General features: G+C 36.9%; 1 protein-coding gene across 1 annotated transcript; it reads right to left on the reverse strand.

The window, feature by feature from the left end:
• On the reverse strand, positions 12,197 to 47,302 carry LOC102191717. The gene is made up of 18 exons (XM_018058933.1): positions 47,210 to 47,302; positions 46,356 to 46,622; positions 43,934 to 43,993; positions 40,607 to 40,722; positions 39,795 to 39,968; positions 39,121 to 39,355; positions 38,553 to 38,696; positions 34,821 to 34,930; positions 34,265 to 34,360; positions 31,902 to 32,001; positions 27,578 to 27,832; positions 22,982 to 23,091; positions 22,014 to 22,187; positions 20,531 to 20,765; positions 19,564 to 19,707; positions 18,314 to 18,423; positions 16,421 to 16,524; positions 12,197 to 13,037 (listed from the first exon to the last, which is right to left on the reverse strand). Exons 1-17 carry the CDS (start codon positions 47,214 to 47,216, stop codon positions 16,426 to 16,428), a joined length of 2,436 nt encoding a protein of 811 aa, XP_017914422.1. The 5' UTR covers positions 47,217 to 47,302; the 3' UTR covers positions 12,197 to 13,037; positions 16,421 to 16,425.

Below are 72,089 nucleotides of genomic sequence, written 5' to 3' on the forward strand. Positions count from 1 at the left end.
AATGCTTATATCTTTCCTTTTCTCCTTTGCTTTTAGTCTCTCTTCTTTTCACAGCTATTTGTAAGGCCTCCCCAGACAGCCATTTTGCTTTTTTTGCATTGTATTCCATGGCTATGTTCTTGATCCTTAGCTCCTGTACAATGTCACAAACCTCATTCCATAGTTCATCAGGCCCTCTATCTATCAGATCTAGGCCCTTAAATCCATTTCTCACTTCCACTGTATAATCATAAGGGATTTGATTTAGGTCATACCTGAATGGTCTAGCGGTTTTCCCTACTTTCTTCAATTTAAATCTGAATTTGGCAATAAGGAGTTCATGATCTGAGCCACAGTCAACTCCTGGTCTTGTTTTTGTTGACTGTATAGAGCTTCTCCATCTTTGGCTGCAAAGAATATAATCAATCTGATTTCGGTGTTGACCATCTGGTGATGTCCATGTGTAGAGTCTTCTCTTGTGTTGTTGCAAGAGGGTGTTTGCTATGACCAGTGCATTTTCTTGGCAAAACTCTATTAGTCTTTGCCCTACTTCATTCTGCATTCCAAGGCCAAATTTGCTTGTTACTCCAGGTGTTTCTTGACTTCCTACTTTTGCATTCCAGTCCCCTATAATGGAAAGGACATCTTTTTTGGGTGTTAGTTCTAAAAGATCTTGTAGGTCTTCATGAAACCGTTCAACTTCAGTTTCTTTAGTATTACTGGTTGGGACATAGACTTGGATAACTGTGATATTGAATGATTTGCCTTGGAGACAAACAGAGATTATTCTGTCGTTTTTGAGATTGCATCCAAGTACTGCATTTTGGACTCTTTTGTTGACCATGATGGCTACTCCATTTCTTCTGAGGGATCCCTGCCCCCAATAGTAGATATAATGGTCATCTGAGTTAAATTCACCCATTCCAGTCCATTTTAGTTTGCTGATTCCTAAAATGTCAACGTTCACTCTTGCCATCTCTTGTTTGACCACTTCCAATTTGCCTTGATCATGGACCTGACATTCCAGGTTCCTATGCAATATTGCTCTTTACAGCATCAGATCTTGCTTCTATCACCAGTCACATCCACAACTGGGTATTGTTTTTGCTTTGGCTCCATCCCTTCGTTCTTTCTGCAGTTATTTCTCCACTGATCTCCAGTAGCATATTGGGCACCTAATGACCGGGGGAGTTCCTCTTTTGGTATCCTATCATTTTGCCTTTTCCTACTGTTCTATTTAAGATTTTCAAAATACTCCAAACTCTCTGTGCTGTTTATCATTGAGAGTTAGTAAACAACCATGTGTGTAGTGGCAGGAGTATGGATAATCCTTTCACACAAACTAGTCTGCCAGCAGAGAGGTTTGACCTCAGACACCCTTGTCACTCCCAGGACAGGGAATATGGAGACTTAGTGGCAGTTATTGACACCACAGACGAAAAAACTTTCACCAATATAATTCCTAACCAACCCACTATACTAATAATTTCTAACTTCCCAAAAAGAATCTGCCTTTAGTAGGTTGAAAACATCTCATGCCTCTCACAGTTGGGAGGGTTTAAACAATCACATGTGGCTGGACGAACCTGTACAGGCAAGCTAGATAACCTTCAGAGGAGTTCATAAGTTGAAACATTCTTGTCATGCCCAGTAATTTTTATTGACTTGGAGCTGTGAGTTAACTCCTTCTCCGAGAAAGGTAATGGGGGTCAGCCCCCCGTAAAGTCAGAGGTATAGGTGAGAGCATAAGACAGTAAAGTAGGCAGATCCTGGTTTGGGGGTAGATGCTCGGGAACAGGGGGTTTCCTGAGGCTCGATCCCGCCTTTGCGTATGCCGAAGCCTCCTTCCTCATGACCTTTGCCATGGGCAGAGTTCCTCACACTGGCTCCCAGCAGAAAATATATACCAATGCTTGGAAAGTTCACAGTTTATCATACTCAGAACTTTCAACAAAGATTTAGAATGTTTTAAGTTCCTTGTTAGTGGAGATACTTCTATTGTAAATGGAGCTCATATATCTGAATAATGACTTTAATGTACTAACTGAACATTAAGTTTCCTTCCCAGTGTTTACATGAGACTAGTTATTTTGGGTCTGAGAAAGAAATCAATGTGTGACCACTAATAAAAACAGAAATGTACAGTGGTGTCAGTAAAAAGCAGCAAGTAAAAGGAATAGTACTCAATTTCTTTTAGTCATTTAAATATGAAATTATTTTCTTATTATATTAAGCTTTGTGGTGATCTGGCAGTAAGAATTTGTCTAGAATAAATGCCCATGCAGCCAAAAGATTTGCATGGTAATGGATGTTGCTGTTTAAAGAGCTATTTTTCTCTCTTTTAACTCCGTAAAAAAAAAAAAAAAAAAAAGCAAGCTTCTTAGCCTTGGAAATGAAAAGTTGGTCCTCATGTTCATTTACATAAACTGAAGACAGCAAAGGTAAGTGAGGCGATATGTTTTGAAAGACTTTCCACTTAAATCTCACTCAATTTAAGTTCTTGTTACTAATGCCATAAGATCAGAACAAAGGCATAGGATGCCACTTAGTCATGTTATCTAATTAAGTGGTACTTACATTTCATTTCCCCTCTGTTCCATCACATCCTGAACTCCTGTTCACCAATAAACCGAAGTCCAGTTTCTAGAGTGTATACTCAGACCTAGCATATGTTTTCAGTCTCATGTATTGTCTTTTTCCTCCATAGGACACATTTTCCCTTCCAAGCTACCAGTCACCCACTGTATAATTTCAAAGGCAGCTTTGTATGGATTGTGGAAGCAAAATTAAGATGTCTGCGATAACTCATTTTGTTATATGTCTGTTATTAATGTATTAACTCATCTATTTTGCAGACATATTCAGTGATGGAGAAGGAGGGCCAGGCACTCCTGATCCTCATCTGCAGCAAATAATTTGTTTATCTTTCTAAATGATATGAGGCTTCCCCAGTGGCTCAGTGGGTTAACAATCCACCTGCAATGAGGAGACATAGGAGGCTCCAGGTTGATTCCTGGGTAGGGAAGATCCCCTGGAGGAGGGCATGTCAACCCACTTCAGTATTCTTGACTGGAGAATCCCATGGACAGAAGAGACTGGCAAGCTGCAGTTCATAAGGTTACAAAAAGTCAGACATGACTGAAGGGACTTAGTACACACACATGTTAATCGATATGGTTATGAAGTTGACCTTTTGGAAATGCAAGATTTACTTGAAAACCTTGGATAGTTCAGTTCAGTTCAGTTCAGTCGCTCAGTCCTGTCTGACTCTTTGCGACCCCATGAATCACAGCACGCCAGGCCTCCCTGTCCATCACCAGCTCCCAGAGATCACTCAGACTCACGTCCATTGAGTAAGTGATGCATTCAGCCATCTCATCCTCTGTCATCCCCTTCTCCTCCTGCCCCCAATCCCTCCCTGCATCAGAGTCTTTTCCAATGAGTCAACTCTTCGCATGAGGTGGCCAAAGTACTGGAGTTTCAGCTTTAGCATCATTTCTTCCAAAGAAATCCCGGGGCTGATTTCCTTCAGAATGGAGTGGTTGGATTTCCTTGCAGTCCAAGGGACTCTCAAGAGTCTTCTCTAATACCACAGTTCAAAAGCATTAATTCTTCAGCACTCAGCTTTCTTCACAGTTCAACTTTCACATCCATGCATGACCACTGGAAAAACCATAGCCTTGCCTAGACGAATCTTTGTTGGCAAAGTAATGTCTCTGCTTTTCAATATGCTATCTAGGTTGGTCATAACTTCCCTTCCAAGGAGTAAGCATCTTTTAATTTCATAGCTGTAGTTACCACCTGCAGAGATTTTGAAGCCCAGAAAAATAAAGTCTGACAGTGATTCCGCTGTTTCCCCATCTATTTCACATGAAGTGATAGGGCCAGATGCCATGATCTTAGTTTTCTGACTGTTGAGTTTTAAGCCCAATTTTTCACTCTCCTCTTTCACTTTCATCAAGAGGCTTTTTATTTCCTCTTCACTGCCTGCCATAAGAGTGGTGTCATCTGCGTATCTGAGGTTATTGATATTTCTCCTGACAATCTTGATTCCAGCTTGTGCTTCTTCCAGCCCAAAGTTTCTCATGATGTACTCTTCATATAAGTTAAATAAGCAGGGTGACAATTTACAGCCTTGACGTACTCTTTTTCCTATTTGGAACCAGTCTGTTGTTCCATGTACAGTTCTAACTGTTGCTTCCTGATCTGCATATAGGTTTTTCAAGAGGCAAGTCAGGTGGTCTTGTATTCCATCTCTTTCAGGATTTTCCACAGTTTATTGTGATCCACACAGTCAAAGGTTTGCATAGTCAAGAAAGTAGAAATAGATGTTTTTTTCTGGAAGTCTTATTCTTTTTCCGTGATCCAGCGGATGTTGGCAATTTGATCTCTGGTTCCTCTGCCTTTTCTAAAACCAGCTTGAACATCTGGTAGTTCACTGTTCACATATCGCTTAAGCCTGGCCTGAAAATTTTTGAGCATTATTTTACTAGGGTGTGAGATGAGTGCAATTGTGTGGTAGTTTGAGCATTCTTTGGCATTGCCTTTCTTTGGGATTGGAATGAAAACTGACATTTTCCAGTCCTGTAGCCACTGTTAAGTTTTCCAAATTTTCTGGCATATTAAGTGCAACACTTTCACAGCATCATCTTTGAGGATTTGAAATAGCTCAACTGAAATTCCATCATCTCCACTAGCTTTGTTCGTAGTGATGCTTTCTAAGGCCGACTTTACTTCACATTCCAGGATGTCTGGCTCTAGATGAGTGATCACACCATTGTGATTATCGTGATCATGAAGATCTTTTTTGTATAGTTCTTCTGCGTATTCTTGCCACCTTTTCTTAATATCTTCTGCTTCTGTTAGGTCCATATCATTTCTGTCCTTTATCAAGCCCATCTTTGCATGAAATATTCCCTTGGTATCTCTAATTTTCTTGAAGAGATCTCTAGTCTTTCCCATTCTGTTGTTTTGTCTATTTCTTTGCATTGATCGCTGAGGAAGACTTTCTTATCTCTCCTTGCTATTCTTTGGAACTCTGCATTCAGATGCTTATTTCTTTCATTTTCTCCTTTGCTTAGATTCTCTTCTTTTCACAGCTGTTTGTAAGGCCTCCCCAGACAGCCATTTTGCTCTTTTGCATTTATTTTCCATGGGGATGGTCTTGAGCCCTGTCTCCTGTACAATGTAATGAACCTCTGTCCATAGTTCAGCCACTCTATCTGTCAGATCTAGCCCCTTTAATCTATTTCTCACTCCACTGTATAATCATAAGGAAGTTTATTTAGGTCATACCTGAATACCTAGTGGTTTTCCCTACTTTCTTCAACTTAAGTCTGAATTTGGCAATAAAGAGTTCATGATCTGAGCCACAGTCAGCTCCCAGTCTTGTTTTTGCTGAATGTATAGAGATTCTCCATCTTTGGCTGCAAAGAATATAATCAATCTGATTTCTGTGTTGACCAACTGGTGATGTCCACTTGTAGAGTCTTCTCTTGTGTTGTTGGAAGAGGGTGTTTGCTATGACCAGTTCGTTCTCTTGGCAAAGCTTTGTTAGCCTTTCCCCTGCTTCATTCCACATTCCAAGGCCAAATTTGCCTGTTACTCCAGGTGTTTCTTGACTTCCTACTTTTGCATTCCATTCCCCTATAATGAAAAGGACATCTTTTTTGGGTGTTAGTTCTAAAAGGTCTTGTAGGTCTTCATAGAACTGTTCAACTTCAGCTTCTTCAGTGTTTATGGTTGGGTCATAGACTTGGAATACTGTGATATTGAATGGGTTGCCTTGGAAATGAGCAGAGATTGCATCCAAGTACTGCCTTTTGGATTTCTTCTAAGGGATTCCTGAAGGTAGATTTATTCCTAAGTATTTTAGCCTTTTATTGCAATGGTAAATGAAATTTTTTCCTTAATTTCTTTTTCTGTTTTCTCATTGTTAGTATATAGGAATGCAAGGGAATTTTGTGTTTTAATTTTATATCCTATAACTTTACTGTATTCATTAATTAGCTTTAGTAACTTTCTAGTGGAGTCTTTAGCGTTTTCTATGTAGAGGATCATGTCATTTGCAAACAGAGAGAGTTTTGCTCTTTCTTTTCCAATCTGGATTCCTTTTATGTATTTTTCTGCTCTTTTTGCTGTGGCCAAAATCAAAATGATGTTGTATAGTAGTGGTGAGAGTGGGCATCATTGTCTTGTTCCTGACTTTAGGGGAAATGATTTCAATTGTTCACCATTGAGGATAATTTTTGCTGTGGGTTTGTCATATACAGCTTTTATTATGTTGAGGTATGTTCCTTCCATGCCTGCTTTCTGGAGGTTTTTTTAAATCATAAATAGATGCTGAATGTTGTCAAAGGCTTTCTCTGCAACTATTGAGATAATCAGGGATTTTTATATTTTAATTTGTTAATGTGGTATATCACATTGATTGATTTGTGAATATTGAAGAATCCTTGCATCCCTGGGATAAAGCCCACTTGGTCACGATGTGTGATTTTTTAATTATGTTGTTGAATTCTGTTTGCTAGAATCTTGTTGAGGATTTTTGCATCTATGTTCATCAGTGATATTGGCCTGTAGTTTTCTTTTTTGTGGCATCTTTGGTTTTGGTATTAGGATGATGATAGCCTCATAGGATGAGTTTGGAAGTTTACCTTCCTCTGCAATTTTCTGGAAGAGTTTGAGTTGGATAGGTGTCAGCTCTTCTCTAAGTTTTTGGTAGAATTCATCTGTGAAGCCATCCGGTCCTGGGCTTTTGTGTGCTGGAAGATTTCTGACTACAGTTTTGATTTCTGCGCTTGTGATGGGTCTGTTAAGATTTTGTATTTCTTCCTTGTCCAGTTTTGTAAAATTATACTTTTCTAAGAATTTGTCCATTTCTTCCAAGTTGTCCATCTTATTGACATATAGTTGCTGATAGTAGTCTCTTATGATCCTTTGTATTTTTGTGTTTTCTGTCATGATTTCTCCATTTTCAATTCTAATTTTGTTGATTTGATTCTTCTCCATTTGTTTCTTGATGAGTCTGGCTAATGGTTTGTCTATTTTATTTATCTTCTCAAAGAACCAGCTTTTAGTTTTGTTGATTTTTGCTACGGTCTCTTTTGTTTCTTTTCCATTTATTTCTGCCCCAATTTCTGTGATTTCTTTCCTTCTACTAACTCTGGGATTCTTCACTTCTTCCTTTCCTAGTTGCTTTAGGCATAGAGCAGGGTTATTTATTTGATTTCTCTCCTATTTCTTGAGGTAGGCTTGTATTGCTATGAACCTTCCCCTTAGCACTGCTTTTACAGTGTCCCATAGTTCTGGGTTGTTGTGTTTTCATTTTCATTCATTTCTATGAATATTTTGATTTCTTCTGTGATTTGTTGGTTATTCAGAAGTGTGTTATTTACACTCTAGATGTTTGTATTTTTCATAGTTTTTTTTTTCCTGTAGTTCACATCTAATCTTACTGCACTGTGATCAGAAAAGATGCATGAGATGATTTCTTTTCTTTTCTTTCTTTTTTTTTTTTTTTTTTTAATTTGCAAAGGTTAGATTTATGGCCCAGGATGTGATCTATCTGGAGAAAGTTCCATGTACACTTGAGAAAAAGGTGAAATTCGTTGTTTTAATGTGAAATGTCCTATAGATATCATTTGAGTCTAACTGGTCCATTGTATCATTTAAAGTTTGTGTTTCCTTGTTAATCTTCTGTTTAGTTTATCTATCCATAGGTGTGAATAGGGTATTAAAGTCTCCCACTATTATTGTGTTACTGTTAATTTCCCCTTTCCTATTTCTTAGCATTTGCCTTAAATATGGTGGTGCCCCTATGTTGAATGCATATACATTTATAATTGTTATATCTTCTTCTTGTTATATCTTCTTCTTTGATCATTGTGTAGTGTCCTTCTTTGACTCTTTCCGTGGCCTTTATTTCAAAGTCTGGTTAACTGATATGAGTATTGCTACTTCTGCTTTCATTTGGTCTCCATTTGCGTAAAATATCTTTTTCCAGCTCTTCACTTTCAGTCTATATGTGTCCCTAGGTTTCAGGTGGGTCTCTTGTAGACAGCATATATAGGGGTTTTTGTTTTTGTATCCATTCAGCCAGTCTTTGTCTTTTGGTTGAGGCATTCAACCCATTTACATTTAAGGTAATTTTTGATAAGTATGATCCCCTTGCCATTCATTTTGTTGTTTGGGTTTAAAGTTTATAAATCTTTTCTGTGTTTCCTGTCTAGAGAAGATCCTTTAGCATTTCTTGGAGAGCTGGTTTGGTGATGCTGAATTCTCTCAGCTTTTGCTTGTCTGTAAAGCTTTTGATTTCTCCTTCATATTTGAATGTGATCCTTGCTGGGTACAGTAATCTGGGTTGTAGAGTTTTCTCTTTCATCACTTTAAGTGTGTCCTACTTTTCCCTTCTAGCTTAAATAGTTTCTATTGAAAGATCAGCTGTTATATTTTTGGGGATCCCCTTGTGGGTTAATTGTTGCTTTTCCCTTGCTGCCTTTAATATTTGTTCTTTGTGTTTGATCTTATTTCAGTTCAGTTCAGTTCAGTTGCTCAGTCATGTCCGACTCTTTTGTAACCCCATGAACCACAGCACATCAGGCCTCTCTGTCCATCACCAACTCCTGGAGTCTACCCAAACCCATGTCCATCGAGTCAGTGATGACATCCAAGCATCTCATCCTCTATTGTCCCCTTCTCCTCCTGCCCTCAATCTTTCCCAGCACCAGGTCTTTTCCAGTGAGTAAACTCTTCACATGAGGTGGCCAAAATATTGGCTTCAACATCAGTCCTTCCAATGAACACCCAAGATTGATGTCCTTTAGGATGGACTGATAGGATTTCCTTGAAGTCCAAGGGACTCTTAAAAGTCTTCTCCAACACCACAGTTCAAAAGCATAAATTCTTCTGCACTCAGCTTTCTTTATACTCCAACTCTCACATCCACACATGACTAATGGAAAAATAAAAGCTTTGACTAGATATAACTTTGTTGGCCAAGTAATGTCTCTGCTTTTTAATTTGCTGTCTAGGTTGGCCATAACTTTCCTGCCAAGGAGTCAGCATCTCTTAATTTCATGGCTGCAATCACCATCTGCAGTGATTTTAGATTCCCCCCCCCCCAAATAAACTCAGCCACTGTTTCCACTGTTTCCCCATCTATTTCCCATGAAGTGACGGGATCTAATGCCATGATCTTAGTTTTCTGACTGTTGAGCTTTAAGCCCACTTTTTCATCTCCTCTTTCACTTTCATCAAGAGGCTCTTTAGTTCTTCTTCACTTTCTGCCATAAGGGTGGTGTGTCATCTGCATATCTGAGGTTATTGATATTTCTCCTGACAATCTTGATTCCAGCTTGTGCTTCTTCCAGCCCAGCATTTCTCATGATGTTCTCTTCATACAAGTTAAATAAGCAGGGTGACAATAAACAGCCTTGACGTACTCCTTTTCCTGTTTGAAACCAGTCTGTTGTTCCATGTCCAGTTCTAACTGTTGCTTCCTAACCTGCATACAGGTGTCTCAACAGGCAGGTCAAGTGTTCTGTTATTCCCATCTCTTTCAGAATTTTCCAGTTTATTGTGATCTGCATAGTCAAAGGCTTTGGCATAGTCAATAAAGCAGAAATAGATGTTTTTCTGGTACTCATTTGCTTTTTCCATGATCCAGCGGATGTTCGCAATTTGATCTCTGGTTCCTCTGCCTTTTCTAAAACCAGCTTGAACATCTGGAAGTTCACGGTTCACGTATTGCTGAAGCCTGGCTTGGAGAATTTTGAGCATTACTTTACTAGCATGTGAGATGAGTGCAATTGTGTGGTAGTTTGAGCATTCTTTGCATTGCCTTTCTTTGGGATTGGAATGAAAACTGACCTTTTCCAGTCCTGTGGCCACTGCTGAGTTTTCCAAATTTGAGAGAATAGTATCGAAACATAAACATTACCATATGTAAAATAGATGACCAGCGTGAATTTGATGCATGAAGTAGAGCATCCAAAGCTGGTGTACTGGGGCAGCTTAAAGGGAAAAGGTGGGGAGAGAGGTGGGAGAGGGGAGAGTAGTGGGAAAGGGGTTCAAGATGAGGGGGGCACATGTATACCTATAGCTGACTCATGATTTATGTATAGAAAAAACCATCGCAATATTGTAAAGCAATTATCCTCCAATTAAAATAAACAAATTAAGTTTTAAAAGTATTTGTTTGTGTTTTGAATACAAGAATGATATTAAATGTTGTATATTGATCTCGGTTCCTGAAAATTAGAACTTTATATTATTCCATCAAAAAATTTTTAATGAATAAAATCTTATTTTCAGAAACAGTGATGGCTTTGTTTCAGGCTTCAAAACATTTTAGTTTATATTTTTAGCTTGCATTTTATTATCTTGAAATCTAGTGCAAAATTGAATAGAATTTTTTAATCTCTTATTTTGATGAATGCTTCCATATATATTTTTATTAAACTATAACTTCATTCCCAGAGTAATTACTAGCTCATTAAAAAATATCAGCAATGTTTCCTATTTGACTGGAATTGCTTTGCTAGCATGTTGTTTAGAATATTTACATCAATGCACCTGAAAACTTAGGTTGTATTTTTCTACCTTTCCTCTACTTCTCTGGTTTTGTATCAGTTTTGCTAGTTAGTTAGTTTAGTTGATAAGTCATGTTCGACTCTTTGGACCCTATATACTATAGCCTGCAAGACTCCTCTGTCCAAGGGATTCTCCAGGCAAGAATATTGGAGTGGTTGCCATTTCTTCTCCAGTCCGTTTTGTACTAGCCCTGAAAAGAACTTAAGAAGTTTATTTCTCTTTTTATTATATGGAAGTATTTATATAAAATTCAGCTTATCAATTCTTAAAAGCTTTGTAAGACACTTCTCTATAATCTTTTTTTTAGCAGATATAGCAAAGAAAATTTACTGAATTTATTATTGATTCATTTGTCTTTTCATTTCTCTATGTCCTCTTTTGCTAATTTACTATTTCTAGAATTCCATCAATGTTATGTACTATATTTGTTTGTGATTTTTCTATGTTTATGTTTATCTCTATTTATTATCTCTCTTTACTGCTAATATTGTCTTTGTGCATATTATATTTTTTCATACGCAGTCCTGGTGAATGTCTGCTATTTAATGAGTCCTTTTTAAAGGAAGAGGTGTGCTTAGTGACTCAGACTGTAACAATCTTCCTGCAATGCAGGAGACACGTGTTCAATCCCTGGATCGAGAAGATTCCCTAGAGAAGGAAATGGCAGTCCATTCCAATATTCATGCCTGGAAATTTCCATGGACAGAGGAGACTGGCAAGCTACTGTCCATGGGGTTACAAAGAGTTGAACAGGACTGAGTGATTAACACTTTTACTTCAATTTTAAAGGAAAAGCTTTTTCCTTCTTTTCTTTTTTTTTTTTTTAAGAATCTGCTCAAAATTTTTTTTGTGTTCTGTTACTGTCTCATTATATATATATATATATATATGTATATATATTCTTTTTAATCTTTATCATTTACTCTCTTCTATTTTCTTAATGGTTCAGAATTTTTCTAATTTCTCAATTTGAGTACTTAGTTCATAGTTTTTCCTTTCTTATTTTATATCTGTATGTATATTTATGTTTATATATGCGTATACTATGTGCACATGTTTTTATTTCTAATTATGTAGATATTTGTTGCAGTCCTTATGTTATTGGGTTTTTAACGTCATCATGCAGTAGTCAGAGAAGAAAGTTTGTCTCTGTATATTTTTTGACCATTGTGATGCGTTTTTGTATGTTTTGGATCTTTGGTTCCATGTGGAGAAGTGAATTACAGAAATATATACATCACAAGTCTTTGTACTGTTAGTTAACCATTACAATTTAAATTTCAGTTAACCCTTATAATTGAAAACCTGTACAATTTAGTCTCTCCTTTTTAAGAGAGGTAGTGTGGTGCAGTGGTTAACAATTCAGATTTCAGAATAAATCTGATTGCACTCAAATCCTGGTGTGGCCACATACTTTACGTGTCACTTTAGGCACATCACTTAAGCTCTATTTTCTTTTGTTTCATTATTTCTAAAATAGAAATATTAATACTTGTTACTTCATAAAGGTGGTTGTGAGGATTAAAGTAGTGACTTAAATATACAATATCCCTTATAATAATCAAAATCTTTCAAATAATTCTGACAAATTATAACAAATATTGCTTATCATCATAGTATTTGATATCTAGATAATCATTTTATTTATAATGCAGTTCAGCATGTACTGATATATCTATTCAGCATTCTGCATGTATGCAATTGAAACAGTACATCTCCTTAGTCTGTAGCTCAGATGGCCATGTTGCCAAAATTCCTCTACTGACATTCACTTTCCAGAAATTTTAACATTTTCTTTCCCATTGCTGACATTTCCCACTCTCTTAGATGTTTTTTATCTAATAATGTCTTTTTTTCTATATAAGCACACCCAGTTATACCATCTTAAATCAAAAGCCCAATTTATTTTATACAATTACCAAGTGTTTCCTAAATAACAAAATTTTCCTGAAGCTTGGAAATCTGGAAAGAAAAATCATCAACAAGAAAGCACATTAATTTATGGATGAGAAGAAATATACAGAAGTACCATAATAACTTTCTGAAAAAAAATTGAACTTGACCTATGACGTTGATCAAATAATAAATTAGAAAAATTCTTCCAAATCATTCTAGTTGAAAGGTTTGATGAGTGATCAAAGGATGAGGTGACCCAGTTTGTGGTCCTTGTCTCCACAAGGGCACCATCCCCTTTAACCCTGCTGCTGAGGGCAGGTCATGACTAGTTCTCTTTACTCAGTAAAGTGCAGGTATTATATGCAATAAAACTAGAAAATCCAGTTTGCTTCTTCCACTTTATTTCCATCCATCCACCATTTTAATTGAAATTCTATTCTTTCTTAGAGGACACCAAAGAACAGTTCATTTGTTTTCACTTTAATTGAAAGTTAAAAGGTTAAACCTGGATGCTGTGCTGATAAAAATGCTTCCTGAAGCTGATAAACGGTTGGATTTCCTGTGATTTTCTGGAGAAGAGAAAAAGAAGAGAAAATCAATATAGTAATCCCTGGAAGTCTTCAATTTAATCCTTACTGTGATTTTTTTTTCCTTATTTTCTTCCATATACTTTTGCCATTTCCTCTACTTTCTATTGGTGACTTTTTTAGCTATTTACCAATAAGCAATTAGAGTGATCTTTGTAAAGTCTGAGTGAGATTATACCATTTTCCTGATTTTCACTCTGCCATTTCTCCCACTCACGTTCTCTAGTCAGCTGTCTTTTATCAGCATCTAACCAGTTTAAGCACACATTTGCCTCAGGAGCTTGCTTCCTGTTTCTGCTGCTGGGATGCATTTTCCACATAGAAACATGAGGTTCACCCCCTACTCTATTCATTCTGACTTCAAATAATTTCATCACTTCAAACCAGACTTTTCAAAGTGATCTGTCTATAACAGTACAGCATCTATCATTTTGTGTCTCTTTAGCCTTTTTTATTACTTATTTTCCCTTAGCTCATGCTACTCTCTGACATATATCTACTTGCTTGTGTATTTAGATTCTGTCTGCACTCACTAGAGTAAGAGCTTTCTGAGAGCAAGGATCCCATTTATCTTGTTCACTGGTATATTCTAAGCATCTATAATAGAACTAGGAACATGTTAAGTGCTTGATTAAATACTAGCCAAACAAATAATTCAATCCCCAATTGTGGTTCCATAGGGCTAATTAGAAACTAAAAGTTATTCTGCTAAAGTATCCATGGGCTTATGTAACCAGAGTGTCAGAAACCAGGAGAAGAAGATGGTAGGTAAATATTTATAGCATTGAGATCGTTTACAATAAAATATAATATTTTTTAAAACTTTATTTATTTATTTATTTTTAATTGGAGGCTAATTACTTTGCAATATTGTGGTGGTTTTTGCCATACATTAAGATGAATCAGCCAGGGGTGTACAAATGTCCCCCGATCTTGAACCACCCTCTCACTTCCCTCCCCACCCCACCCCTCTGAGTTGTCCCAGAGCTTGAGCTTTAAGTGTTCTGCTTCATGTATTGAACTTACACTGTTCATCCTTTTTACTTATGGTAATGTACATGTTTCAATTATATTCTCTCATATCGTCCCACCCTTGCCTACTCCTACAGAGGCCAAATATCAGTTCTTTACAACTATGTCTCTTTTGCTGTCTTGCCTCTAGGGTCATCACTACCATATTTATAAATTCCATTTATCTGCATTAACATACTGTATTGGTGTTTCTCTTTCTGACTTACTTCACTCTGTATAGTAGGATCCAGCCTCATCCACCTCATTAGAACTGACTCAAATGCGTCCTTTATATATATATATATATAATAGTTGAGTAATATTCCACTGTGCACATGTACCACAACTTACTTATCCATTTGTCTGCCAATGGACATCTAGGTTACTTCCATGTCTTAGTTTTTTTAAAGAGTGCTGCAATGAACATTGGGACACGTCTGTTTCAATTATGATTTCCTCGGTGCATAAGCCCAAAAGTGGGATTGCTGAGTCATATGGAACTTCTATTCCAGTTTTTTTAAGGAATCTTGACACTGTTCTCCATAGTGGCTGTACTAGTTTGCATTCCCCCTAACAGTATAAGAGGGTTCCCTTTTCTCCACACCCTCTCCAGCGTTTATTGATTGTAGCCTTTTGATGATGGCCATTCTGACTGGTGCAAGATGATACTTCATTGTGGTTTTGATTTGCATTTCTCTGACAATAAATTATGTTGAGCATCTTTTCATGTGCTTTTTAGCCATCTGCATGGCTTCTTTGGAGAAATGTCTGTTTAGTTCTTTGGCCCATTTTTTAATTGGGTCATTTATTATTTTGGTATTGAGCTTCATTTGCTGCTTATATATTTTGGGGGTTAATTCTTTGTCAGTTGCTTCATTTGCTATTATTTTCTCCCACTCTGATGGCTACCTTTTCACCTTGCTTATAGCTTCCTTTATTATGCAAAAGCTTTTAAGTTTATTTAGGTTCCATTTGTTTATTTTTATTTTTATCTCCATTACGCTGGGAGGTGAATCATAGAGGATCTTGATGTGATTTTGTCAGAGAGTGTTCTGCCTATGTTTTCCTCTAAGAGTTTTATAGTTTCTGGTCTTACATTTAGATCTTTAATCCATTTTGAGTTTATTTTTATGTATGGTGTTAGCAAGTGTCCTAGTTTCATTCTTTTACATGCGGTTGGTCAGTTTTCCCAGAACCACTTGTTAGATTGTCTTTTCTCAATTGCATATTTTTGCCTCCTTTATCAAAGATAAGGTGTTCACAGATAGGTGAATTAATCTCTGGGATTTCTATTTTGTTCTAGTGATCTATATTTCTGACTTTGTGCCAGTACCATACTGTCTTGATGCCTGTAGCTTTGTAGTATAGTATGAAGTCAAGCACTTTGATTCCTCCAGTTCCATTCTTTTTTCTCAAGATTGCTTTGGCTACTTGAGGTTTCTTGGTGTTTCCATACAAACTGTGACATTATTTGTTCTATTTCTGTGAAAAATACCATTGGTAGCTTGATAGGGATTGCATTGAATCTGTAGATTACTTCAGGTAGTATGCTCATTTTCACTATATTTATTCTTTCAATCCATGAACACGGTATATTTAGGTCATACCTGAATGGTATAGTGTTTTCTCTACTTTCTTCAGTTTAACTCTGAATTTTGAAATAAGAGGCTCATGATCTGAGCTACAGTCAAATCCTAGTCTTGTTTTTGCTGATGTATACTGCTTCTCTATCTTTGGCTGCAAATAATATAATTAATCTGATTTTGGTATTGACCATCTGATGATGTTCATGTGTAGAGTTGTCTCTTGTGTTGCTGGAAGAGGGTGTTTTCTATGACCAGTGTGTTCTCTTGGCAAAACTCTGTTAGCCTTTGCCATGCTTCATTTTATGCTAAAAGGTGAAATTTTCCTGTTACTCCAAGGATCTCTTGACTCCCTACTTTTGCATTACAGTCCCTTGTGATGAAAATGACATCTTTTTCTGGTGTTAGTTCTAGAAAGCCTTTTAGGTCATCATAGTACCCTTGAACTTCAGCTTCTTTGGTATTAGTGATTGGAGGATAGACTTGGATTACTGTGATATTGAATTGTTTGCCTAGGAAGCATATAGAGATCTTTCTATCATTTTTGTGATTGCACCCAATACTGGATTTTGGACTCTTTTTGTTGTCTTTGAGAGGGGGATCCAGATGCATATATAGAGAGTAAACAAATAACAACATATTACCAAATTACATAAACAAGGAACACCAATTCACTAATTCACAACTAAAGCAATGAGCTGTCTTTAGTCCTCACTATTAATATCACTCTCCTATTTCTTTTTCCTGCCAGCAACATCTCTTGATACTTACTATTTTCAGTTGCCAGGAAAGAGGTAGAAATATCTTGTCATAGAGAGTCTTTCAACAGTGGGCATCTGGGCTTTAACATTTGGTTTTTCAAATGATTGTTGTACCTAAAAGCAAAAAGAGATTCTAGATGATGCATATCTCTTATGCATCTCAGAAAATATTTTGCAAAAATAAGCCAAAAATTTTTTTTGGAATGAAGGGTGCTCCTAGGATTGATGGAACCAAGCCCTTGGATACTTTAACTCCTTGTTGCTGCTATTCTGCCTCTTAGATATGACACCCAATGTCAGAATAGTCTCTTTATCTCAAAATACATACCTCAGTCTCTCAGTCATGTCTGACTCTTGGTGGCCCCACAAAATTTTTGCCCATGGAATTTGCTAAGGGAGAATGCAGGAAGTGTTATTCCCTTCTCTGAGGGATCTTCCTGATCCAGGGATGGAACCTGGATCTCCTACATTGCAATCAGATTCTTTACCCTCTGAGCCATCAAGGAAGCCCTATGCCTAAACTAAGTATTTTCAAATTTCATTTTCTCTGCTTTCCATTTCTGATATATAGATTTGCTGATTAATTATTCCTTGGTATTTTTTCATGAGAATTGAACTTCAGAGATCCTCTATCTTCTACCTCCATTAAGTCTAACTCTTCAATTTAATATTGTAGGGTTTTGTCCTTAAGGTCTGAATGATGAGCAAGATTCACAGTCCCACCACTAAGTTGACCTTTGAGCCTTTTTGTTGTTGTTGTTGTTGTTCCCCATAGATTTATCAGTGAAATACTACTTACTTTGATCCACTATTTCTAATCTTTTCTGAGGAATTCCTTGAAAATGTAATTTTTAAATCTTATTAGTTCAATAGGACTTAACTTCCTACGTTCCTATTCACTGAGACTCTGACTCACTTTATATTACAATTTTCTCCAATTCATGAAAGGTATATCCTTTTATTTTCCCACAGAGTATTATTATTCTGTATGGTTTTAGTTTAAAAATAGCCACAGTTTCCCATGTTCATAATACCAGAAGCTTTCTTACTGAAAAAGGAGGGACATTTATTCACACATTCATGCATTTATTTCTTCAAAGACTATTAATTCCTACCTACTAGCATGTTGAGTATTGAATAAATCCCAGGTTTCATGAGCATGCATTCCAGTAAGTAAATGAAGATAGCAAACAAACAAACATATATTATTTGGGTTGTGGTAAGAATTATTTAGAAAAATAAATTAGGAAGGAGGGAGGAAATAGGGGATGTCCTGAGTTGGGGAATGAGTATCAAGCCTTCCTTTCTGGGCCACTCTATTCAAAGAATTTTTTTCAATTCTGTTCTCTTTCAAACGTCCTTGCTGTTCAGTCGCTAAATCATTGATATTCTTTGCAAGCTGTTCACATTTCCTAGGAACTTCTATTCATGGATCCTATCACACCTGCATCACACAATGTGTTTGTTGGAATATTTTTCAATACCTATCTCTCTCATAAGAATGTAAGTTCTAGGTAGCCTTATATCACATGTGTCTCACTTACACCTGTGTCACAAAGATATAACCCATTACTAAGTAGACCACTATATATATATATATATATATATATATATATATATATATAATTAAGCAGTGAAAATTAATCCAATATACTTTCCATTCTTTGAATTATAAGAATTTATAGCCCATAAGATACAAGCTTATATGTTGTAGCATTTTGTTCTTCTGTGGTGCATTAATGTAGTCGTTTTGTAAATTATATATTAAATAGCTGGATTACAGAAACCAAGTGCTACTCTACTTTTGTGTGCCTGAAAAAATCTTTTATTGTCACTTGAAAGGCAAATAATATTTAAGTTTTCCTTAGCAAATAAATGATTAGAAAAGAAAAGATGAACTTACCTTCCTAAATACTTCCTCAAGATGACAGCACCAAGCATATTTTTGGAAGCATGTGATGAGTCGTGTAATGAAGAGAGAACCTTTTTTGATGTCTCTCCAGGACACATTATCTATGATGATAAGAAGTGGTAAGCCTTGGGCTGTGGTGTTCATAATTTTTTTTTTACCTTTTTTTTTTTTTTTTAACTTTTAAAACAAAAATGTATCTTGGGAATTATTTTGACATATTTAGGGGAAGAACTTACAACCTTCCATTAACTCATTTTCCAAAAGAAGTTCAACTAAAGAAGCAGATCATCACAACTGAAGTTCATTTCATAGACTTTTGTCTTTTGGAGTCTGACTCTCTACTATGTGACTTATGTTTACCCACCTGGCTTTGAAAAGAGGCTTGAGAGATGATTGTAATTATCCTATTTTACAGAGGAAGGAATACAGGTTCAGAAGGAAGAATTTTTCCATGTTCATACAGGTGGTTGTTTACAGATTATAAATCATGATGTCTTACATAATATAGTGAACAAAATAGATCTAATGAAACTTTTGGAAGGGAGGAATATGCTTTTGGTATAGATAGTGGTGACAGATAGTGCTATAGATAGTGATATATACTTATCTCCTAACTCATTAAACTATATACATTAAACATGTACAGCTTTTTGTATGTTAACTATGCCTCCATAAAGTGATGAATGATTAAAATTGTCAAGTTAGAAATGCTCAGATATAAGGCCTCTCAAGATGATCATGTAGAGTTCAAGAAATAAATGCTCTTCCCTTACTAGTTAGAAGCCCCATTTTATCAATATCTTCTTCTTTTAAAAGGATATGTACCTACTTGCTAGCGCATGTTTATGGTGCTGCTCTAAAAAGCACCCTATGAGAAATAATAGAGAATATGAGTTGGAATTGATAATTTTTAAGAAAGGGCAGTCAGTCCTTAGATCCAAAAAAACTATACTCAAAATGTTAAATGGATTTAAAAGAAAACTGAATCAATAATCTGTTTGTAACCAGTGTGATAGTAAAGGGATTATCTTGTATTAGGTTGTTTCAATGGTTACTGTACGTTAGGCTATAAAGTAAACAGATCATAAAAATCAATTTTTAAAAGTGAAGAAAAAGTAAAATATATTGACAGTATTCAAAATTTGTATCAAATCATTGCTACTCATCTTATTTTTTTTAAGGAATCATTCAGAGATAGCCTTAGACCCACAAATCCCTGTCTGCAACTGAAAGACACATACGTGGAGTTGAGGAACAGAAAGCAATGAAGTCCTTCTCCACGTGGGTCTTGTAAACAGCATCCTCTTCCAGGTTCTCGGATGACTGTGAAAAGCTGTCTGCCAAGGCTGCTGGAGAGTCACTGACCCACAATTCCCCACGATTTGCTGTAGAGACATCAACTTTCTTCACACAGTGTCTCCCTCAGTGTGACTATTGCAATTACCTCATTATTTTACAATGTTTATTCTGACTAGTTTTATGCACGAAAGTACACACACAAGTACACAAATGTGAGTGCATCGCTACCCAACACTGCCTCTTTCTTATGTCATTGAGCAATGTGCCAATTAATAGTAAAAACAGGGTAAAATTGGAGGAATACATTTGCTGAGAATAACAAAGGAGTTAAAGCCTTATCTGCATAATCTCAGAGCATATTTATCATTTTATAGCTAAATTATTTCTATTTTTCATCTTTGAAAACTGCTCTAAAAGTTAAAATGACAATTGGGAGTCAGAAAAAAGAAAAAGAAGAAAACAAAAAATTTTCCCTGAAATCCCAAGTTCTCTCATCTCCCAATTCATTTCCATTTCAATAATCTATGAGAAAAAAAAGAAAAATACATTGCTATTATTTAATACTCCAACTTTCAAATGAAGTTCCTCTCAAGCCAGAGAACATCAAAATGTCTGTAAAACATTTACAAGCAAAAAAAATCATTTAAATGATTTCATTCCAAGGTTCGAATAATTATGTCTAATTTTTTTGAGGATTCTAGTGATCTCCTTCATCACTTACTTTAGATTGGATTTATCAGCTAATTTATCAGAAATTTATCATCTAACAAGTCTCATGAGACCAGCCCCCTAAATGGAATTTCCTAATAATTCAATTTAGTTTAAGATTGTTTCCCCCTAGAAATAAAACATGCACTTCAACACCTTTATGATCTTTATGAACTTTGCATTCTTCATCTCACAACTCACCACCTCTGCAGGCCTGGACAATGATGACTTTAGGTTTGTCCTTTAGACTGAGGCAATTACGGTTGTTGAATGTCTGGAAGATGGTGTCATAAGGTAATACATCTGGTTCCTCATCACTGTGCATAGTCCCACAGATCCCATCCAGGATGCCATGAGACATGAATACCAAGAATGTACTGTCTGAGGATTTGTGCTCTTCACGTGCAGCAAATTTCCACAGCACTGATTCCATGTCCTGAAAAGACCATAAAGTCTTAATTCAATAGACAAGCATTAAAATTAAACTGACCTATTTATTATGATCAGTATAAGGTCGGTCCGTAACATTTCAGTCTCAGTGCCTTTACATAGTGGATGCTCAATGATGATTTTATTTTTGTTTCTATAATGGATCAGTGGATTCAAACTTTGCTCCTGATATAACCTGTCCTCTTAATACATTTTACATTTGTTTATTGTCACTATATACTTTCCCTTTCAACTCTTTCCTTTCTCTCATTACTTAATAAGAAGCTTGAATAATAAATGTATCATACCATTTTCCTTCTAAAACACTCCACATCATACTTAGAATAAAGTAAAACTTCTGACATGAGCATACTTCTCCTTCTGACTTTCTTCCTCCTCCTCTGGTTACACCGATCTTTTCCTACTTTTCATGTAACAGTTTCATATTCAGTTCAGACTTTTCACTTGTAGTCATGCCTTCTTGGAATATATTTCATTCATATCTTTCTAGAGCTATCTTGTCCCTGATAGTCATGTGTCTGATCCCATATTATCTCCTCAAAGATGTTTTTCTTGGTCATGATTGAAACATTATTACTTATTATTATGTTATCAGTAAAACAATCAAACATTATTACTCCCCATTCACCAATGTATTCTTTTGTTTCCTTTTTCCTTTTCACTTTCTTTTCAATCTTAAAGACATACAGATATATCAAATCTCTGAAATGTTCTGTTTTGCTTAAGGCTTGATCATTCCCTGCCACCCAGAAAGTTAACCTATATCAGTGTCACCCAGAAAGTTAACCCATATCAGTGTGAGTTGGGAACCTTCTGTCTCATTTACTGACCCATCCCCCATGCCAGCATAGCCCCTGCCAGAGTCAGGATTCAGCATTTATATGAATGCTGTAAATAGCAGTTCACTCCTGCTAGCATTCTTTACTCCATAATTTTCTGGGAAATACTAGGGCTGAAAGTCAATCTTCACACTTCAGAATTGTGTGGGTACACATGCTCATCAGATTTTTTGTCAGGTTTTATGGAATTAAGGATATTTGAAACTCTAAAGAGACACAGATTTCACCTATCTTACTATTTACTTTACAACACACATTCACACATTTAGATACACACATGCACATAAATGAGACCCATGATTGTATAAGCATTTGCTTAGTATTATAAAGTTCCCTTGTTAGTAGGAGGATATGTGTTGAGTATGTGTGTGTCAGGGTGGGTGAGGGATCCTCACTCTGGCTGTGAGTTTCTCTTCCACTTCCACAGTGTAGCCAAGACCCTCAAGCAGCTGCTTCATTCCAAGAATGTCAAGGTCAGCCCCATTCCTGGGAGGAAGATGATCAAACTCTGTATTGCATATGATGAGAGCCAGACGAGTGCGGTCCTTTCTCTCCTTTATTGGATAGATCTGCAACAAATTGATATGCAATGAGTTTGATTTACCTAAATCTCTCTTAAACCTTCATTTACCAATCACTGTTGCTACTAAGGGCTTGCATAGTTGTCCCCTCTCCTATCCTGTACCAGAAGACACTGCCCTTCCTCTCTCTTACTAATGGATTAAATTGACAATAGACAAAAGTACAAATTGGAAGTGAATTGTCTTTGAAAAGCCCAGAACAGGATCCAAACATATTTGTGATGGTTACTCAAGAATCTTGAAAAGACTAGAACATCTCCTACCCTCTCATTCTTGTCTTTCTTTTACAGCTAGTCAAATCTTTCTTAACATTCAAGATTCAAGTCAAATTTTGTAAAAACTAGGAGATATTTGCCATTGGCTCCAGCTAAAAATAAATACACCAAGGTTTATTTGCCTTAGGAAACATTATTTTGACACTGTTTTTAACACTAACTTATTATGTTTTGCAGATGTTAACATTTTTTTAACTAGAATGTAACTAATTATTACTCAGCCATGTTATTTCATAAACATTTTAATTCTATGACTACAGCTAAAATTCTAATAAATCCAAAATATATTTGACAACAAATAAATGAAAAAATGACAGACATATTTTATCATAGGGAAATAGAACTAGAATTTGTGTGAGGCCATGTGATTTCCTCCCACTCCAAGTATTTATAAACAAGATTACCACTGTCCCCACCCTGCTGTTCTGTAACTAGCCCTTTAAGAAATTATGTAATTAGTGAAAGAAGTTGCTTCTCTTCCTCCCTTTCATGTACAGAACACAGCACCTCTCCAGCCCTTTCTTTACACAGTTTCAGGAATTCTTCATGAGGGCAAAGCTTGAGGGTAACTGCAGATCCTGCTGACTCGTCTGGTCCAGCCACAGTTTCCTCAGGAGCTGCAAGATACATCACATGATATAATTGGTGATATGTGTCCCTATGACCCAGTTATCACCCAAGAAGACTGACAGAGAGGGGACAGTCTGGGAAAAAGGTTTTAACACATTTGGTCATAGGAGATAGATGTATTATCACTGGGAAAGAAGGGAGAAATACTTGGTAGTTAGAGCAGAGCTACTAACAAATGCAATCACATATTCTGATATTGTGAAAAAAATAACCTTGATGATTTGGGTGGGATCAAATAACTTTGTTCCTTACTGAACAAAACAATTTTATTTTTCAAATAGTTTTATTCTAAGGTATTAATTATCTACGTGGACTTTCTATTGTCTCTGAGCAAGAGCACATTGACTAAATATTCATCAGTGTTATCTATTATAAGTATAATTGAATCACATGTGCAATTTTAAATTTTCTAATGCACATTGTAAATAAAAATAGTATCAATTAATTTAAAATTAACATAATATATAAAAAATTTTTATCATTTTAATGTGTTACTAAACACAATTTATGCACATAAAAGCTAAGTCCAATATCTCAAGTCCATTCCTAATTCACACAACAAATATAGACATGTACACCCCCAAATACTTAAAGGAATCTTGAATCTTGTATCACCCAGGTATTATTTTTTTTTCAACCTCAGCATGAATTCTTAAGCTTTCCAGAGAAAGTGAGCCTCAAGGATTCCTCATGAAGCTATGAATTCAACTATTTAAAAAAGAAATGCTGTCTATTAACCATAGTACTGTACCCAGTGTCAAAAGGACAAATTTGCCAGAGATTCTACATTCTACCTACTCTGAATGTCTGCCTCCAAATGCTGAATAACTACCACTGGGTTTTCAACACATATGGAGGAAATAATTTCTCCCTCTTGGAAATATTTGTTTCTGACTCATTCTGCCTTAATCCCTTGAGAAATGTAATATTTTCTGAAACTGGTTGGCCTCATTTGACTAAGATTGTGCAAGAGACTGGGAAAGTCCAAAGCCCGTCCTTTTAGAGGGAAGGAAGAGAGTCTTCATAAGCAAAAACCTAAAGAGAAGTTTATCAAGAACTAATATAACAAGGTTTTTGTCTATGAAAGGAATAAACCTCTATGTTCATATACATGAACTAATCAAATTTTTCTTATTAATTTAATTTACATTAGAAAGCCAATATCATCTTTTATAATTATTTTTATTTATTTTTTCCATTACTTTTTAAATAATATTTTTATAAATGTCTTTCTAAAAAGTATGCTAAAAATCTAAGCTCTGGAGAGGCAGCAAATGGTAAGTCTTTAAGTGTACCAAACTCTCTGAACATTTATTTTCATAGATTATATGAACATATCTACGTATTTCATAAGATTCTGCCAATGTGAAGATATTTGGGGTCCTGGGATACTCTCTGGTCAGAACGCATGTTTTGTCATTAAAAGCCTCCTGTTTTCAAGTAATTTACAGGTTTGGTATACTCTTAAATTTAACAAATGCCATCTCCTAATGGCCATGTCTACATATAGATGCAGCATTTACAAATAAAACTGAAAATTAGACTTTCTTATATCTAATAGCAAAATTAGCATGAATCATTTCAATATAGCATAATAACTATAGTGCAGCCTGCTGTCCAAAGGGAGTGCCCATGGGCCTGATAGAATAGCAAAAAAAAAAAAAAAAAAAAGAAAGAAAAAAGAAAAAGAAAGAAAGGAAAAGAAAATTTGGAGTTTAGATAAAACATTTTAATATCTCAGTTTTATCTGTTGTCTAATGGTGTGCTCAGGAAGTCTCTTAAACTGAAACAGAAATAAAGATACTGATGCTAGATAAGACAAGGCCACGTCCCTTGGAATGGTAAGAATTTGAATAATTATCTTCCTGACTAAATAGCAGTTATTGGTAAATAGTCTGTGTGAGGGCTTCCCTGGTGGCTCAGAGGTTAAAGCATCTGCCTGCAAGGTGGGAGACCCGGGATCAGCAAGATCCCCTGGAGAAGGAAATGGCAACCCACTCCAGTATTCTTGCCTGGAGAATCTCATGGATGGAGGAGCCTGGTAGGTTACAGTCCACGGGGTCTCAGAGTTGGACACGACTGAGCGACTTCACTCACTCACTCAGTCTGTGTGAAAGTGAAAGTGTTAGTCGCTCAGTTGTGTCCAACTCTTTACTACCCCATGGACTGTAGCCCACAATGCTCTTCTGTCCATGGATTTCTCCAGGAAAGAAAATTGGAGTAGGTAGCCATTCTCTTCTCCAGGGGATTTTCCTGATCCAGGGATCAAGCCCAGGTCTCCTGCATTGCAGGCAGATTAAGATAAGATAAAATAAAACAAAATAGGAGATAATTCAAAAAATGGAAATCAGAATTGAAGTAATGAGAACTTCAAGATGATTTTAGCAATTGCAGGATCCAGAACAAATCTTCAACTGAAATAACGTATCCTATCAGAAGAGTCGCTGGCAGGCGGGAGGCAAGTATAGACCTATTTGTTAAAACAAATAGCTTGGATTCTTCCTATCTCTCACCCCATTTTCTCAATACTATGCTAAGAATCCTCCATGCCCCAAAGGCCTAATATTCTAATATTGCACATTCTAATTGCCCAACTTACCCAGCTTCCTGACCTCCTAGACCAGGGCACTCTAGGTGTCCTAGGACTCTTCTGGAGGTTCCATGTACAGATAGAACTCAGGGGACTACTGGATACTTCATGAAAGAATCTGCACCTGCCTCCTGCCCGCCACGGATTCTGCTGACAGGTTATTTCAATTTAAGATTCATTCTCGTTTCTGGGATTGCTAAAATCATTTTGAAGTTCCCATTACTTCAACGCTGATTCCTATTTGTTGAATTATCTCTAATTTTGTGTTGTCTTATTTTATCTTATATTTTCTATTCTTTTCCATCCTGGCTTATTACAGGATATTGAGTATAGTGCCCTGTGCTGTACAGTAGGTCCTTGTTTATCCATTCTATATGTAATGGTTTGCATCTACTAACTCCAAAATCCCAGTCAATCCCTCTCCCACACCTCTCCCCCTTGGAAACTACAAGTCTGCTCTCTGATTTTTTTTCTAAATCCAAATCATTTTTATCCCACCCCAGTTTAAGAGAAAGTAATAAACTTGCACAAGGACCAACTTAAATATGAATGATAACATCTTAGATATCTATTAGACTAGTATGTACTTCTTGCTGGTGGTAGCGTCCCTTCTACATAGAGAAAAGTTAAGTCGCTCAGTCGCGTCCAACTCTTTGTGACCCCGTGGACTGTAGCCCACCAGGCTCCTCCATCCATGGGATTCTCCAGGCGAGAATACTGGAGTGGGTTGCCATTTCCATCTTCAGGGGATCTTCCTGACCCAGGGATCAAACCCAGGTCTCCCGCATTGCAGGCAAATGCTTTAACCTCTGAGCCACCAGGGAAGGGCTTATTAAAAATACTTAGTTGCTGTAGTGAGGTCTCTACAATAGTGTGGCATTTCATTTGTTACAGCTTACTATTATTAATAAGCTCCAGTATTCTGGGCTGAAATTTCAGGTTAAATTATACCAAATTGAGTCCATCACTGGTGAACTTGGACCTGAGGATATTTAGACTCTAGTGATATTTAGAATTTAATTAAAGTGAATTTTTGAAAGAGGTTAAGATATTGAACACTTTATAGGCATTCACCTAATCATATTTTGTAAACTCACAGGAATACATAAGCCTTGTAAAGGTATAAACATTATAAGCTAGAGAATAATTATGATAATTACTACTTATTACATGGATGCATCCAGCTTTTATTATATGCCTTATAATATGCTTTATATATATGGTATATCCTTGGTACTCTGCTAGGAGCTATTATTCATTGATGAAAAAAAGAAGTGAGCTGGATTAAGAAACTCTGCATTGTAGTCTTCTTTAATGAGATAGGGGATAGAAGTGGAACAGATTTGATAGGGAGAATTAAGTATTTCATTTTTTATATCTTAGCTTTGTGAAGTCAATGGAACAATCATATTTGGAGCTCAGAGGAAAATTCCAGATGGGAGCTAAAATATTAGGAATTGTCAGCCCATACCTGCCATTATGTCCCTGGCCTTACAAAATCTGTGACAAAGTTAGTGAAATTGTTCCCATTTCATGGATGCTCATACTGATGTTTATGAAGGATAAAAAACTTGAATGAAGACACATAGTGTCCAATGTGACAGAAACCTAAGTTCAGGTTCAGATATTCCTTATTATAAAGTCTTTGTAGCTATCTCAATGAACAACCTTCTGCTTAGAAGACTCAGCTTCTCAGCTAATTGGAAATTGGATGCCCTCCCACAAGTGACAAAGTGGCCTCTAAAAGGGCAATGATAGATTTAATGAAAATTATACATTAGTAATAGAAGGATGAGGGAACTATAGAAGACAGTGGAACAGCCTTAGAGTGAAGTAGATTCTTAAAAAATTAAGATATCCCTTGTAAAGAATTCCAGTCTTACCTTTTATATTGGTGGAATTTTTGTCTATGTTTAGGAAAGTTTGAACAAAGACTTGACCTGCCTCTTGGTTTTTCTGTCGTATAGAATCAACCAAGACCCGGGCTTTGTCTTGAAGTTTGGCATCATAAATTTTTTTCTTCTCCTCTTCCTCCAATTTCAGGACGTTTTTTTCCACAAAGTCATCCAAAAGGCCAGAAATGAGTTCTTTGCCCAAAGATTCCAACGTCTTAAGTGGGTTTTTGTTGTGTTTGTCTTCTGTTAGAAATACAAAGCTTCAACTTGATCTTGTCTTAAAAAATTCAGAATTGAAAACAATCTGGTGGTTGATCTTTCAATATTATAGATCAGCCTGACAGCAGGTTAATTTATTACTGTCTGGGATAATTTGAATTTTTGTGGGGAAATAAAGAAGTCAAATTACTAAAAATTTTGTTGTAACACCATAGATATTATTTGAACATGTAGTGTATGGGAAGACAGGATATCTCATCAATCCTTAATTAAACCTACAAGAGAGTTATACAGTCCATCTAGAAATAAAATAGCCTTGACACAAAATGACATAGTCTAAAACAATTCACCAAGACATTGAACAAGAACTTTGGCACAGAAGCATCAGCCTCATTATTTATGTTAGCTTCAAGTAGTCTTTCAATAAATGTATATTGGACAACTTTTATGAGAAAGAAACATGGAAATTAACAAACATGAATAAAATGTTTCCTAATATCTGTTCATTTAATAATAGCTAACATCTCTTAAAAGATAAGTATAAAGCAATATAAAATATTATTTACAAGTATACTAAGTAATTTGTAAATATTAATATGATAGACACTCACAATCATCCAAAGAGATAGTTAATACTTTCCCTATTTTGCAGATCATTTAAATAAAATGCTGGATCACATTTCTGTTCTTATGCCATAACCATAGCGCAGCTTCAGTAAGTACAATTGATATTCATTAAGCCCCATTGGTCTTAAGTGCTTTATATGAATCTTCTCAAAGTTAATAAAAATTTCATGTAATAGATATATTAAAATTTCTATTATATGGTAAAAGAAACAAGCACAGAGCAGTTAGTTAAATATTTGACCAAAATTGTGTGAAGAGTATGCCACATTAGTAAGAAGGCAGAGGGAGATTCAAACTCAGAGTTTCGGAATCCAGAATTATCACTCTTAAATCATCAAACTACTTTACATGATACTTGGGAAAGTGAAAGTGAAAGTCACTCAGTCCTGTCCGGTGTCTGACTCTTTGCGACCTCATGGACTGTATAGTACATGGAATTCTCCAGGCCAGAATACTGGACTGGGTAGCCTTTCCCTTCTCCAGGGGATCTTCCCAATCCAGGATCGAACTTGGTAAAGAGGTATTTAAGGGAACAGAAAGTAATCAGGGACTCGGAAAAGACTGGACAAATTTCTTCAGGTGAAGGCGCAAAAGGCTGCTTCTCAGAAAAAGTCACAGAAACATTGGTTTTAGAGTACAGCAGACACATGTCACAACAGAGGATTTGAAGAATTACAAACAACATACAATTAATGTATGAGATGTTTACTCTGATGGGATTCTGGGATTCTTTTTAATTTATTTCTGCCCTCAACAAAGTTGAATGATGACTGAATGAGTGGTACTAGGAGAAATACGGTAAACGATTAAAGTTTTTTTATAACTTTGGCATTACATCCGCTATTATCTACATGTACTCATGGCTTCAGTTATTAGCTTTAAATAATAAATTAATTATTCAAATAAATAATTTCTGAATTTATAGACCAGCCCAAAGATGGATCTCAATATTAAGGCTCATATAGTCATTTTTTCTCTGTATACCACAAACTCTTAAACTCAACTTTTAAAAGCTGAACTGTTAGTTTTTCATCACCTGCTTCATTCCCTATACATACTAGTAAATGATATCTTACATTCAATTATACCAAATCAGTAAAAACTGGTGATATTGAACCTCTTCTACCAACTATATCTTATTTTCCATTTCACATCAAACTGTATTGATTTTATATACTAAATATTTGCAGAATCTGACTGCTTTTCCTTTTCTAATAGTTCAGTACTCCAGTTCAGACCAATATCTTTTCTTTTTTAATTACTCTAAGAATCAGATAAGTCTACTCTTGGACCTTTCTAATCAGTTCTTCACAATGAAGCAGAGTCACAGTTCTAAAGATCATTTGAATAGATTTCACTGTGAAATGTCTCTGCTGCTGCTGCTGCTAAGTCTCTTCAGTCGTGTCTGACTCTGTGCAACCCCATAGACGGCAGCCCACCAGGCTCTTCCTTCCTTGGGATTCTTCAGGCAAGAACACTGGAGTGGGTTGCCATGTCCTTCTCCAGTGCATGAAAGTGAAGAGTGAAAGTGAAGTCGCTCAGTCCTGTCCTACTCTTAGCGACCCCATGGACTGTAGCCTATCAGGCTCCTCCACCCATCGAATTTTCCAGGCAAGAATACTGGAATGAGTCGCAATTGACTTCTCCGTGAAATGTCTCAGTTTATTGTAATCTAGGTCTTCTTGTTCAGCCTCATCCTCTGCTACCATACCTACCTTGCTCATTACATTTTGAACACTTTGCTCTTCATTCAGGTTCTAGAAAGTTATGCACAGTTTCTCACACCCAACATTCCTCATTCCTTTCTTTTTATCTTCAAGTCTCAAATGACATGCCATTTTCTTTTGGAAATTCTCCCTAATGCTTAAAACTAGACCGAGTGTCAGAGCTATATGCTCCCAGAGAAACTTGTTTCAACCTAAGGTAGCATTTTTTCCCCTTATAGTTGTTAACTAGTTAACAATGGCAACAAAACTCATTAGTGTATTGAATCACTCTACTAGTTTTTGTCTACTGCTTTTCAGTTTCTCATTTCTGTTATTTAATGATGTCCTGATTCCAATTCAATAACCAGTGAAGTCATCCTGCCTAGCTAAAGATGCAGCCATGATTGTGAATTTAAAATACTACTTCCCAGACAAATGCTGTATTAGTATCCTGAAGAAGACACTAAGAAGATACTAGAAAACAGTTAATACTCACATTTTAGGAGCTTAAATTAAACATGTGAAATGAGACAGAAACCTGGAAATAATTACACTACAGGGAAAATGAAAGAAATATGAGTGGGGTGAATGCAATAAACATTTTTTAAGGAAACTGAAATCTTGCTTTAGGGAGATTAATGGAAGGGTGAATAAATAGTAATATATTCTGAAAGGTATGAAAACCTCCCTGACAAGTTCAGACATTTATTTTGTTTGTTTGTTTTAATGGTAGTAAGGATCATTGCAATTAACAGAGTAAGAAAATCTAAGTTTCGATATCTAGAGCATAAGAACTGAAAGATAATGATCTATTCTTTCCTAACAATGCTAATCTGCAGACAAACCTAATGCAGACACATAAGAATCATTTGTAGATCGTTAAAAGATTATAAATTACAGCCTATTCATGGTTGAGTAAATCAAGGTTAGGGAGGGGGAAATAATCTAAGTGTGTTAATGTCTATAGATTATTTAGATTTATTGTAAAGTTTAGAAATCATTGATTTAATTGAACCTCTTCCTTTTCAAATGAAGGAAATGAAGCAAAGAAATGATTTAAAATACTTGAATATTAGCTGCATAAATAATATAAATAATAGCTGCATAAATAGACCTCATTTCTTACGCTCTCCAGCTTCTGTGTGTAAGATATGTGACCTGAAAGCAATATGCAAATGGCTTGGAAGATTAAATTCTGGAGAGGAGACTAGTTAAAAACTGTGATAACAGTCCAAGAAATAGTGTGCTAGAGTAGTTAGCACCAGAGCTAGAAATGAGGAAAAAAATGGAGTCACTTAATAAAGACCAAGATCGTAATTCAATATAGAAGATGACAAGGGAAGGTCTCACTTAGGGAAGGGGAAATAATCTTATCTGATCACTTATCTGATCATGGAGAGAGTTTTATGGAATCGAGAAGAAGCCTAGAAGATATAATAAAGTGTTAAAGAATTTTCAGTTTTCTCACATATAAAAATGTACTGTATTTGTCTTTGCCCACCCCTCATTTTGATTATCAGAAGCTGCAAAAACAGAATTAACTGCTTCCTGGCTCTGGGCTATCTGGAGATCATACCCTCCTTCAGTCTCTGAGGCAGAGTTTTCAGTTTAAGCTACACAGAACTAACAGGAAGAATGTAACGTTCACAGAAAAGGCTCACTTCCCTTTTGTATATTTCTGTCTGTCACAGAGCAATTAATAAAGTGTTTTCTAAGACTCCAGTGTCTGACCCCTAGCTAGGAAAAAGACCCCTACTCACCAGCCATAGATAATAGGCTTAGTATCTTCCTACTGCCTTGAAGGAGCACAATCTCGAAAATGAAAGTTACTGGGCATTTCCTTAGTACCAGGGGCTGGGACTTTTAACAACAGATTGAGAAATTCTTGTTCAGAACTTCCGGGTTCACTGTCGGGAAATCCCCTTTTGTCAGCAAATGAATTTCCCAATCCTTTGGGAAGAAATGTTTATTCACTTTGGAAGAAAAAAATCAAAATGACAATACATTTTCCGACCTATGTTGGCACCTCTTGTTTTTTTGTTTTTTTTTCCCTTTCCTCAGTCCCCTACACCTTGTTTCTTTGTTGTTCTCTCTCAGATATCTCAGTGTTTAAAGGACTTAAAACTAACAAATCCCATTTCATTTCAGGATAAGGATTATCAGAACAACGTTTGCTTCCTTTTTAACTGTGCTATTAATGGCAATATCATCTCTCTGTCTCCCTGTCATTTTAAACATTTATTGGAAATAAGTTCTGAATGCTTGCCTTCATTTCATGCTTTTCTTTTAGTGCCTAGTTTCCTTAACATTTAATTTTTACTGAAAGTAACAGTTCCTCTTTTTGTTGTATTCTGAACAAAGACTGACCATAGAAGCACTGTCATGATGTAGTACAATGATCCTGTGATAATACAAAAGAAATAGATTCCATTAGTGGGGGGAAAAAAAAAAGTGACATGCTCAACTTTGAAGATTTTTAAAAGCTCAGAAGTTCTAGGTCCATCCATGTTGCTGCAAATCATACTACAGAAATAAGTCAGAAAAGAAAGACAAATATCATGTGATATCACTTATATTTGGAATTGAAAGAAAGTGGTACAAATTTTTTTTTATGAAACAGAAACAGAGTCACAGATGCAGAAATTAAACTTATTGTTACCAAAAGCAGGCAGTGGGGAGGGAAAATTAGGAGATTGAGATTAACATCTATACAACTATACACAAAATAGATAATTAATAAAAACCTTTTTATAGCACAGGGAACTCTATTCAATATTCTGTAATAACCTATGTGGGAAAATAATCTAAAAAGAGTAGATATATTATGTGTATAACTGATTAATTTTGCTGTATACCTGAAACTGACAGGACATTGTAAGTCAACTATACTCTATATATATGTGTGTGTGTATGTATGTATATATTAAAATATATACTAATAAAAAATTAGAAAAAAAATCCCAGTAAGTATATATTTGACAAGTCCAAATAAAACAACAAATGGTCAGAAATTCATCTTCACTTTTAATGGGTTAGGATTAGAAAAGGCTCATATTTGCAAGTGAAAGAGTAGTTTTTCCAGTCATTTCTGGGTATAACCTTGCTAACTGAAAATCTTACACCAAACTCATAGGAATACTTTTGCATACATCTCACCCTAGCATTTATTTATAGGGTGTCATGCACTATCTTGTTTCATGTTTATTGACTGTCTTGTCTTCTCAATGAGACTGTAAACTACTAGGTACCTAGATACACAATTATTTTGTGTTATGAAATGCTTTAAGGAAAGGCTAGAATTGTGTAAACTGTAGTCATGACTTCGTCAGTGATAAACTCTGAGATTTTGGATAAGTTACTTATCACATTACCTTCTCTGTTTATCTCCTGTTGAGCTCAAAACTTGTTGAGGTCAGGTACCTACTGTAATTTATATCTGTATCCCTAAAGCAGAAAATCTAGCAAATGTTTTCTAGAAAGAATGATGTGAGTAGCAAGTTCAATTCTTATGAAATCTGAAGACTTCAAATCCATTACTTTCTTCAAATTCCACCTCCCTATCTTCTCAGAGTGGTAAAAAGGAAACTGATGACCTTTCATTTCTATTTCAAATTTATTGAAATGTTTAAAGAAATGTCTGTTTTCTGCCAACAGGATTCTAAAACAGTTATAGAATGACACAACTCCTGGCTTCCTATGGAAAAGGAAGAGAAAATAAAACAAGCGTTAGAAAAGAATTCTGCTAAAATAAATACAAATAATAAAATGACTCCATCAAGTGGTTACACACACTCCTAAGAATGAAGAGCCCGTGTTATGTCTCAATATTGCCCTGCTGATGGAAAGGGGAGGAATGTCTAAAACTGAGCTTTCATCATCTTCTGGCCAAATCTCAATCTATATAAACTAACCATTAAAATGGCCATCTACCTCTGCAGAACCTTGAGGGAAGTGCAGTGTGCCCTGTACTAACCAGCAGAAAGGCTTTCGTTATCCTTCCATTATCCCCTGTTTATTATACTAGACCTTGAGATCTTCACTAGGAGGGTAGTTCAGCACTCGTCCCCCAATTTTGCCCCACCCCTACCACACATACATCTGTCCTTTCAACTTACTTACTTTAATATCCTGGAAAGAGGTAGAAACATCTTGTCAAAGTCACTCTTTCAGCGGTGGGCATCTGTACCTTACCATCTGGCAGCTCAAATGAAAATCGAACCTAAAAGGAAAATAAGTTCTATACATTTCCCACCACCACCACCCCCGCCCCGAGTGGAAGGATTTTCACTTATGTTGGAAAAATAGTAGCAAAATAAATGATTAAAACAAAAAAATTTGCCTCTATACAAATCAACAATATGCATGTCAAAGGACGGACTGACCATGCTTTTAAAATCTACTGAATCTAATAGTTTTGGACACAAGTAAATTAGAGTCCACTCATTTGTCTATTCAGGAAAGAGGGATGTTAAAATAAATGATTATTTTTCTTAGGGGTTGTTTTCTAGATCACAATAGCTTGAAACTGGCTTCCAGGTTGGCTGACTCACCAAAGAAAACCTCAAAACTCACTTGAGAAGTAGGACATTTTTACAAGAAAACATATCCAGAGCTGCTTCTTAGAGGTTGCCAGTTAGAATAGATAGGGAGGTAGCATTTCAGAAGTATCTAGCACCTACCTTTCGGAAAATTTCCTCCAGGTCACAGGACCAGGCATATTCTTGAAAATTTTTGATGAGTTTAATAATAAAAAGAGAGCCCAATATGGGATGTCTCCAGGAAACATTATCTATGAAGAAAACACATTTCAAATTTTGTGTAAGCTCTCTCACTTGGCTACTTAAATGGAGTCCTACGATTTCTGTTCCAGCTAAAGCAGACTGTTCAGTTTATGCTATTTCTTACAGACTGTATGCCATCTTTAAGTGACTCCATTCAACATTCACTGTGTATATTTTCACTGATACTTGACAGTTTTTAAAGCCATATGAAGAATTCTGTATATGGTACAGATGTTATGCAGCACAATCTTTGAGGTTCAAAGAACCACAGATATAGTAGAGAAGGAGAGAAAGGCAGGATAGAATGGAAGGGAGTGACTGGGCCTTGAGGAACAAATACCAGAGTGTGGATCCCAAGAGTGCCACTGACAGACTTGATTTAAGTTAATTATACACTCTGAATTGCAGGCCTTGACTGTAATAGGTAGGGTAATAATTTCTGCCCCCAACATACATTTGCGTATTAGATGTAATATGCATTACAAGGATCTGGAAGAATATACAAATGTAGTACCCAGTTTATACAAGGAATTCATATTAATAAAATTTCTTTAAATTTATCTACCTTGTGATTTAATTAAAATCAAATAATATTGGTCACAAAGCATTTAGGCAAATAAATTACTAATTAAATATGAAAATGATACCAACAGAAAAGAAGTCCATACCTAGAAAAGATTTAAGTGGGAAAAATCATAAGACAAAACACTCTCATTGAAAAGGTATATTAAAAACAGAATAGTTATACAAAATAGTAGGTCTTAGAAGTTATAAAGCCACTTTTAAATTATGCAAAGGAACATATAGGAAAATTATCAAAACATTTTAGCCAATAGAAATGGTAATAAAATGCATAATAGCAATAGATTAAAATCCTATCTAAAACTACAGCCATCTTAATGAAGATGGTTTCAATTAAAGGAATTAGATGGGAGAGAATTGCAGGCCAATATCTCTTCAAGTTCTTAGTGAAATTAGTTAGAGAATGGTCACTTTTCTTTATAAGAGTACTACAAAGTAATTGGAAATAATACCAGAGGCTATAAAGCTAGATTTACTCATAGAAACTCAAGGAAACTGAACTGGAGTTTCCACAAATCATCTAGAAAAGAGCATGAGGAAACTGAAAGAAACGAGACAAAAATCAACAAGATAGATATCAAGAAACCAGGGGGCCCATAAAGGTTATAACACCTAGAGGTAAATCTCTGTGGAAGACTGGGATCTTTTTTTTTTTTTTTTTACTAGCTGCATCTAGTATTAAAGTCTGTTAAATACACTCAAACTGCAAATGTATGGAGGCTTCCTCTAGTGTCATTATTTTCATTTTTGAAAAAAATTGATTTCTATATTAAAATATGGTCGACACAATGCAAAAGCATGCTGTCTCCTGAGAGATGGTACCTCATTATAAGAAAAAATCTGTAAGTTAAACTATTTGTTTTTTAAATTTTCTTTTTTAAAATTTATTTATTTTAATCGAGGTTAATTACTTTACAATACTGTATTGGTTTTGCCATACATCAACATGAATCTACCACAGGTATACACATATTCCCCATCCTGAACCCCCCTTCCTCCTCCCTCACCATACCATCCCTCTGATCAGGAGCAAATCTTTAGGCTGAAAGTAATCAGAGAATATTAATGCCCAAGAAATTCCAAACTATACTGGATGACTTTTATTTAAATCTGGATATGGAAAGTAACTCAAGGTAAAAGCTTTAATTTAAGCTACACATAAAACATCGTTAATAATGGCAATAATTTAAAGTGTGCTTTACTCTATGTCATGCTTACTTAACATTCCATATTTATTACTACAATGTTTTCAGATTTATGACTATGATATTTGCATTCACATATATTAGTGAGGAATTCAAAGAAAATGCAGATAAGCTAAATAACTGGAACTAATTTACAAAGTACTAAGTGACAGAGTCAGAATATTATTGGCAGTACTCATAATCCAAAAACGTCTCAAAGCCAGGCTTCAGCAATATGTGAACCATGAACTTGCAGATGTTCAAGCTGGTTTTAGAAAAGGCAGAGGAACCAGAGATCAAATTGTCAACATCCGCTGGATCATGGGAAAAGAAAGAGAGTTTCAGAAATAATATCTATTTCTGCTTTATTGACTATGCCAAAGCCTTTGACTGTGTGGATCACAATAAACTGCGGAAAATTCTGAAAGAGATGGGAATACCAGACCACCTGACCTGCCTCTTGAGACACCTGTATGCAGGTCAGAAAGCAACAGTTAGAACTGGACATGGAACAACAGACTGGTTCCAAATAGGAAAAGGAGTACGTCAAGGCTGTATATTGTCAACCTGCTTATTATCATGAGAAACGCTGGACTGGAAGAAGCACAAGCTGGAATCAAGATTGCTGGGAGAAATATTAATAACCTCAGATATGCAGATGACACCACCCTTATGGCAGAAAGGGAAGAGGAACTAAAAAGCCTCCTGATGAAAGTGAAAAGGGAGAGCAAAAAAGTTGGCCTAAAGCTCAACATTCAGAAAACGAAGGTCATGGCTTCTGGTCCCATCACTTCATGGGAAATAGATGGGGAAACAGTGGAAACAGTGTCAGACTTTGTTTTGGGAGGCTCCAAAATCACTGGAGATGGTGATTGCAGCCATGAAATTAAAAGATGCTTACTCCTTGGAAGGAAAGTTATGACCAACCTGGATAGCATATTGAAAAGCAGAGACATTACTTTGCCGACTAAGGTCCGGACAGTCAAGGCTATGGTTTTTCCAGTAGTCATGTATGGATATGAGAGTTGGACTGTGAAGAAAGCTGAGCACTGAAGAATTGATGCTTTTAAACTGTGGTGTTGGAGAAGACTCTTGAGAGTCCCTTGGACTGCAAGGAGATCCAACCAGCCCATTCTAAAGGAAATCAGTCTTGGATGTTCATTGGAAGGACTGATGCTAAAGCTGAAACTCCAATACTTTGGCCACCTCATGACTCAGTGATGCTGGGAGGGATTGGGGGCAGGAGGAGAAGGGGATGACAGAGGATGAGATGGCTGGATGGCATCACTGACTCAATGGATGTGAGTTTGAGTGAACTCCAGGAGTTGCTGATGGACAGGGAGGCCTGGCGTGCTGTGATTCATGGGGTCGCAAAGAGTTGGACACGACTGACTGACTGAAATGAACTGAACTGAACTGAACTGATATCCAAAATCTAAGTTTAGAATCATTCAGTTTTTTTTTTTTGTTTGTTTGTTTCATTAACTCCACATTTCTGGTTAAAATACCTTTACCATAGGGACTCAATATACTTTGTTTGCTTTTCTGCCTCTCCCCTTTTATAAATATTCTATAAATACATGTGTAGGCAAATTGAAATGTTAAGTGATGTCAACATGTGGACATATCTATTTATTCCTCACAGTACAAAAATCATTTTGCACCATGGGAGTTTCCTAAAATAAATGTATATTTATTTAGTCTCCATGGAAAGGAGAATTGAAGGTGTAACTGAGAGGAAAACTTGAATTAGTCTTCAAAAGTCTCATGAAAATTTTAACACAGACATCCACTCCCTAATGTATTGGTGTGAGTTTCTACATTGGTAATGCTCATAAAGGTGTCTTACACAGATACTCATTACCTGGTGTCGAAGAGCAGAAAGCAATAAAATCCTTCTCTATGTGGGCTTTCTTAATGGCATCAGAGTCAAAATCTTCTGGGACCACTAAGGGACAGTTTCCAGAAGCTGCTACTGAATCGTTTACCCATACCACCCCTTGCTTCTCTGAAAAGACAAGATTTGGTTTCTTGTTACTGCCAATAGCCAAGAAAACTTTCTCCACTAAACATCTGTTCAATCATTTACTAATTTGTCAATAACTTTAATTCAGATACAGATGCGCATATATATCTCAAAAACTATCTTAACAACTCTTGTCTCTCCTAACCCTCAAAGTAATTTTAGCAACATCAAAGTCTTAAGATTAAAAGTGATATTTCAGTTGAAAAATGAACAAAAATCTACCAACCAGTCATATAATTTACAGAAGCTTTTGTAATGTTAAAGAATATCTACTTTCACCAAACAGGATTGTAGCTTTTCTTTGACATTGAAGAGTAGACTCAAAGGAATGGAAAAATACTGGACACACACAGATTATGAGATCAATAATTCAGGGCCCTGTGTTCTGACAGACATCAGCACTCACCACCACGGCAGGCCTGGATAATGATCACCTTGGGTTTATTCCCTAAAGCTGGGCAGTTCAAGGTGTTCAAAATTTGAAAGATGTCATCAATTTTTAATATGTCTTGGACTTCTTCAGAGTATTTCTTCCCACAAATGCCAGCCCGAATTCCATGAGACATGAGTACCAGGAAAGTACTGTCAGAGGTCCGGTGCTCTGAGCGAGCAGCAAATGCTTTCAGTTCTAAAATCATTTCCTGGAAGAGACATATTAATACCACTGCTGTTGAACTATGTGATTGGTTATTGTGGCAGCTTGGAATCCAATAAAGAGACACTCCTGAATGATATGAAAATCGATGGAATACAAAAGGAACATTTAATTTTCAATTCATGGAAAGGTGAAAAAAGACTTTTGGGGTATAATTAAGGGATTTCTAGTGCAGAGTAAGAGACATCACTTATTTATTTTTGCGGCCACAGACATATAACTGAATTAATGGAACATTTCCCAAGTAAAGGTGTCACCAGACTCTTGCTAAAAGATTCTAGGATAGAAGCATGAAATACCCTACAAGAAAAAATTTGGCTTTTAGACTATCAAGAGATTAAGCTTCTGGTGTTACAACCAATCTTTCTAACATTCTTTAGGAGTAAAGGCCATGACCATTGTTTCTACATTATGACAAAATTTACCGAAGCAGTGAGATTTTCTTTCACATCCACCTTATATCCCAGACCTTCTAGTAGCACCTTCATATTTCTGGTATCAACATCAGCTCCATCTCTTCTGGGAAGATTTTCAAACTCTATGTTGCAGATAATAAGGGCAAGACGTGTGCGGTTCGACCTTTCCATTATTGGGTAAATCTGTAAAAAGCACAGGTTGAACAAATAGCCTTGTTCTCTCTAATTAAATATTCATCTTGAGGATGTAAGACAGCTTCTCTTCCCTTAGTTCTCTACAGAAACCCAATCTCTTGAACCATAGGTAAAAATAAAGAGGGGAGAATGAGTCCTACCATAGGAGTGGAATGAAATTTGCAAATGCCCAGATGGCAGCTAAGCACTTGATTTTAATTACTTTTGAGAGGTAGGATTGAGGGCAATGAGCAGAATTAGACCTATAATGACTCAATTTTAAAACTGATTCCTTGACTTACTGCTTAAGACACATTGTTTCACAACTATTGCCTCAGTGTTATGATCTTTAAAATGGGCTATTTTGAGGGTTCAAGGTGTTATTATACACAATATCCTCAGAACAGTCCAGGCCTCATATTAAGTAGCTGTTTTGATTTTACTATTACAACTGTTTTCTCAGGGGATCAGATTAAACTTGAAAATCTCTAAATAAACTGGGGAAATAGGAATTCTTTATGTAAGGGAAGAAGCAGGATGGTTTTCAAGAACCTCTCAAAGAAATTAGCTCTAAGAAAGAACCACTGCAGTTTAGAATTTTCTCCAGTGTGTCTTTCGCCCAGATCCTCATGTTCTAATCATAGCACCTCTCCTGATTTTTCTTTCCATATTCTTTGGGCTGTTTCTGGGGGGCAAAGCTTGAGGTTCCATCCTGGTCCTGAAGATGCAAGCTTAACTGGGTTATCCTGCATTGCCTGAGGAGCTGCAAGAGACAAGAAACATTATGAATAATGGCATTCCTGAGTATCCCATTTGGTGAACCTCCCAGAATCACCTGTGCATGAAGCCATGGAGGAAAGAATTAATCTTTAAGAAGATATCCTGGGTTACTCCTTACACCACTGAAAGCAACTCTGCTACAGGAATGTATTCCAAGTTGGAGATTTCCATGGTGTGATACAGGCATCACATCCCTTCATCACTTAGAATTAGTATTTTACAAATGCTTTTAATTAAAAAGCAAAAGGGAGTTTTTCAAGGCCATGAATTATAAAACTCCCAGAAAACAGTATGTTAGATAAAAGAATTAAGCTATAAATATATTTCAAATAATTGAAATCTTAGATAATTGAAGTTGGCCTTAATGAATATATTTCAGTGATTTGAAAATTTATGTTTATGTATCTATTTATTTGCTTAACAGTTGAGAGAGTAGGCATTAGAGACTGCAAGGAAGGAAGGAAGGTAGGAAGAAAAAGCCTTTGTCCTATTTTTAGGATCTCTTTACTGTGTGTGCATATAGGGAGAAAAAGAATATATTGAATACATGGACAAAATGAATATAAAATAGAGTAATAAATCAAGGTGTACACCTAGAGGAATTCATAGCACTAAATATTGATTGTACAAATATATGAGGAAGAGTTTTCACAGTGGCTTATATGAGAAAAAACTTAGAAGTTTATTTGATCACAAATTCAACATCATCCAATAATGTTACACATTTTCTAAATAATTTATGTAATCTTTGCTTCAAAATAGAAATAATTTTATTTTTAAATGAAAATCAATTTTTATTGATCAATTTTTGGATTGATCAATTTATTGATCAATTTTTGGATCAATTTTTATTGATGTTGGGGGAATATTTTAGAAACTAAACTGTTCAAACAATAAAATTATATTCAATTTTGACAAAGAAATTATAGAAACTGTAGTATATTCAGTTAGGTAAACCAGTGTAGCATGAAGTGTGTTGACTCTGGAGAAAGTAAGAGGTAATTAGAACGGATATAGTTGGGAAAAAACTATGGAAATCATTATCATGCAGAAAAACTATTGCATTTCTTAAAAAAGGATTCTGAAGAACAATAGAAAAAATAGATAAATATTTGGACTATATTAAAGATAATTTTTCTTATAGCATTTGTTTATATAATGAGTGTCCCAGATGACAAGAAGTTCTTGTCATCTGGGACCAAGGTATTCCTTGTGCTACCTTCAGTGCTATGTTGAATGAAAAGTTTTGTGTTTAAATTTTGTGGCTGAGACTGGCTAAATCTTCAATAAAGCAATTCATTATTTTTTCTGAAAACACAGCTAATCTATATAGCTAACAAGTCCAAGTGATTAGGTATGGCCATACAACTAAGTTCTAGATAATAGGATGAAAGCTGATATACTGTGTTTTTCATCCAGGCCAAGCCTAACAAAATCTCTTACAAATGATCCTACATATTCCTTCCAATGCCATTAATTTGATTGTTATTACCACAATCATTTTGGCATTGTATGCTGCAGATATCAGAGCCATAGCATGAAAGAGACCTAGATATTTCAGTTACCACCTGAAGGAAAGCTGAATCTGAAGAAAAAATGCCCATTTTAGAAATTCCTTGAATTAGAACAAAAGTTTCTATCATATCTAGCTATTATAAATATCTATCTCTAATATTCTATATCATGTCAACTGACAGAGATATGTGTAGTGTCATTTCCATCCCCAAATTTTTGGCTGGCTTTATTTTGATGGTGGAGTTTCTTAAATGCCTATCCACTCACTCTTCATATATTCAAGTAGTTTTAAGAAAAGAAGAAATCTTGCTTGTTTTATTCATTATTTTCTAAATAGTCCATAAAACAGGGTCTGTAGCACGATTAGCACATGCAAATACTTTCTAATGACATAGTAAATAGTAGTGATTCTGCCCAAATTATTCAGTGAAATAGTCTTAACAAATATTAGTTGCATATATATTACAGGTTTACAGGTGAAATTCTACTAGAGGTGATCTATTAGCAAACATCGGAGAAGGCAGCGGCAGCCCACTCCAGTACTCTTGCCTGGAGAGTCCGATGGACGGAGGAGCCTGGTGGGCTCCAGTCCATGGGGTCGCGAAGAGTCAGGCACGACTGAGCGACTTCCCTTTCACTTTTCACTTTCATGCATTGGAGAAGGAAATGGCAACCCACTCCAGTATTCTTGTCTGAAGAATCCCAGGGACAGGGGAGCCTGGTGGGCTGCCGTCTATGGGGTCGGACAGAGTCGGACACGACTGAAGCAACTTAGCAGCAGCAGCATAAGCAAACATGTATGTTCAATTTCCTCATAAAGCTTAAAGTACTATGAGGGAAAAAAATGCATTCATTTTTAAAATTACAAGAAAAATATAGTAAATTTATGACTGGAGAATTATGGAACACTCTTGGAATAGGGGCTCTGAAATCTAATAGTAGAAGTAAAAATGCAGAAACCAATCAGAATTTGTGAGAGGAAAATAAATCTGGGTGCCACTTAAATGTTGGAAGTCAGGGAGAAGAAATGGTCTAAGATAATTTCAGGTTTCTGGTTTGAATAACTGGGTGCTAGTGGAAAATCCTATCGATGGAGGAGCCCTGTAGGCTGCAGTCCATGGGGTCGCTAAGAGTTGGATACGACTGAGCGGCTTCACTTTCACTTTTCACTTTCATGCACTGGAGAAGGAAATGGCAACCCACTCCAGTGTTCTTGTCTGGAGAATCCCAGGGATGGGGGAGCCTGGTGGGCTGCCGTCTATGGGGTCACACAGAGTCGGACACGACTGAAGTAACTTAGCAGCAGTGGTACCATTAATCAAGACAGAGGAAAGTGGAGGAGAGCCAAAGTCGGGGAGGCATGGCAAGCTACCTCAGTTCACATGATTGAAACTGTCTGCAGGAGATGAATGCATGTGTTCAGTGGATGCTTGAATAGCAAAATGTGGCACTCACGTGGTTACTCAGGATTTGAGATACAGATTCGGAACTGTTAACATGATAGTGAAGCTGTAGAAACAGCTCCTGCTAAAGCAGCATAGATTAAGAAGATAAAAATGTATAGAATAAATATGCAAATAAACCCATGGTCCTCTCACCCTGATTCATCCCATTAATCTGTAGTTAATGTCAAGGAAGGTGGCATTCAAAGAATGCTATTGCCTTGAGAATACCATTACCTGGAAAAGGATGGACCACTGCTTGGGATTCTTGTCTAAGATAATTTTCAGACTGTGAACCTGAGGAAAGACAAAGGACATTAAAATAGTTACAATCTCTAAAGATTCTTAGCCCAGTGTATTGGACAGTCATTGCTAAAGATACCTTCCACAGGTTTAAATCCTGTGCAAGATGCGACTCACCTGGAGCCATACTCATCACTGGGAAACAAAAACTTCTACACATGAATTACTGGACTTATTAACAAGTAGTGGTAGAACAAAAGTGTCTGGAAGTGACTTCTTTGATTATACTTTCTATGATGAAAATAAAATTAAAACAGCATCAGCTATAGAATCACATATATCTTAAGGTGGCTCCTGAGGTAATCAGTATTGCCTAACAAATGTGTGTTCAAAGTGTAGTTGTCTAATTCAGAGTTGACCTGGACTTTGGAGAAAACTAATGCTAAAAGGCATCTGTGTTTGGATACTTAGTCATGCCAAGATTTATCACAACAAAATGAGAATCAAATTGAGGCCTATCCCCAATCAGTGTTAAGTGAATTTCCTAAGTCATATAACAAGAAGATGGTAGAGCCAGGATTTGAATACAAAAATGTCTTGATTATCAATACTGGCCTCTTAGCCACTAAGCTACTCTCTAGCCCACAGAGGGTTTTATACAATTATGCAAATGACCGGAGCTCTGACCACAACCTGTAATCTGCACTTGTCTTACACAATCAAATCTATTAATATGTTCTCTGAGGTTGCTAGACATTCTGATTGTCAATTTCAAGCACAAGAATTGAAATTAACTTTATTTATGGTTTTATAAATATCTCAATGTAGCACAACCCACCTGAGAAACATTCTAGATACTTAAGTATCAGCATGAACCAATACTACTCCAAGTCATAGTACCTACTAAAGAAACAATTTCCATAGACAAATTATGTGCAATGTTTCTGCTGTGAATGGAGGAGAGCCTTGGGACATCCCACAATGCTTCAAGTCCAAGACATAGGCTACAATTTGTCCCATCCTTCCCATTTAGACTGCTGGACTAAATTAACCATCGATAAATTCAAGAACATTTTCTGGATGAAGGCTTGTTATTGCAGTATTTCATATGTCAAGAAATGTTTTTAGGTATGTCCTCTTAGAGCAAATTTAAATATTATATCCAATTATCATACACTTGGGTCCTGAAGCAACTGGCAAATAGATGAGGAGGAAGCAAAGCCATTACAACCTTGACTGAGCAGGTATCATACAACATTTGGAGAAACAGATTCCTGGAATTAGAGTTGTCACAATGAGTTGCACAAGTGCTTCTAGGGTTCAAGGACTGTGAGTTAAAAGAAATATGATAAGGAAGAAGAAGTTTTGATTATTATATAGATATTCTAAACACTTATTTTTATTGATTCTCTTTAATTCTTGGAAGTGGGAGTTAATCTAAAAAAATTTATCAAAAAATTCAACAACAACAACAACGACAACAACAAATCATTTGCTGTCACTGAGAGGTGCACAGGACTCCTCTCAGTTCCTGAGGGACAAATAATGCCTTGTTTTCAAATAATATCTACTTTTCTTGAATGATTTTAGAACCACAAAAGTGAAAGTTGCTCAGTCATGTCAAACTCCTTGCAACACCATGGACTATATCGTGGGTAGATTTTCCCTTCTCCAGGGACTCGGAGCAGCACAAAGAAGCCAGTAACTAGAAGCCCATCAGAGCTACAGTCTTTTTTGTGTGGAGAAGCTAGGGAACCATAGAAGGGGAAGCTCAGATGGCTGAGCCTGGACTGAGTCTTCAGGAGACAAAAAGAGAAGTGATGGGCCTCCCAGAATGGTACACAGTAGAGTGCACAATCCTACTCGAAAGAAAATGCAAAGGGTCAATGGAAAGCAAGAATCCACTTAAAATATCTACTTTTCTGTAAGCAATTAATTTATTCTCTGAGTGTTCCGTTCTCCCTGAAATATATTTTATTTCTCCTGGAGAGCAAAATTTTGGAGAGACATTATGCAAAGCATTTGGTTACAGAGTTTAAACCTGTCAAATGAAAATGCATAGGTTTCTAGGGACCTTTAGACTATAACTAACTTACTAGATAAATCAATAAAGTACCTTGCAAGGATGACTGGAGAATACAGTATGAAACTTTCCAAGATTGTTATCATCACCTTCAACAAATGAGCTACAACATACTCAGGATAGGAAATAAGCTTTAATCAAAAGAGAGACACTAAGGCCAAAAAACAGGACCAAAGAAGAAAAGAGACAAGGGGCATGCAATATGATCACTGAAATACCTGAAGTCAGAGACAAGAAGTGGTCTGCAAGCTAATATGACCAATGAAGAAGTCAGATATTATGCCTAATGACACAGGGCTTACATGAACTTCAGTCTGAGTCACAGACCCTTACCTGAAGTGAGCCCCAGTATTCCTGCCAGGTGGGAGTCTTCTTCACAAATATGGCTGATGCAGATTTGGCATGCCCGAGGTCCTTTACAAATAACAATGTCTATCAAAACTCGGGCTTTATCCATAGTTGTAATATTTTCATCTCTTATTTTTTCCATCTCTCCCTGGTTCAGCACTCTTTTTTGTAACAGCTCATCCAGCAAGCCATTTATTGTATCCTTGCTCACTGAATGAACAAACAGCTTCCTCTTCTCTTTCAGAACCTTGTCTGTTGGAAACAAAAGAATGCCTGAAGTCATAAAAACAACCTCACTTTCCTTTCATTTCGGCAACTCAGAATAGCCTCTTTCAGATTTAATCAATAAAATGTGCCTTCCCACACAGTGTGGTAATCCTGAGGACACTCACACCTCATTCTTCCCTCAGTATCATCCATGTGCTGACAGAGTGGCCCAAAGACTGAGATTTACTACCCCCAAGATAGTACCTGAAAACCCTATGTTAACATGCTTCATGTTGATTCAAATGTGCATAATAAAATAATGAAACAGTGATTTTCCATTTCCTTTGGGGAGAGCTGCTGGAATCCATTCTGTACCAATTCTGCACCCTCTGTCAGAATTCAGTTAAGATTGCAAAATGACAGCCAGAGAGCGGCCAGTGAAGTTTGGTTCCTTTCTGTCTCTTACTGTTCCACACCTCTTTCCTTCTCTTTGCCCCTACCCGTCCCTCTCTGCAAAAACAATCCCTCTTTGCACATTCACAGAACTTTATTATGGCTTCTGTAAAAGCCAGCCCCTTCCAAAATTATTCTTTCAAGAAACTATTTTCAGTAAAAAACAAAAAAAAACTCACCGGCCATGACTTCCCCTTCTTAGCCTTGGTGTGTGTTATGAAACTGAAAGCTTGTTCCACCTTCCTTTTCAACAGGGTGTGTACATATTGTGAAATATCCATGGCGCATGTATATACATATATGAATTTATTTTTATTCTAAAGAGATTATCAGATAACTCGAACTTAGATCACAACAGGGATTGTATCCCTGGGAAATTTCCTTCACCACAATTTGAATTAGGTCAGGGTAGGCAGGACGCTACTGAGCGACTTCACTTTCACTTTGCACTTTCATGCACTGGAGAAGGAAATGGCAACCCACTCCAGTGTTCTTGCATGGAGAATCCCAGGGACGGCGGAGCCTGGTGGGCTGCCGTCCATGGGGTCGCACAGAGTCGGGCACGACTGAAGCAACTTAGCAGCAGCAGGCAGGAATTGAGGCTTACAGAATAAGAATATAATGAAGAAGTATATATACAATTAAACTCACAGAATAATTAAGTGTAATCTGCAAAGCTAACTCATCCTTTGGCATCGTCATTCATTCAGGCTGCTGTAACAAAAAGTCACAGACTGGATATCATATAAACAAGAGAAATGTATTTCTCCCACTTCCAAAGGCTAGAAGTAAAAGATCAGGGTGCCAGCATGGTTGGATTATGGTGAAGTTCCTTATTTGGGTTGCAGACTGCCAACGTCTCACCATGTCCTCACATGGCAGAAAGGACAAGTGTCTCTCTCTGATCTCTGACATGGGCACCGGTCTTTCCATGAAGATTCTGCCCTTATGATCAATTCAGCATCTAAAGATCCCTCCTCCTAAAGCCATCAGCTTGGGCATTAGGTTTTGAACTTGGGAATTTCACACATTCGTTATATAGCCTTTGCAGAAGTTGAACTACTATGACCCATTCCCCCCACTCCATGGCTCTGGATTGGGAGCTATGTGTCCCTGGAAGCTTTTAGGAAGGAAGCTTCCTAAACATTCTAATGAAAGAATTTCCTGCATGTTCTGCTTTTAGGAAGGAAATATTTTTCACTGGAATCAAATGTAACACTCTTCCTTTTTAAGAGCCTCTGTCATGAGGAACACTGTAGAGATAAAAGCACAAGCTGTGCACTCAGAATCTGAGACTTAGCATTTTAACTCTCTGTTCTTGGCCAAGGTATTAAACTTTTTCATGCCTTATTTCCTTTATTTGTAAAATACTTTAATTAATAGTGAATGCCTACACGAATTTGAGCATTAACTGAATTAAAGTGTGGAAACTTCATAGGACATTTCCTGACACATGATAAGCAGACAATAAGTGGTGTTATGCTTTTTAATGTAAGTATTTCACACTAGAAAAACAGCCAAGCTTAATCATCTGCAAGTTTTCCTTTTAATTTTGTCTGTTGTACATCTCACTTATTCATTCATTTAGAAAATATATATGGATGACCTTCATATCAGAACTCTTCTAGCTGCCAGAGTTGAGACAAAACAGACAATGGTCTCTTGCCCCTGTGTCCTCACACTGAATAGGAAAAGACAAACATGAAACTCAACATGGGTAACTAGGATGTTCAGAATGTTAAATGCAGTAAGTACTAAAGAGGATAAATTACTTAGGGAAGTAGGTTATGAATTTTGGAAAACTCATCAATACTGAAAACAGGGGAGTCTGGAAAGGCAGAAGAAGTCATTGCTTTTGTAAACACATGTACAAATAATTATCCCAGAAATAAACTCAATGTGGCCAATTTATTTTACATATATTTGATGAAAAAAGGGCTAGTAACAATGCACAGATATTAGGCCTTCATGCTTATCACTTTACTTACTGAAAATACTTTCAGGGAATATAAATCGGTAGAACCACTATGGAGAACAGTATGGGGATTCTTTATAAAAATTAAACTAGAACTACCATATGATTTGGCATACAGTCCTGGGCATATATCCAGAGAACCATAATTTTAAAAGTTACATGCACTCCAATGTTCATTGCAGTGCTATTCACAATAGCTAAGATTTGTAAACAACCTAAAAAAAAAAAAAAAAAAGGATGGATAAAGTTGGCTTAAAGCTCAACATTCAGAAAACTACGATCGTGGCATCTGGTCCCATCACTTCATGGGAAATAGATGGGGAAACAGTGTCAGACTTTGTTTTGGGGGGCCTCCAAAATCACTGCAGATGGTGATTGCAGCCATGAAATTAAGACACTTACTCCTTGGAAGGAAAGTTATGACCAACCTAGATAGCATATTCAAAAGCAAAGACATTACTTTGCCAGCAAAGCTCCATTTAGTCAAGGCTATGGTTTTTCCAGTGGTCATGTATGAATGTGAGAGTTGGACTGTGAAGAAAGCTGAGTGCCGAAGCATTGATTCTTTTGAATTGTGGTGTTGGAGAAGACTCTTGAGAGTCCCTTGGATTGCGGGGAGATCCATCCAGTCCATTCTAAAGGAGATCAGTCCTGGATGTTCTTTGGAAGGACTGATGCAAAATCTGAAACTCCAGTAGTTTGGCCACCTCATGCGAAGTGTTGACTCATTGGAAAAGACTCTGATGCTGGGAAGGATTGGGGGCAGGAGAAGAAGGGGATGACAGGGGATGAGATGGCTGGATGACATCACTGACTCGATGAACATGAGTTTGAGTGAACTCCAGGAGTTGGTGATGGATACGGAGGCATGGTGTGCTGCAATTTATGGGGTCACAAAAATTTGGACACGAGTAAGCAACTGAACTAAACTGAACTGATACTGCAATATAAAATAAAATTAGATTAAAAATTAAATGAAATACTTTTGGAATTATTATCTTAATAAAGACCCAGAGTTACCAAAATGTTCAGTATGTTTGTGTGTGTAGGTGCAACTGCATGTAATATCTAAAGTGAATATTGATAGCTTTATCACTATTGTTTTAAAGCTCTGTACAATTAAAAACAAACTTGCTTTTTAACATGTGGGCACCAGTTTTGCTCCCTATAGTCTAGACTGTATCATATATTTTATTATAATAAAATTCACTATGTATATTCTAATCCAGGCTTTCCTCAGTGTAACTTTTATTTTTTCTTCTTTGCTTTCTTACTCAATTTAATTGCAGCACAATCTTGCACTCCTTGACACAGGGAGACGTGTTGTAGAGTAACAAGCAGAAATTGAATGCACATTTATTCTAGTCCACATTTGAATTTATTTGTTTAGTTATTTCTTAATTAAATTAAGTGTTTAACATGAGGGTTTCTCCACCGGCCAGGGACACACATCACTGAGCTGAAGCATTCTGTTGTGATCTCCAAGCCACAAATATGCTTGAGAATATAGATATTCTCAGATATGCTTGAGAATGTAGAACTCTAAAAACATAATCAATTTGATGATTTGATTGATCCCCAAAGCTAAGTAGAGACTCACATAACTTGGATACACTGTTGTCTCAAAAAGGAAGATTCAAAAAACTGGAAACACCTCAAATGCCCATTATAGGAACATGTCTGAGCAAACAAATTGCATTTTATACAAATACTGGTATATTTCTCAACAATAAAAAAATAATAAATTACTGATACATGCAGAACCATGAATGAAAATTTTTATAACCAAAATAACCCATTTATAATATAGTATACACCTATGATTTCAATCATATAAAGGTCTAGAATAGAGAGAACTAATTTGTTGTAATAGAAATCAAATCACTAATTGCCTGAGCAGGAGGTGGAAGGAAATTGAGTGCAAAGGGCATAAGCCTACCTTATAGGGCAATGGATGGAAATGTTTTGCATTGTGATTGGGATGGTGTTATATACTATAATATAAATTTGTCATTAATAATCACACTGTATCCTTAAAAGAGATATAATTTTTAATATAAATTATACCGCAAAAAATTGAATTTTAAAAACTAAAATCAGTTGTTGTAATGATAGAAGGTGATCAATTTAGAAACTAGGATATGTACTTAGATAATAGTAATGCATAGAATTTTAAATATATAAAATCATCTTAAAATAAATTCATATAGCAGTCCAGTTGTAAGTAGTATTTTAAAGGAAGCATATTGATTTTAAAATTCTCCTGTGATAGCATATTTGTGCAAGAGTATCATTTTAATAAAACTAGCTAACACAAGAAGCTTCTACACAGAAGACAGAAGATCCCTGTGCTTGTGTTCTGGTTGTGCCATTTTTATCCCTTAGAAATCCATTTTCCCTCTCCGTTTATCTTTCTCTTATTCTTTATATTTTTAGGACCTTGTGATTAATACATTTTAGACTTGTAATCTAAATAACATGTTATTTTATTTATTCTTTGCCTAAAACTTTACCTTCTACACAGCTTATTGAGATTCATTAGCCTTGGGATCAACTTCTATTTATTAGCTGTCAATCTTGGATATTTATGTAATGTTTTTTATCTTCTGTTTTCTCATATGTATGGAGAAGTTCATAATTATTAGTATTTTGTATGATGGCATAGTATGTGTAAAAACTGTACCACAATGCCTCCCATCTACAGTACTCATGAGCTATATTTCAAAAGCAAACTAATATCAAAATACACTAAATTATTCACATGCCTTATTTTGTAGCCTGTCATAGCAACTGTATCAGTTAGGTTAAATAAGCATTGATTCTATTCTATAAACAAGAAAATCATGTAAACAGGTGATTCAGAGACTTGACGATAAATTGCAGAACTTGAGTGAGGAGCCAGCTTTCCTTCCCATTCAATATTTGCTCTATGTGATGCATTTTGCTCCAACCTGGACTCTTTGGGAAATATGGACTATGAACTTATTTTTATGGGACTGAAGATAATTTGGGGAGATTAAATTATCGCTGATAAGTGATAATAAATGAGGGCATAAGTTAAAACGCTTGGCTGTATCAAAAAAGAGTCAATTAAATATGGCCTAGAACATTCAGGGCAGAGTGCACAGGCTGGCAGGACAGAGAGTTTTCAGACTGGTAATGGAGGAGAGAGAATAAATAGCTTATTTATTAAGACATTTCTGTGTTTTGGATACCAAGAGAGGCCCTTTCAAATGCTTAACAATACTGAAAAATTATTGCCAATTTTAAAGATCAGAAACTGAAGTTCTGAGTAGCTACATCTCTTCATCAATAGCAGAGTCCATGAGTAAAAAGTTAATTTGATTTTTTAACTCTGAAGTCCATGATATTTTTTGGAAAAACTATAAACAGTAGAAATGTGAGAACAGGGCAAACCAATGAGGAGAGGAATGTTAGTCATTCAGTCATGTCTGATTTTGCAGCCCCATGGACTGTAGTGCACCAGTGCCCTCTGTCCATGGAATTTTCCAGGAATACTGAAGCTGATAGCCATTCCCTTCTCCAAGGCATCTTCCCCACTCAGGGATCAAACCTGGGTCTCCTGCTTTGCAGGCAGATTCTTTAACATCTGCACCACCAGAGAAGCCCAACCCAATGAGGAGAATAAAATAAATAAAATTTCAAGTCCAAAATCAAGAAAGGAGGGATTTTTTATAATTTTGTATGAATCAAAGGGTGTTTTGTTTTGTTTTGTTTTGTTTGATAAGCAGGAAGTGTGTTTTGAGAAATAGGCTGAATCTAGATATGATGATTTATAGCAATCAGCCGCCATGGGGAATTTAAACTCATGTGATAGGAAATAGGGAGCCAATGTAATGTGTTGAGTAAGAGAGTCACATAAGCACACCTCTAAAGTAGATATTCTGTATTGAATATTTAAGGAGAAATAAATTTGGAATGGGTATTTAATCTACATTGGTTCTACTAGTGAAAACTCTTGAAAATACTGATATTCAAGTTTACCTCATATTACTGAATCAAAATCTCTAAGAGTGAGGCTCAGAGTTATGAATATATAAAAATAATCATAGATGATTTTGATATATATCCTCTATTGAATAGCATTACTCAATGTCCTAATGTAGCATCAGAAATAAAGAGAAACTCTCTGAGACCCCTACACTTCACAGCATTGAGAATTTAGTGGTACCTGTTTTTTGAGGTATTGCTGCTCACATATGAATCAGAAGTTGGGCCTTGAGTAGCCAGGGCATTCTTGCCATGAGTTGGGATGGGAAAACCTGGGAGTTAGGTTTGGCTGCGAAAAGAAGCTGTAAATGTGAAGTGGAGTGGAACACCAAAGTGCTTGCCTGGACTGGCAACAAACATGAGTGTGGTCTTCTTGTATCAGATTTCTATTTCAACAGTATATGAAAATACTGACTTATAGAACCTCTACAAGGTGAGAAGGTTGACCCTAGAATCACCCTGGGGCCAAATCCTTGCAGAGGAATGTATGAGGCTTTATAAATGATTTTATCACATGACAGCAAAAGTAGAAGGAATTCATTCTTTTCCATGTTTGGCCATCAAATTGTCTATTCAAAATAGGAAGTATACTGACAGGTGAAGTTTATAAACTCACTAAAATGCAAGTCACTGTGAGACTCTATTAGCAGATAAAAGAAACTGCAAATGTATGTTCATAAGGATATGAAGATGCTGGACTAATATATATATATATAAAGTACAGAATGGAAGTGTATGAGACAATCCAATAAAGGGGGGAAAGTGATTATTTTATAATAAGGAATAATCAGAACAACTGGTGATGCCATTCAACCTTCTCATGCTCTGTTGCCCTTTTCTCCTTCTGCCTTTAATCGTTCCCAGCATGAGGGTCTTTCCAATGAGTTGGCTGTTTGCATCAGGTGGCCAAAGTATTGGAGCTTCAGCTTCAGCATCAGTCGTTCCAATGAGTCTTCAGGGTTGATTTCCATTTAGATTTACTGGTTTGATCTCCTTGCTGTTCAAGGGACTCTCAAGGGTCTTCTCCAGCACCACAGTTTGAAAGCATCAAAGTTCATGGACATGAACTTGGGCAAACTCTGGGAGATGGTGGGAGACAGGGAGGCCTGGTGTGTTATAGCCCACAGGGTCATGAAGAGTTGGACACGACTTGGTGACTGAACAACAATAAATCAGAACAATTTCATTAAAATGAAATATATATGAGACATGTATCAGTTATAATTAATAATAGATAGTTTAAAGGGAAGACATACAAAATTCATGAGAATATAAATGATTTGGAGACACACAGTTTATTTAGAATACAATAAAAAGATATGAGGCGCTGGAAAATTTTAAATAAAGATTCAGAGATAAGAAGTATGAATGAGAAATTTAAATATATATATATATGATTAAAATCCTAGAAAGTCATAATTGAGTAATTGGAAGAAAGAAAAAATTATTATTTTTTTTTTCCAGAATGAAGGACAAATGAATCCACTGGATGAGGAAATGTGGCATGCCTCAGACTGGATAAATCCAAAGAATAAGTGTTTATGACCTTATGACAACCCTGTAAACTAGGCTTATGGGTTGAATGGTATATCAAAGAAATATATATTGCAGTTCTAACCCACAGAAAGTGGGTGCTCTCATTTTGAAAAAGTGTTTCTGCCAACGTATGTAGTTAACATGAAATCATATTGGATTTAGGTGGGCATTTAATTCAATGTAACTAGTGACTTTTAAAAAGAAAGGGGACTCAGGAACAGAGATAGATGGAACACGTAAAAATAGAGATACACAGAGAGGAGGCAGTAGTAACGTACTGAAAGCAAAGATTAGCATCATGCACCTGTAAACCAAGAAACACCAAAGACTGTCAGAAACACCCAGAAGCTGTTCAGGGAGAGCATGGCTCTTCTGACGCTTTGGCTTCAGACAGGATCCAAAAGTGTAAGAGACTAAATCTCAGTTTTGAGCCTCCTTGTTTATGATACTTTTTTTGAGCAACTATGAAATTAACATGGGCATTGTTGATTCCATTTTGCAAAAATGGTGGCTCTCACAGACTCCATCATGAGCACAGATTTTGAGTTTTTCTGACTTTCACTGATATACTTTCTTTTGACATTGGTTATTTATCAGAAGTTAAAATTTAAAAGGGCTTCCCTTGTGGCTTAGATGATAAAGAATCTGCCTGCAATGTGGAAGACTGGGTTCGATCCCTGGGTTGAGAAGATCCCCTGGAGAAGGGAAAGGCTATCCACTCCAGTGTTCTGGCCTGGAGAATTCCATGGACTGTATAGTCCATGGGGTTACAAAGACTTGAACATTTGAAAACTTAAAAAATTTCAAATAAAATTGTGGAATGTAGTCCTCCCTTACCTGAATTTATACATAGCAATAATTACCTTGAACAAAGTCCACACTGTTACACTTATATGTTCTCCCATTTTCCCTATTCCCACCTAACCTGATTACTTTACTGTGTGCTTCTTACCAATCCCATGGCCTTGTTTCATTTGTGGCCTCTAATGTGGTGATTAAAGACCGACCAGAGTTTGGACTCAGCCATTCTTAATAATATCAACACTTCACATTGATATAGTGATTAGTGTGATAATTATTCAACTCGAATCTAAATTCCCCTACTTGTAAACTCTGCCTTGGAGAAGTTTTTAGATGAAATTTAATGTTGAAAATGAGTATCACCTGTTGAATGGTGTACACCCAGTAGTGTGATTACTACCTTAACATAATTTTACAAGTAACCATAATGCTAGTGGAAACTGAGAAGTGTCATAAGAGAAAGGTTTCTGCAACAGAAATGCAGTATATTTCTGCAAAGAGTTCAAGAGTGAAAAACTACATCTGTTTCAAGGGTAAAGGAGGGCAGTATGGAGAGACATGGAGATTATACTGACTAACACAGAAGAAAAAATATATTTAAGACATAAATAGTATTACATAAATTTCATAAACAAAATATCCAGTAATAATTTGCACTATGAGTTTGAAGAAATAATTATCGTCACATGCCATAGTCCTTCGACTGACCTGGCTTGAATGCTATTATGATGGAAAGTTTCTTACATGTGGCTAGTGTCCCACATCAAGCCACTGTGCATCAGTTTTTTATTTTTATTTTTATTTTTCTTGCTTTGCTGTCTGGAGATATTCACCAAAGGACTGAGGATTGCTCAGCTGTGAGTATGTACATGCAAGAATTTGGGTGCATATAAAGGCCTGCTCCCTCAAAATTTCAACATATGGAGGACAGTAGTTGGTTGATAAATATCTCCAATTTTCCATCTTCTCAGAAGGCAGATACTACAGGATCCCAGATGATTACCGAGGAAGAATGAAATTCAGTTGTTCAAGATAGTAACTAATTCACTAATGCAAAAATTTCAGGTGATTTTTTTTTTTTTTTTTTTACCTTTCATCTCCTTTTCCCACTCTGCTTCCAGGTGCGTCCAAAGTAAGAAAATATCTTTGTCATCATCGTCATCATCCTTGCTGTTTTTCTTACCATATTAATTGAGCACTTTCTGTGTGAAAAGCTCTATGCTTAACTTTCTACATGTTTCATCTCATGTAATTCTTACTACATTGAGATTGATAGTATTATCTCTCCTTACAGACAAAAATCTGTAACTAAGGTTAGTTACATATATAATCACATATCCTATAAGTTGGATTCGTATTATATACCCAAATTATTTTAACTCCCTAAATTTAATCTAAATAGAATACAAGGTTCATTTATTTTTAATAGCCTGTGCATCAAGTCTTTAAATTTTAAAGCCCAAAACTATGTTCCTGATGTTTCTTATCAGACCTATTCTCCACTGCTCTCCATGATATTCATTAACTAACTTGAAGCAAAGCTAGCCACTAAGTAATCCCTCAAGTATTTGTCTTGTCTGTTTAGTCACACAGCAAGTTTTCTGTTTCCTGAGTTTTAACTTGTTTTTGTCTAAGGAATGTCTACATATTCCTCTTTATTATTTCACTACTCTGAAGAGATCCTTAAATGACAGGAAAATTGTCTGTAGTAGGAATGTATAGAATTATTTTCCACTGATAGTGAAACTGGAGATAACACAGGGTGGAATATATAAAACAATATGCAAAGCATTCTGAAGCTGAAACTTCAATACTTTGGCCACCTTATGTGAAGAGCTGACTCATTGGAAAAGACCCTGATGCTGAAAAGATTGAGGTGGGAGGAGATGGGGACGACAGAGGATGAGATGGTTGGATGGCATAACCGCCTCAATGGACATGGGTTTGGGTGGACTTTGGGAGTTGGTGATGGACAGGGAGGCCTGTCGTGCTGTAGTTCATGGGATCACAAAGAGTCGGACAGGACTGAGTGACTGAACTGACCTGAACATAAAACTGATCATCTGAATCAGTCTTTTTGTCCATTTCAGTGACATGAATTATATATACTCATACTGCTGTGCAATTATCACAGCCATACTTTCATACAGAACTCATCTTATAAAACTGAAACTATCTACTCTACAACAGCTACTTATTTCTCTTTTCTACCACCAGCATCTGCTGACTATAATTCTCCTTTCTGGCTATACAAATTTGATTGCTTTATCTAGCTCACATAAGTGGAATCATACAGTATTGGATGTTTTATGACTGAATTATTTCACTCAGCATAATGTCTTCAAGGTTTATCCATGTTGTAGCATGTGTCAAGATTCCTTTTCATTTTAAGGCTGAATAATATTACATTATAGTTAAAATATATATGTATATATTTTGTTTTTCAGTAACTAAGTCATGTCTGACTCTTTGTGACCCCAAGGACTGGAACAAGCCAGGCTTCCCTGTCCCTTACTATCTCTTAGAGTTTGCTCAAACTCATGTCCATTGAGTTAGTGATGCCATCCAACCATTTCATCCTGTTACCTCCTTCTCCTCCTGCCCTCAATCTTTCCCAGCATCAGGGTCTTTTCTAATGAGTCAACTCTGCATCAAGTGGCCAAATGATTGGAACTTCATCATATGTCCTTCCAATGAAAATCCAGGGCTTATTTCCTTAGGATGGACTGGTTTGAGCTCCTTGCTGTCCAAGGGACTCTCAAGAGTATTCTTCAGCACCACAATTTGTAACCATCAATTATTTGGTGATGCCTTCTCTATGGTCCAACTCTCACATCTGCACATGACTTCTGGAAAAACTGTTGTTTTTGACTGTATGGACCTTTGTCAGAAAAGTGATGTCTCTGCTTTTTATAATGTTATCTAGGTGTGTCATAGCTTTTCTTTCAAGGAGGAAGTGTCTTTTACTTTCAAGGCTGCAGTCATCATCTGCAGTTATTTTGGAGTCCAAGAAAATAAACTTTCTGACAGTTTCTATTTTATCTCCATCTAATTGCCTTAATGTAATATTCTTTGGAAGGAATGATGCTGAAGCTGAAACTCCAGTACTTTGACCACCTCATGCAAAGAGTTGACTCATTGGAAAAGACTCTGATGCTGGGAAGGATTTGGGGGCAGGAGGAGAAGGGGATGACAGAGGATGGAGATGGCTGGATGGCATCATTGACTCAATGGATGTGAGTTTGAGTGAACTCCGGGAGTTGGTGATGGACAGGTAGACCTGGCGTGCTGCAATTCATGAGGTCGCAAAGAGTCAGACACAACTGAGCGACTGAACTGAACTGAACTGAATGGGACCAGATGTCATGATCTTCGTTTTTTGAATATTGAGTTTTAAGCTAGATTTTTCACTCTCCTCTTTTACCCTCATCAAGAGGCTCTTTAATTCCTCTTTGCTTTCTGCCATTACAGTGGTGTTATCTGCATAGCTGAGGTTATTGATATTTCTCCCAGCAATTTTGATTCCAGCTTGTAATTCATCCAACCCAGCATTTTGCATGATGTACTTTGCATATAAGTTAATAAAGCAGTGTGACAATATACAGCCTTGACGTACTCCTCTCCCAATTTTGAACCAGTCCATTGTTCCATGTCTGGTCCTAACTGTCGCTTCTTGACCTGCATTCAGATTTTTCAGGAGTTGGGTAATGTGGTCTGGTATTCCCATCTCTAAAAATTTCCCAGAGTGTTGTGATCTACACAGTCAAAGACTTTAGCATAATCAATGAAACAGAAGTAGATGTTTCTCTGGAATTCCCTTGCTTTTTCTTTGATCCAGCAGATGTTGGCAATTTTATCTCTGGTTCCTCTGCCTTTTCTAAATCCAGCTCACCTGGGCTGGTTATTTTTACCAAGATCTATTCTCTCCTCTTACCTTCCCTGTTTCATGACTTTATGGAGCATATCCATTGGATAGTCTTGTCAAAAACTTTGAATTGTGTTTGGCAAACAGGATGCACCAGCTGGGGAGTGAAGGAAATTAGAGAGTAGCAGAAGATATAAATGAAAATAACCTATGCTCCCATATATCCACATGCCTCACTGTTACCATATTTCTCTTGGGGGATTTGTCCTCTATGACTACAGCGCTTTCTGGATAAAACCCTTCCTCAGCTGTAACCGTATCACCTCAATCTGGAACAAAACATGAGGGTGTGTATATGTGCATATTTCCTAAATGAAGTAAGCAGTTTTGGGTTTAATGATAATAAAATAACTGCAATAATTACAATATTGTGACTGAAAAATACAAATATATGTGTACCATCATATGTGTCTATATATGTGTACACACGTATGTATATGTATGCATATAAATTGCTCAAGGAGGTGCAGACAATTATAGATTTAACTTTTGTATTATAAAGTTTAAGAAGGCAAGTTTCAGAAAAGTGAAAATGAGTGACCTCAAATTATAAAACTAGTTAATCATTGGAGCTATACGGGCATGCAGGTTTATATTCACTGCACAGGGCAAGGACTCTTAGCTTTGTTATGTGATTCTTTTCCACATGTGCATTGTAGCCTTTATCCTCAAGTAGCACTTCCACCTAAATGATGTTGCGACTGGACCCATGGTACCGAAAGAGGTGGTTAAACTCTGTGTTACAGGTGATGAGGGCTTCAGTTCAGTTCAGTCACTGAGTCGTGTCCGACTCTTTGCAACGCCATGAATCGCAGCACGCCAGGCTTCCCTGTCCATTGCCAACTCCAGGAGTTCACGCAGACTCATGTCCATCGAGTCCGTGATGCCATCCAGCCATCTCATCTTCTGTCGTCCCCTTCTCTTCCTACCCCCAATCCCTCCCAGCATCAGAGTCTTTTCCAATGAGTCAACTCTTCACATGAGGTGGCCAAAGTATTGGAGTTTCAGCTTTAGCATCATTCCTTCCAAAGAAATCCCAGGGCTGATCTCCTTCAGCATGGACTGGTTGGATCTTCTTGCCATCCAAGGGACGCTCAAGAGTCTTCTCCAATATCACAGTTCAAAAGTATCAATTCTTCGGCACTCTGCCTTCTTCACAGTCCAACTCTCACATCCATACATGACCACTGGAAAAACCATAGCCTTGACTAGACAGACCTTAGTCGGCAAAGTAATGTCTCTGCTTTTGAATATGCTATCTAGGTTGGTCATAACTTTTCTTCCAAGGAGTAAGCGTCTTTTAATTTCATGGCTGCAGTCCCCATATGCAGTGATTTTGGACCCCCCAAAAATAAAGTCTGACACTGTTTCCACTGTTACCCCATCTGCTTCCCATAAAGTGGTGGGCTGGATGCCACGATCTTCGTTTTCTGAATGTTGAGCATTAAGCCAACTTTTTAACTCTCTTCTTTCACTTTCAACAAGAGGCTTTTTAGTTACTCTGCACTTTCTGCCATAAGGGTGGTGTCATCTGCATATCTGAGGTTATTGATATTTCTCCCACAATCTTGATTCCAGCTTGTGTTTCTTCCAGTCCAGCGTTTCTCATGATGTACTCTGCATAGAAGTTAAATAAGCAGGGTGACAATATATAGCCTTGACGTACTCCTTTTCCTATTTGGAACCAGTCTGTTGTTCCATGTCCTGTTCTAACTGTTGCTTCCTGACCTGCATACGGATTTCTCAAAAGACAGGTCAGGTGGTCTGGTGTTCCCATCTCTTTTAGAATTTTCCACAGTTTATTGTGATCCACATGGTCAAAGGCTTCGGCATAGTCAATAAAACAGAAATAGATGTTTTTTCTGGAACTCTCTTGCTTTTTCCATGATCCAGCAGACGCTGGCAATATGAACTCTGGTTCCTCTGCCTTTTCTAAAACCAGCTTGAACATCAGGGAGTTCACAGTTCACGTATTGCTGAAGCCTGGCTGGGAGAATTTTGAGCACTACTTTACTAGCAGGTGAGATGAGTGCAATTGTGCGGTGGTTTGAGCATTCTTTGACATTGCCTTTCTTTGGGATTGAAATGAAAACTGACCTTTTCCAGTCCTGTGGCCACTGCTGAGTTTTCCAAATTTGCTGGCATATTCAGCATCATCTTTCAGTATTTGAAGTAGCTCAACTGGAATTCCATCACCTCCACTAGCTTTGCTCGTAGCGATGCTTTCCAGGGCCCACTTGATTTACATTCCAGGATGTCTGGCTCTAGATGAGTGATCACACCATCGTGATTATCTGGGTCATGAAGACCTTTCTTGTACAGTTCTTCTGTGTATTCTTGTCATCTCTTCTTAGTCCTCCTCTATTACTGGATAAATGTGCATTGCATTTTTCTTACATATTCATATCATAATCAGAGTTACACTCTAAAGGATATAGCAGCTACTTGTTTGTCTGCTAGTTTTTGCCAGAACTATTTCTTCACTCTCCTTTACTAATGGATAGTAGGAGTTTCTGAAATGAAACAGTGGCAATGGGAAAAGAAATCTAACCTACAGTATAAGTAAAAGAGCAAAATGCCAGTGTGGTAATGAGAACAGATATGAGTTTTTTATTCAACTATTTTGCTAAAAAATGTACTTCTTTCCCTCCATTCTTTGATTTAGTCAAACTTTATCTAATATTCAATATCCATCTCAAAATTTTTGAATATTCAGGCCCAGTATAGGGCATTTTATATATATATATATATATATATATATATATATATATATATACACACATGTTATATGTATATGTGTGTGTGTATATATATATATAAGCACCATATATAATGCATTTTGGCTTCCCTGGTAGCTCAGTGGTAAAGAATGTGTCTGCCAATTCAGGAGACACAGGTAAAAAGGTTCCCTAGAGACAGAAATGGCAACCCACTCCAGTATTCTTCCTTGGGAAATCCCATGGATAGGGAATTCTGGCAGGTTATAGTCCATGGGGTCACAAAAGTGTTGGACATGACTTAGTGACTAAACAACAGTGACATATAATGCATTACATCATTATCATTCCATTATAAGTACTCAATACAATGAAAATATCTACCTGTAATTATATTTTAACTCCTATAGTGCCTTAAGACAACATTAGAAAATAAATTAAAACTTTCAGAATCTCTTCATATTTCATATCTAGGGAAACTTCCACTTAATTTTACCTTTCATTTCATTCTTGATCATCTAATCCTTCCTGCCTCTTTTTTCTGTGATTCCAAGAATTTTTTGTAAGAACAAAAGTTTGCATTTTCCTATGGGCTCTCTGGGGTGGCTTCTGTGGTGGCTCAGAGGGTAAAGCATCTGCCTGCAGTGCGGGAGACCCAGGTTCAATCCCTGCATTGGGAAGATCCCCTTGAGAAGGAAATGGCAACCCCCTCCAGTACTCTTGCCTGGAAAATTCCATGGACAGAGGAGCCTGGTAAAGATATTGTCCATGGGGTCGCAAAGAGTCAAACATGACTGAGTGACTTCACTTTCACTATGGGCTCTCTGGAGGCTGACTTCATTTTTCTAGCAAGAATTTCTGCAAAAGTTTTGTAAGACAGGACATAGAGTTGTGATATCTAGTGTACTGGCTTTCTTGTTGATTCCAATATCCTATATTGCCCCAGAAATCATCATAGAGAAGGTACTTATTTTCTTGAAAGAAACAAGAAAACTTTGCAAGAAGATATCTTACCTTTTAAGAGTTGTAATTTTGTCCAAAATTTTGTTAATGAGATAAATCATTAAGCAAGAGACAGCTCCTTTTTCAGGGAAGTTATCTGATTATAAAAACTTTACCTAAGGTTCATAAATGCATGATGAATGTGACTCTTTGGGGAAGACTAAAAGGAAATGGATGTAATAATAATAATCAATTGATCTACCTCAATTCTTAGAATCCACTAAGAGACTCCTTTAAACCTAGCCTTTGATTCATAATGGTTGTCTGGCTAGTCCCTGATAATAACAGGGTAAGTGAACTTTGATTCATATAGGTACCTTGTTCTCTTCTCCCCAGTATAAAAAGAAAAAAAAAAAAAAAAAGTGTTCTTGCCTCCGTTGAACAATGGAAGAAATACTTTCTTTGTTTTGTTAATATAACTAGTGTTTTCTTACATTGAAGAGGACTAGGTAAATAATAGAACAGCCTGAGGCCTGCTGAGATGTTGCTGACTGGATTGAGTAAAAGAAATGTCCTTGCCAAAGATCCAGAGCTCAGAACAAGAGTCAATTTCTTATAGCAAGTGTGTTGGGGATCATCAGGGAAGCACAAGAATATTCTCAAACTGGAGAATATTGATAACCATGTCTCCATTAGCTTACTTTCTGGGGACATAGATGTCACCCAAAAGCCACAAATGAGTTTCCACAAAGAAGGGAAAAGAACTGGACAGAATACATATTTTGATTTTACTTAGATAAACTTAGAGTCCCCTTCATGGTTTACTGCTTGTCATGGTGAAGGGCCTTGAGTAACTCAATGAAGCTATGAATCATGCCATGCAGGTACACCAAAAGACAGATGGGTCATAGTGGAGAGTTCTGAGAAAACCTTGTCCACCTGGAGGTGAGAATGGCAAATCATTCTAGTATTAATGCCATTAGAACCACATGAACAGTGAAAAGTGAAAATGAAAGTCACTCAGTTGTGTCCAACTCTTTGAAATCCCATGAACTGCAAAGTACATGGATTCTCCAGACCAGAATACTGGAGTGGGTAGCCTTTCCCTTCTCCAGGGGATTTTCCAAAACCAGTGATCCAACCCAGGCCTCCCATATTGTAGGTAGATTCTTTACCATCTGAGCCACAAGGGAAAGCCAAGAATACTGGAATGGGTAGCTTGTCCCTTCTCCAGGGGATCTTCCCATCCCAGGAATCAAACTGGGGTATCCTGCATTGCAGGGCAGAATTCTTTACCAAGTGAGTTATTAAGGAATCAGTACACAAAGGCAAAAAAATATGACAGCCAAAGATGAGCTCCCAGTTCTGAAGGTGTCCAATATTATGCTAGGAAAGAGCACAAGCAATTAACAATAGCTACAGAAAGAAAGAAGCAGCTGAATGAAAGGAGAAATGATGCTCAGTTTTAGATATGTCTGGTGGTGAAAATAAAATCCAGTATTGTAAAAAATAAAAAAAAAGAAAAAAGAAAAAAGATATTGCATAGGAACCTGGAATGTTAGGTCCATGAATCAAGATAAATTGGACACGATCAAACAGATGGCAAGCGTGAACATCCACATCGTTGGAATCAGTGAACTAAAATGAACAGGAAGGGGTGAATTTAATTCAGATGACCATTTTATCTACTACGTTGGGCAAGAATCTCTTAGAGGAATGGAGAAACCCTCATAGTCGGTCCACAAGAGTCCGAATTGCAGTACTTAATTGCAATCTCAAAAATGAGAGAATGATCTCAGTTCATTACCAAGGCAAACCATTCTACATCAGAATAACCCAAGTCCATGTCCCAAAGACTGATGCTGAAGAAGCTGTAGTTGACTGGTTTTATGAAAACCTGTAAGATCTTCTTGAACTAACACCAAAAAGAGATATCAATTTCATCATAAGTGATAGGAATGCAAAAGTAGGAAGTTAACATATGTGGAGAGTAACAGGCAAGTTTGGCCTTGGAATAAACAATGAAGCAGGACAAACTCTGATAGAGTATTTCCACAGAAAACACTGGTCATAGCAAACACCCTTTTTCGCCACACAAGAGATGACTCTACACATGGACATCACCAAGTGGTCAATACCAAAATCAGATTGATTATGTTCCTTGCAGATGAAGATGGAGAAGTTCTATATAGTCAGCAAAAACAAGACCTGGAGCTAACTGTGGCTAAGATCATCAACTCCTGTTGCAAATTTCAGGCTTAAACTGAAGAAAGTAGGGAAAACCACTAGGCCATTCATATATTATCAAAATTAAATTTCTTATGATTATATAGTAGAGGTGATGAATAGATTTAAGGATTTAGATTTCGTAGACAGAGTGCCTGAAGATCTATGGTCAGAGATTCTAACATTGTAGAGGAGGAAGTGACCAAAATGATTCCCAAGAAAAATAAATACAAAAAAGAAAAGTGGTTATCTGAGGAGGTCTTACACATAGCAGAGTAAGAAGAGAAGTTAAAGGCAAAAGAGAAAGGAAAAGATATAACCAACTGAATCCAGAGTTCTAAAGAATAGCAACTCCTTGAAAAGAAAGAAAACCTTCTTAAATGAACAATGCAAAGATATAGAGAAAGACGACAGAATAGAAATGACTAAAGATCTCTTCAAGAATATTAGAAAGATCAAGGGAATATTTCATGCAATGATGGGCACAATAAAGGACAGAAATTGTATGGACTTAACAGAAGCAGAGATATTAAGAAGAGGTGACAAAAAGACACAGAAGAACTGTACAAAAAAGGTCTTAATCACCCAGATAACCATGATGGTATGATCACTAACTTAGAGCCAGGCATCCTGGAGTGTGAAGTTAACTGGGCCTTCGGAATCATTATTGCAAACAAAGCAAACATAAGTAAACAAAGCTAGTGGAGGTAATGGAATTCCAACTGAGCTATATCAAATCTTAAAAGAAAGTGCTGCTAAAGTGCTGTGTTAGATATGCAAGCAAATTTCGAATGCTCCACAGTGGACACAGGACTAGAAAAGCGAATTTTCATTCCAATCCCAAAGAAGGACTGTGCCAAAGAATGGTAAAACTGCTATAAAATCGTGCTCGTCTAACATGCTAGTAAGGTTATGCTTAAAATTCTTCAAGCTAGTCTTCAGCAGATGTGAACCAAGAACTCCCAGTTATACACCTGGATTTGAAAAAGGCATAGGTTCCAGAGATCAAATGGCAACATTTGTTGGATCATAGGGAAAGCAAAGGAATGCTACAAAAAATATCTACTTCTGCTACATTGACTACACTGAAACCTTTGACTGTGTGAGATGCAAAAACAACAACAACAACTGTGTAAAATTCTTAAAGAGATGGAAAAACCAGACCACCTTACCTGTGTCCTAGGAAACTTGTATGTGGGTAAAGAAGCAACAGGTAGAACCTTACTTGGAACAACTGACAGGTTCAAAATTGGTAAGAAGTAGGATGAAGCTGTATATTTTCACCATCTTATTTAACTTCAATGTAGTGTGTGCAATGAGAACCCCATGAAAAGTATAAAAGGCAAAATGATATGACACCAAAAGATGAGCCTCCCAGGTTGGAAAGTGTTCAGTTTGCTAGTGGGGAAAGCAGAAGGCAATTACTAATAGCTCCTGAAATAATGAAGTGTCTGGGCAAAAGTAGAAACATCACTTATTTGTGGACATGTCTGATGGTGGGAGTAAATCTGATGTGGTAAAGAATAGCACTGCATAGGAACCTGGAATATTATGTACATGAATTAAGGTAAATTGGACATGGTCAAGCAGGAGATGACGAGTAAACATCTACATCTTTGAAATCAGTAAACTAAAATGGATGGGAATGGGGAAATTTAATTCTGATGTCAATTATGTCTACTACTATGGGCAGTAATCCCACAAAAGAAATGGAGTAGCCCTCAAAACCAACAAAAGAGACCGAAATACAGTACTTTCTCAAAAACAACATAACGTCCTTGGTTCATTTCCAAGGCAAGCCCTTCTACCTCAGAGTAATACAAATCTATGCTGCAACCACTGATCCTGAAGAAACTAAAGTTGGCTTGTTCTATGAAGACCTACAAGACCTCCTAGACCTAACAACAACAACAAAAGATGTCTTATTAATCACAGGGGATTAGAATGCAAAAGCATGAAGTCAAGAGATACCTGGAGTAACAGGTTAGTTTGGCCTTGGAGAACAAAATGAAGCAGAGCAAAGGCTAACAGAATTCTGCCAAAAGAATGCACTGGTCACAGCAAACACCTTTTTGTAACAGCATTAGAGAAAGCATTATACATGGACATTGCCAAATGGTCAATATAAAAATCAGATTGGTAACATACTTTGCAGTTGAAGATGGAGAAATACTATACAATAAACAAAAACAAGACCTGTAGCTGATTGTGGCACAGATCATAAGATCTTTATTGCAAAATTCAGGCTTAAACTAAAGGAAGTGGGAAGACCACTAAGCCATTCAGGTATGATTTAAATCCCTTTTGATTATACAGTGGAGGTGATGAATAGATTCATGGGATTAGATCTTATAGACAGACTGCCTGAAGAACCATGGACAGAGATTCATACCATTGTACAAGAGACAGTGACGAAAACTATTCCAAGAAAAAGAAATGCAAGATGATAATGTGGCTGTCTGAGGAGTCTTTACTCACAGCCAAGGGAAGAAGAGAAGCGAAAAGCAAGAGAGAAAGGAAAAGATATACTCAACTGAATGCAGAGCTCCAGAGAATAGCAAGGAGCAGTAAGAAGGCCTTCTTAAATGAACAATGCAAAGACATAGTGGAAAACAATAAGATGAATTAGACTAGTTATCTCTTCAAGAAAATTAGAGATATCAAAGGAACATCTCATGCAAGGATGAACATGATAAAGGACAGAAACAGTAAGGACCTAAAAAAAGCAGTAGAAATTAAGAAGAGATAGCTTCCCAGATGATGCTGCTGGTAAAGAATCTGCCTGCCAATGCAGGAGACACAAGAAATACAGGTTTGATTCCTGGGTCAGAAAGATCCCCTGGTGAAGGAAATGGAAACCCACTCCAGTACTCTTGCCTGGAAAATTCTATGGATAGAGGAGATTGGCAGGCTATAGTTTATGGGGTCGCAAAGAGTCAGACATGATTGAGTGACTGAGCACACATATACAAAAAAACGTCTTAATGACACAGATAACCATGATTATGTGGTCACTCACCTAGAGAAAGACATTTGGAGTGTGAAGCCGATTGGACCTTAGGAAGCATTACTATGAACAAATCTAGTGGAGATGATGGAATTCCAGCTGAGCTATTTCAAATCCTAAAAGATGATGCTGTTAAAGTACTACAGTCAACAAGTCAGCAAATTAGGAAGACTCAGCAGTGGCCACAGGATTGGAAAAGGTCAGTTTTCATCCCAATTCCAATAAAGGGCAGTGCTAAAAAATGTTCAAGCTATCAGACAATTTCTCTCATTTCCCATGTTAATAAGGTTATGCACAAAATCTTTAAAGCTAGGTTTCAGCAATACTTCCAGATGTACAAGCTGAATTTAGAAAAGACAGGAACCAGAGATCAAACTGCAAACATTCGTTGAACATACAGAAAGCAAGGGAATTCCAGAAAAGCATCTACTTCTGCTTCATTAACTAAGCAAAAGCCTTTAACTGTGTGGATCACAAGAAACTGTGGAAGATTCTTAAACAGGTGGGAATACCAGATCATCTTGCCTGCCTTCTGAAAAATCTTTATATGGGCCAAGAAGCAACAGCTTGAATATTACATGGAAAAACTGACTGGTTCAAAATTAGGAAAGGAGTGCTACAAGGCTGAATATTTTAAATCAGTTTATTCAACTTATATGCAGAGCACATTGTGTGAAATGTCAGCCTGGATGAGTTACAGACTGGAATCAAGATTGCTGGAAGAAATATCAACATCCTCAGATATGCAGATGACACCACTTTAATGGGAGAAAGCAAAGAGGGACTAAAGAACCTCTTGATGAAAGTGATAGAGGAGAGCAGAAAAGCTGATTTAAAACTTAACATTCAAAAAACTAAGATCATGGCATCTGGCCCCATCACTTCATGGCAAATAGAAGGGGAAAAAGTGAAAGTGGTGACAGATATTCTATTATTGTGCTTCAAAACTTTGTGCAGTTATGAAATTAGAAGATGCTTTCCTCTGGAAGGAAAGTTATGACAAACCAGGATAGTGTCATATAACTAGATGCATAAGTTTTCTGCCAAAGTCTGTGTAGTCAAAGCTGTGGTCTTTTTATAGTCGTGTATAGATGTGAGAGTTGGATTATAAAGAATGATGAGTGCAAAAAAATCAATGGTTTCGAATTGTGATGCTGAAAGAGACTCTTGAGAGTCCCTTGGACAGCAAGGAGATCAAACCAGTCAATCCTAGAGGAAATCAACCCTGAATTTCATTGGAAGGACTGATGCTGAAGCTGAAACTCCATTATTTTGGCCATCTGATGTGAAGAGCCAACTCACTGGAAGAGACCTTGATGCTGGAAAAAGGTGAAGGCAAAAGAGAAGAGGGTGGCAGAGGATGAGATAATTGGATAGCATCACTGATTCAATGGACATGAACTTGGGAAAACTCTAGGAGATATGAGGGACATGGAGGCCTGGTGTGCTACACTCCAAGAAGTGGTAAAGAGTCGGACACCACTTAGTGACTCAATAACAACAACAACAACCCTCGAGTAGAGTAAGAAAATAATAAGATTAATGGCATACCTGATACTGAATCAGAATTAACAGCATTCTGATAGACGTCTATGCTATACATTAAGCAACTTTAGATAGATAGCTCTGCTTATTTAAGATGGATTGTAGGTTTATAGTCATAAAGATGAACATTGGAAGGAGGCTTGAATATTCCATTTACCATCTATTGGCCAAGCCAACTTAATTTCTTAACGTCTCTTTTCTTCAGTTTCCTTAGTTGAAATAGGAGTACAAAAATAGCACCTTCCTCATTGATTTTTGTGAGCATTCAATGAGTTAATACATTAGAAATGTTTAGAGCAGTGCCTGCATATATTGTTTTGTTTTCACATTAGCATTATCATTATTTAGCTACTCAAATATCATGTGGACTCAGAAAACAATGAGATCATAATTAGATCTTATGTACACATGTGTATGAATGTGAGAGCTAAGTCACTTCAGTCGTGTCTGACTGTTTGAGACCCTATGGACTGTAGCCCACCGGGCTCCTCTGTCCATGGGATTCACCAGGCAAGAATAGCAGAGTGGGTTGCCATGCCCTCCTCTAGGGAATCTTACTGATCCAGGAATCGAACCCTCATTATCTCCTGCATTGTCAGGCAGATTCTTCACCCCTCTGCCATTTCGAAGCCCATATACACATGTGTTCAGTTCAGTTCGTTTCAGTTCAGTCACTCAGTCATGACCGACTGTTTGTAACCCCATGAATTTCAGCACGCCAGGCCTCCCTGTCCATCACCAACTCCCAGACTTCACTCAAACTCATATTCATTGAGTTGGTGATACTATCCAGCCACCCCATCCTCTGTCGTCCCCTTCTCCTCCTGCCTCCAGTCCTTCCAAGCATCAGGGGCTTTTCCAATGAGTCAATTCTTCACATGAGATGGCCAAAATATTGGAGCTTCCGCTTTAGCATCAGTCCTTATAACGAACACCCAGGATTGATGTCCTTTAGGATGGACTGGTTGGATCTCCTTGCAGTCCAAGGGACTCTCAAGAGTCTTCTCCAACACCACAGTTCAAAAGCATCAATTCTTCGGTGCTCAGCTTTCTTCACAGTCCAACTCTCACATCCATACATGACCACTGAAAAACTATAGCCTTGACTAGATGGACCTTTGTGTAGTTTATATTAAATCACAAGGAACAAATATTCTTGACTTGACTTTGCTCCTGCAGATTGAAATTAATTATTTTAGTCTAGAATTCAGCACTGTCTTTAATTCTTGGGATTACTGATACAATCCTCAATTTTTGCCATAGGCTCCCTTTGACTTTTTATTTCATTGTGATTTCATCCATTCTTATGATGTTAAAATAATAGTTCCCAACTATATGTCCCCAATTGTTTTGATGTCCAGTTTTATGTAGTTTAACCATTTTTTAATATCTGCTCTTGTGTACATAATAGGCAACTTAAATTTAATGCATATCTTTAATAATACTCAGTTCAGTCACTCAGTCATGTCTGACTCTTTGAGACTCTTTGGACTTCCCATGCGGAAGCACATCAGGCTTCCCCATCCATCACTAATTCCCAAAGCTTACTCAAACTCATGTCCATTGAGTCAAAGATGCCATCCAATCATCTCAACCTTTCTTGTTACCTTCTTCTCTTCAGTCTTTCCCAGCATCAGGGTCTTTTCCAGTGAATCAGTTCTTTGCACCAGATAGCCAAGTATTGGAGTTTCAGCTTCAGTATCAGTCCTTCCAATGACTCTCTAGGACTGGCTTCCTTTACAATTGACTGGATAGATCTCCTTGCAGTCCAAGGGAGTCACAAGATTCTTCTCCAACACCACAGTTCAAAAGCATCAGTTCTTCAGTGCTCAGCGTTATTTATAGTTCAACACTCGCATCCATACATGACTACTGGGAAAACTATAGCTTTGACTAGATGGACCTTTTCTGGTAAAGTAATGTCTCTGCTTTTTAATATGCTGTCTAGATTGGTCATGAGCTTCCCTGGTGGCTCAGACGCTAAAACGTCTGCCTACAATGCAGGAGACCCAGGTTCAGTTCCTGGGTTGTGAAGATCTCCTGGAGATACTAGTATGGATACTATCTACAGTACTAAATAAATGGTAACCCACTCCAGTATTCTCACCTGGAAAATCCCATGGATGGAGGAGCCTGGTGGGCTACAGTCACAAAGAGTCAAACATGACTGAGCGACTTCACACACACACAGACACACACACACACACACACACACACAAACACACACACAGGTTGGTCATAGCTTAATTCCAAGGAGCAAGTGTCTTTTAATTCCATGGCTGCAGTCACCATCTGCTGTGATTTTGGAGCCCTCCCAAAAATAAAGTCTCTCACTGTTCCCATTGTCTACCCATCTATTTGCCATGAAGTGATG

This window comes from Capra hircus, chromosome 15 (assembly GCF_001704415.2).
Source record: "Capra hircus breed San Clemente chromosome 15, ASM170441v1, whole genome shotgun sequence".
NCBI classification, from domain to species: domain Eukaryota; kingdom Metazoa; phylum Chordata; class Mammalia; order Artiodactyla; family Bovidae; genus Capra; species Capra hircus.

Coding starts and splice junctions, on each gene's coding strand:
- LOC102191717 (XM_018058933.1), bottom strand. Junction 40,723..43,933: donor AGTGGTCCATCCTTTTCCAG/GTAATGGTATTC, acceptor TGTCTCTTGCAG/CTCCTCAGGCAATGCAGGAT. Junction 38,697..39,120: donor TATCCAGGCCTGCCGTGGTG/GTGAGTGCTGAT, acceptor TTGTCTTTTCAG/AGAAGCAAGGGGTGGTATGG.